This window comes from Hyalella azteca, unplaced genomic scaffold (assembly GCF_000764305.2).
Source record: "Hyalella azteca isolate HAZT.00-mixed unplaced genomic scaffold, Hazt_2.0.2 contig10335, whole genome shotgun sequence".
NCBI lineage: Eukaryota > Metazoa > Arthropoda > Malacostraca > Amphipoda > Hyalellidae > Hyalella > Hyalella azteca.
Genome location: NW_025940379.1, coordinates 51,406 through 123,494, shown reverse-complemented (window position 1 = coordinate 123,494; position 72,089 = coordinate 51,406). Strand labels below are relative to the sequence as shown.

At 36.3% G+C, this 72,089-nt stretch overlaps 2 protein-coding genes across 2 annotated transcripts; both read left to right on the top strand.

Annotated features, from left to right (window-relative positions):
- The first annotated feature begins 32,341 nt into the window (after positions 1-32,341).
- Positions 32,342-36,968, top strand: LOC125178507. Its single transcript, XM_047882398.1, has 5 exons — positions 32,342-33,021; positions 33,474-33,561; positions 35,358-35,459; positions 36,491-36,599; positions 36,722-36,968. Exons 1-5 carry the CDS (start codon positions 32,417-32,419, stop codon positions 36,901-36,903), a joined length of 1,086 nt encoding a protein of 361 aa, XP_047738354.1. The 5' UTR covers positions 32,342-32,416; the 3' UTR covers positions 36,904-36,968.
- Positions 36,969-36,993: 25 nt separating this feature from the next.
- Positions 36,994-59,574, top strand: LOC108682345. The gene is made up of 9 exons (XM_047882399.1): positions 36,994-37,020; positions 39,924-40,025; positions 44,109-44,217; positions 44,812-44,969; positions 45,620-45,671; positions 45,765-45,842; positions 46,725-46,833; positions 52,837-52,962; positions 59,223-59,574. The coding sequence occupies exons 1-9, from the start codon at positions 36,994-36,996 to the stop codon at positions 59,572-59,574; spliced, it is 1,113 nt and encodes a 370-aa protein (XP_047738355.1).
- The last annotated feature ends 12,515 nt before the right edge of the window (positions 59,575-72,089 follow it).

Below are 72,089 nucleotides of genomic sequence, written 5' to 3'. Positions count from 1 at the left end.
CTCCCTTATCAGGCCTCGTGTATGGGAATGATACTTTTACTTTGAGCTCATTTCCCTGATGCTGTAATATTCCATGCCTCGAATGGATAAGCTCACGCTGCAGGCCCGTGAGTTTTTCAGGGTCTCGAAATTCTCGAACGAGGAACAAAATACAAAATTGTTAAGAAATTATTAAAATTGTTGTACGTTATGAATTGGAATCACATCCATTTCAAAGATAATAATTTGTGACAATTAGTAATACTTTTCTTTATAATTCCAAACTCGTGATTCATACTCAGTAAAATGTTCTAAAAGGTCGATATACATTCGATCGATTTCAGAAATTTTTAGTTAGTCAATCCTTTTTAAAAAATCCTATGTACCAGGTATTTTAGAGCCGAAAAACATGTGAGTCTAGTCAAATACATCATGAGATGTACAATAAAAATATTTTCTACGTCTCGCCGAACATCATTTTCAGGAAAAAATGTCGATCATTATATTGGCTTCATCATATTGTGCGTCTGAAGCATTGGAGGAAGCCCTAGCAGGCTACAGATAGCGACTGGAATAGAGAAGGTGTTTTTTTTTTCAGATTTTTGACGCGGTGATTTGTGCAATTTCATTCGCATTGATTGTATTGCATTTCACTTTCGTTTTTATTCGTTTCAGTAATAATCATTTATTACTTTTTGAAGCACTCTGCACAAGCTGAAACATTGCAATGTTGTCATTCAAAAATAAGTGTGAAGAAAGTCAAATGAGATTATCGGAATTAAGTTCTCGAGTTTTTATTTTGGTGAGGAAGAGAAACTCAATCAAATTTCACTGCCGAAAACCAATGTAAATTGTTCATCAATGATGCAAGTTATCTTGGACAATTTATTGACATAATCGCCCCACTTATACCCCAGGGTTATTTTATCTCTTCATCTTCAGCGAATTTATCGCCACAAAGGCGTGCCTACTTGAAGTCTTCACGCAGCAATAGAAGACTCGGCTGCCTGGCCAGTGGATAGTTTTTTTGATCATGCGCGACTCCACTTCAGAATATCCGCGAAAATCTCCAATATTTTTCTAGGAGCACCGCGCTGCAGAGAGCAGCGCCACTGAAGGCAAGGCTGTCAAGAGAGAGTTCAAGGGCCCTCAATTTGTACTGCCTGCACAAGAGAAAGTGTAGTGGCACCTAGCCCTTCTAAATAGTGGTAGCTAGCACTTGTCAATAGTGGCAGCTAGCACTTGTCAACAGTGGCAGCTAGCACTTGTCAACAGTGGCAGCTAGCACTTGTCAATAGTGGCAGTTAGCCCTTTTCAAACAGTGGCAGCTAGCACTTGTCAATAGTGGCAGCTAGCCCTTGTTAATAGTGACAGCTAGCACATATCAATAGTGGCAGCTAGGACTTGTCAATAGTGGCAGCTGGCCCTTTTAAATAGTGATAGCTAGCACTTGTCAATAGTGGCAGCTAGCACTTGTCAATAGTGGCAGCTAGCACTTGTCAATAGTGGCAGCTAGCCCTTATCAAAAGTGACAACAAGCTCTTTCTACTAGAGGCAGTTAAAACTTGTCATTAGTAGCAGATAACACTTGTCATTAGTGGCAGCTATAGTCCCTATCAATAATGGCAGTAAGCCCTTTCTAATAGAGGCAGTTACAATTTATCATTAGTGACAAATAACACTTGTAATTAGTGGCAGCTATAGCCTCTATCAATAGAGGGAGCTAGTCTTTATCATTAGTGGCCCGAAGTCCTTTTCAATAGTGGCAGCTAGCCTTCATCTATAGTGAACGCTAAAATGCACCACTAGTGGCAACCAGCTTGTGAAATTAATGTGCACTAGTGCTAGCTAGCCTGTATCACTGGAAGAAGCTAGTCTGTATTACTTTAGTGGCAAACGTTTCCACTAGAGACGGCTAGTCTGTTGGCAACAGGCATGACTGCAAGTTTTAATGATAATAAGTCAATAAGTCGTCTCAAATATCGATTATTCTACCCCAAGATGCGCGGCAATCGTTTAAATTTATTTAAAAAGGGATCGCAAATAAAATAGTAAAATTAAAACAGATGGGTGTTTTGAATCAACCTACAGTGAAAAAATGTCCTATTATATTATATTTAAAATATTCATCTTAAAATATATCTCGTGATGAAATTGAGATTCAGTGGAGTTGAATTGATGATGTTCACTTAGCTCCAAATCTGCAAGTCAATCATCTATAACATATACCATGAGCCCATTACCTTGTAAAGTCTTATGTAAGAGCCAATCGCTGGATAATTCTAGCACAGCATCTTGGCACTAAACCCCCGACAAGAATCTTAGCCGTATTTTATCTCCAAGCCATTCATTGCTTCTCGAGACAGCCTCCTTGATGGCACTGTCTGATCGGGCAATACTGCTCGTATATCATAGGCGAGTTGATATAGTGCAAGATTCTGGCGCTGCGCTGCATGAATGTGACTGTTGCGTGGCTTACGGAAGTCCTACAAAGCACAAGAAGCAAGCTTCTGCTACTGTGTTTCATGAATGTTACTATAGCGCGGTTACGGATGTTCTACAAAGCACTGTGCGAAATTTTATCTTGCTTTTGGCACCGTTGCAATTATAGCGCGGCTTACGAAAGTTCTACAAAACACTCGGTGTTAGTTCATTTTGCTGGCTTTACGGATATATTATTTACGGGATAATGACCACAGCAAAAATGCCTCGGATTCTGCCCAAGAGTCGCAGTACTCGGATTAGAGTTATTCTAGGTCAGATCTGCCGTCCAATCGAAATCAGCTTCTCGTCAGAATCCTCTTTCCCATTTTATAATCTCTAGAATGATGCAAGTTCTCTTGCATCATGCAAGGTTTAACCGAAGCCAAGTCATACCGAGCTTGCGATTTGCTTGCGTAGAGGTATCACTTCAAACCCAGCAGAAGTGGACATACAGCGGCTAGTTAACGTTCTTTTCACCACGTATTGCTGAGCTGAGCCTGCAAATAAATTTTGCTGGGATGTACTGTTTGGAACACTCAACAAAAACTCAGGGGATTATGCACCATAGATTTTATAGGTGGTTTGCCTTTGGAGGTTATTCGGAATTTTTCTCGCAAACTCTCATTGAAATGCGTTATAAATATTATTACAGCGTGGACTTTGAGGCTCATTCCAGGTCGGTGAAAAATCCCGTATCCCCGCTTAGTGGATGCGATCGCAGAGTTGCCTCTGGAGGCTTCATGAAATTATGACTTCAATTCATATTTGGACACGGACCCAAACCATATCGTTACCACGCAGATATTTAACTTGTCAAACTATAAGAACATTTACCGGACTACAAAAACCTTGAATTAATTTCATTCGCCTCAAAACCATGGGCATTTATAATATGTTTTTAATACTCTTTGATAAGTCTGACCGTATTTAGAAGAACACAAACAAAATAAATAAATCACCCTACAATTTATGTTAACCAATTTAACGTCGGATTTATTTTATGTATTAAAAAACCTTATGAAGGCGTCAGAAGATTATTCACCTCTACAATAATCAAAAATACGAACCCAGCCGGCAGCTTTACGAGCTACCGACGCTATTCGCCTCGGCACGCACTTCTAGGAAAGACCGTAAACTTCGTAGGACTTCGTAAACTTTCTTCTGAGTCATCACAAGCCAAGTTTCTATGGTATATGGACGGAAAATTCTGACACTCCTGGGCTTTAGAGCTTGTGGAATGCAAAGGATGTCAGCTCTTGAAGTATCTTGCTCTCAAGAAAGGGAATTCGCCAAACTTTTCATGCCACTGCAACAAGATCCCACGCATATTCATGCATGAAATTTTCATTAGGAAACGTTGATCAAATAATTTCCTGTTGATTGTTAGTCAAATAACGGTAGATGTTTTTTCGAACATACGAACGTTGTTCGGCATCTAACTTATTACATCCATTGAATATTTTACAATTGTGCAGTTAAAATTCATCAATTATGAATTTAAAAATAGAATTTCTTCATTTCAAATTTTAATTGAAGCAAACAAATCATTGGACTCCAGCAGTAGTATTGATGAATCTGTAGCTGTCACGAGTGTATCAATATGAAGTTTCAGAGTCGAGTCCGTTGACAGGGCAATGTCTTATAACAACAATGCGACTCTCATCGTCTATATTATATTCCAGTTTCTGGCCTCCAGCTTTCCTGTGACTGAATTTGATGGCCTGCGTTGTTTACTTAGTGTCGAGATGTGAGAAAAATAATCGAGGTCTTGAGCAAACTTCCTGGAAATTGATACTTGATTATTCTTGTAATGAATTTAGTGCAGAATGCAAAAAAACTTCGAATAATTTTTCGATATGAGGAAAGCATTTCAAACTATTTATTAAACCGATTGTGAAAAACTAATAAAGTTTCTCTATAATCAAGCCAAGATTGCAGAAAACGAAGTGTTCAAAACAATAATAGTTCAAAGATTGTAACTTATAATGGAAATTTTCTACATGTTAGTTTGATTTGGGGGCAAAAATATTTTAAAATCTATATCTTTTACTCATGAAGGTAAATTGCCCGATTTTTCTCGTTATGTCCAGGATTCCGTTTTCAGTAGCTTGTATCTAAGCTAAAAATCTAAATAATCTTCAATATTCTGATCATTAACGAAAATAAAAAAAAGATAACTCAGTAAACACTGCAGTGAGTGACAGAGAGCGCATTTTCTCGTCGGCGAAAACGTGACTTCACGGACGAACAGGTAGACGGACGGACAGACGGACATAACAAGCACAATAGCGCATTTTTCCATAAATTAGAAAATGCACTAAAAAATATTTTTCCAAATCTAAAATTCGTTCAAACTGATAGCCTAATTAGCATTTTAAAGTGTATTCTTTGAATGGCTTTTTAAATATTTAACTTCGAACTTGTAAATCTGTTCAAACTCTATAAAAATCTTCGACTCGCTCAAACTTAGCGGAAAAGTTGTCGCGCCAATTAATCTTGTTTAAGTTCCCCCAAGCGGAAGCAGATCGTTGATAGTTTAGGATGGAGTCCCATTTTTTTGATCGCTGTTATAGCGTCCGGGCCCACAAGGCAATCAGGCGGTGAGGCAAATGAGGATAAGATTCTTCCAATACTTGATCTCAATGCTCGTGTTTTATGTTGATCTCAATGCCCGTGTTTTTCTTACAATACTTGATCTCAATGCCCGTGTTTTTCTCAATGCCCGTGTTTTTCTTCCAATACATGATCTCAATGCCCGCGTTTTAGATTGTCTTTCTTTCGATCGTTTGACTGAAGGGGTGAGACTCATCCAATTTAATTAATTAGAATTCATATGAAGGCTTCATTATAAATCACGGGAGTAGGGACAAAGTATATAGGAAAATGGGAACAACAGATTTCCGAAGTCATAAGAACTATCAAGCTACTTTGCTAGGACTAAATATTCGTTGAAAAAAATGTATAACAACTTTACATCGCCTTTTAGGTTGATTATTAATCGTTAATTTACTTACTTCGATTATTACTTGCCTAAATGGCAATCTCTTTTAAATAGAACTGTTATTCGAGAAATTGGGAATTTCAGTGAAATTAGGCATTGACTGCAATCGAGAATCTGGTCGAATTGATGAATTTAACTAATATTTGTTTCAGAACCAACGCTTCAATGCGCAAAATGAAATGTGATGAAATCAATATTCTGCTTAGAATCCGCCGGTCAATATATATGATCAGTAATTGGCTTAATTCATGGTACAAATATTGTGATAGGTTTGATGTATGGCTGTGTAGCGGGCCAGCCTTGGCCGCGCTGTAGCTTTCTTCAGCCGCCGCACCTCTCTAACGAAGACCGAAAAGAAGAAGTAGGCGTAGGTAGTTATCTCGGGAAGCAGCTCATTGCTAGTAGGCAGCCTACCTTTGCCTGACCTACCACACTTTGTAACGACTGTAAATATCTGTATTCAATGTCCGTATAATGTCTGTATTCGCAAACCTATATGCATTTAGTGATAATCTCATGTCGTGGATGCCGGTTTGCCATGAAATTTAAGTAAAACTTATGGCCGAATCCTCGTTCGTTAGGGTCCGCTTGCAGAGACCCAGTAACTTTATGATATGCAGGGTAGTTATCCCGCTACAGCTGGTTTGAAATTTTGTTTAATGGCAAACACTAGCAATAATATCACTCATAACTACCATTTATATATTATTATTTGTTAGTAAAACCTTTTGGTTGCTGAAGCGAAAATTTTTGTTTTAGGCGTTTGATCATAATCTGAATGATTAATAATAATAACCTAAGCTATTAATGATGCATTAATACTGGAGATATTTCTCAATTTTGGAAAGTTTTCGTAACAATATAATTCTATTTAGCTCAGAATTGAAGGGGTTCGCTTTGAACTATATTCTCCTGCTACGTGCTTTATGAACTATATTCTCCTGCTATGTGCTTAAAGTATGAAAAAATAAACTCAGTACTCACTGCAGTGAGTGACAGAGAGCGCATTTTCTCGTCGACGAAAACGTAAAGTCACGGACGGACATGACGAGCACAATAGTGAATTTTTTTCATAAATGAGAAATGCGCTAAAAATGGTCGAAAACGCAGTAGCATTTATGCGCTTAAATTTATTTGTTTTCTTATGAACTGACCTATTGAAAATAATTGTATAGGAATAAAAACGTGCGTATTTTTATTTATTGACTTAGGATAGCCTACTCGTACGGCCCCAGTGATTCAAATATTCAAGATCTATAAATTCATAAAAAATGCTTAGAGTAACACTCTCAACATGTGTCTCATTGAGTTGTCAATAGATAAAATAGTACGCAATTTGTTTCTAACCAGGATATATAACATTTAAAAACCAGATTCAAAATTGATCTTAAGAAATATAGGCTACTAGTTTTTTTCGCTTTTGTATTCCTAAATTACGAGTTTGGTGCTGCCTCGTGATAAAGGACTTGGCACTGCCCAAACTTTAGTGTGATAAAAATTCTGTCAAGTTTAGAGAACAAAAAAGAATTTATCCCATTGGAATTGGCCGCTCCAGTTGGACATAAAATATCCCAGAAGAATGCTTACTCGATTCTGCTTCTGAAATGTAGCCTCAAACCTGATTCTCGAAAGGAAAAAATATGGCTTCCATGTACTAGAGAGCCGGGCACCAAAGAAACGTGGATTTTATTTTGAACTATGAAAATCAAAGAATGGAAAGAAATGAACTTTCAAAAGCAGAATTAATGGCAAAAACTCGGTCAGTTGGAAGAGCCAACCGACACTGGGATGAGTTACGCAAGTTGTTAAACATTCGCTTTTGAATTTGCATAACCTACAAGCTTTGCTTATAGATTCAGAATTTCCGTGAAATGATTTTAGCGTTTCGGTTAAATATGCATAGAAGAAATTGAGAACTAATGAGTGCTCATTTCTTTGCAGTCCCGAGCTTAAATAGTAGAATTACCTCTAGATTTCAACTATTTTTTCAGCAGACTAGTATTTGTTTTTTTTTTACATTCTTTCATGCTAATCTACGTCTTTTCTCGTGTTCAACATCTTTCTCGTGATTACCGAGAAATAACCAACTCGCGATTTAGGATTTTCCCCTAGGCCACGGAAAAAATAGGACAATTTTTTCAGAGGCCTCCATTTAAAATTAATCTCATCTATATAGTGAAAGGGGATAAGAAATCTGTCATATGGAGATCCTATATAGGCATAGAGACCCGTCCATGCGCAGGCGACAGATTAAGCAGGAGGCAGTGTGCGGGCTGATTGCTTTTCCGCCGCGGTATTGGGTTGCCTGTCAACACAAATTAATCTTCACTGTAGCCCTGGAGACCAATTTTTGCTGCCAGGAAGGCTGACGTTCGTATAATCATCTTTTTCCAATATGAGTGAGCCGGGGCAGTAGCACATTGTAGTACTTGGACTTTACTCCTGAGATGATGTATCAGTTTAAATTCTTAGTAAACTCTCAGGTTAATGTAGACTTCTATAATCTATATATATGTTGCATTGTCTTTAAACGTACATACATGCGTAACAATAACAAACTGGGTTGGTAATTAATACAAAGTTATGCATACTTACACAACTATACAAACAGATTAAAATTTTCGACCAGATTTTACATACTGTACAAAATTATCACGCTTAATTATTCTTCTTAATTGGTGCGATAGTAATTAAATATCAATTTTAATAGTAAATTTCTAACTGACAAGAGTTTTTTTCGCAATTCTATCAAATTTCAGGGAATATTTTTGTGGTTTCGAGTGTGTTTCAACTTTAGGTTGAGACTTCTAATGGGTCTAATGAGAAAGGTGGGTATGCTATTATCCTAAGATTATATACTTGATGGTCTATATGGTTTATAATGGTCCTATACATATGGTTTCCAATGTAAAAGATTGAAAATCGAAGTTAAATTTGGTTTTTTCACACTAAATGTCGGTGTAGACAATTTTAACTCCTCTTACGGTAAAAAGTAAAGAGACATGATAATATTGATGATATTGCACCAATATCGTTGTTATGAAAAGCGATTACTAATAAAATACATTTGAAACACTTACTTTAAAAAATAACCAGGATATTTTTCAGGAGGAAAAAAGAAGGAAAAATGCTGTGGTTCTAATGAGGCTTGTGTCGATAAGCCGCTACTAATTAGAACTGATGTTTCTCATTAGTGAGCGCGGATAATGAACCCTTTGGGTAACGACAAACTGAACATCTCTGCATGAATAAGGCTCGCTTTAGGCCACCAATTAAGCTTAGTACACTCGAGAAGCCCAGGGGCCATACTTTCAAAAAAAGTTAAGAGATCGTAAGTTCATCAGCCAATCATTGACGGTCTTTCAAGCAAAATCCACAAATCATAGACAAGAAAATAGAGCGTAAGTACTTACGTTCACTTAGCGAGTTTTGAAAATATGGCCCCAGGCGCGTGACCATCAAGTGTAAACATGTAGAGGACTTATTGATCTTCGGGGTGTTGCTGCCGGGACCGCTCACCACGAACTGTAACAAAGAACGGCCGTCTTTCAAAAGTTTTTCTCATTAAATGGTTTTTAACATTTCTGAACTACCAGCTACTGAAATTAAAAGAAATTACTGTTATTAATTTTTTTAGTGACGTACTGATTTCATTTTGGGTCGCCATTGCATGGGCCCCTTAATTAAAGCGTGTGGGCATTGCAGCTACACAACGCGTAGGTGAGATAATTTAATGATATTTAGGCGCAAGAAGTGTTATATGACCAATATTTTTGCAGATCTAGAATGATCGAGCAAATAACACTGGGACTTTAAAATCTATTAAACCGAGTTTGATTTGGAGACTCAAGTTACATGCGTTCTTTGGGAGAATTCATTTCAGAGAATTTATGTAAAAACAGTTTTAGAGGGATGGCTCTAAGAGGCGAAATTGAATATTTTATTTTATATTTTGTTGAATAAATGTACTGAAAATGAAGATTGTACTGTAGCACTGATTCAAAGCATAATATATATTATATATTAGTGCAGAGCTAATGAGTTAATGTTAGCGAGAATGTCTGGAGCACCCAAGATCAAAGTCAAGCATGTAACAGTATGGCAATTAACATAATAGAATTAAATCAAACCATGCACGGAAACAGTAAGGAGAGAAATTAAGATTTGAACTTAGAAGCCTTGCTGTTAGCAATGCTCTTCTCGTTGACTGTTATAAGGTCTAATAAATCACTTGATTTCTTCAATCTCTTTGCACTCCTGAAACGAATCTGAAGACTTCCTATTCAACTAGTTATTGTAAATTTTAAAAGACCCCAAACAATAATTTCAATATCGAATTGTTTTGAATGAAACATTCGTGTCGAAATTCAGAAATGAATTCAATTCGTATCAACCAGAAATAAGACAACCACAAATAAAACTGAAATGCACACTAAACCAAATAATGATCCTATTTATGAGGCGTTGAATTCTCTTGTTATTGCCGCTGCAATCCGAGTCCCGAACAAATTATATCTGGGGATAAATTTCGAATTACATTTTGTTAGGATTGAGGTTATTTAATTTATTGATTTCAGTTGCTTACTGACGCAATATTAAAATTTCATCAGATAAACACGCTTAAAACGACAGTTGCTGAACTGAATCATTCAATAAACTTCACCGCATGGAGACAGGTTGCATTGAGATCTTCTCAGTTGTTCAAATATTTGGGCCGAGCACACGCAGTTTCATCAGACTGCATTCTTTGAGGGTAACTCAATAAAACACGCTCATAGAACTTGCCGCGCTGCCAAAGCCGAGCACCGCGTGAATGCGCCAGCTGGAGGCACTGAATATTAATGTGTATCGGGAGCAGCTTGACCCAGTGCTTTACTGAGTTGCTCATCATGTATTCATATTCGCAATGGGAAACTTCGAAAAACTTGCCATCCATCCACGCGGAGGCAATTCGTAGCCTGCAATATCACGCTGTTGGTCAACATATCAGAAGTGAAATCTGGGGTTGTGACAAAAAATTAAATGGTGAAACAATTTAGGATGGTTAGATTAATTCGCTTCATTATTCTTGCTTTCGCTAGCCGTATAATCCTTTCTATTGAATTATTCTTGTGATGTTTGATGCATTTAATTGGAGTTCGAATAATTTTTTGAGAAAACGCTCAAATGAAAAAGAGTATAGATTGTAAGCCATCAAAATCTTTAATCCGTTAAAACCAAGTGCGAAACTTTTCTTGGCTAAGAAATTTGAAATGATAATATTATTGGCGAATTAAATAATATGTTATTACTAATTCATATGGTACCGCCAATAATTGATTAAAAACCGAAAATATGGCGCTATAATGTTAATCATCAAGTAAAGGTATCATCGAATTGAAGATCAAGATTCAAAATAACTTCAGTGAGGACTCGTTTGCTTAGAAACATTATTTTTGCCTGGATTTATCGCGTCCTGCAGATGCTTTTCCACGGCGAGAGGGGAAACAAGGATTTATGGACATCTTGAAATATCTACTTCCCCTGCCCGCGGCAGACTTTATGTCAGTCTTTCTCGTCGATGCACCGAGTCTGTTGTTTTTTTCCGTGATCCTTACTTTTTATTGGGATTTATTAAGTCTTTGCTGAGTTGACGGAAGCCATTAACGACTTCCTCGAGACTTATGCTTTAGCTTCGGCTGTGATGTGACAGGAAAGTCTGAAAAAATACTGTTCATTATTCAGTTCGAGAAAAATGTTTGACTTAACGGGTAACTGCTTGTGCTTAAGTTCAAAATTGCTGTATAGGTTGAATGGGTTTGAATTAAAAGTTTCATCCATAACAAAATTGAGAGACTGTTTTGAGTTTAACACTGTACACTAAGGTGGAAAAGAGGCTCTCGGTATAAAATATAATTGCAAGGGGATCATCTAGACGGCACTTTCTAGTGAAGCTGAGCTCGTTTACAGTCGCCGCGCTCTCATAACTTTGAAACTAAGAGCTGTTGAGGGAGTAATGAAGAAAAAATGTCGACCCCGGGCTTTGCCAAGACACTAGTGTCCAGATATGAGCTTCAAGCTGGTGGCCTCTATTACTCTACAGGAGCTATTAATTCTAATTTAATTTAAAATGCCTCCACGAAGAAAGCTCTTAATTTATACTGTGAATAGATGCCCCAGTTCTACTTCGTATAGTTCACTGACCCCAAAAACATCTCGATGACACGAACAGATGTTTGTTCTCTTGAAATTATTCAATAAATATTTATTAATATACAATCGTTTTTTAGCTAGACATGTTTCGTGAGAGTTAATGGAATCGTACCATGAATTATTGTCCTGAATTAATAAGGTTATGCATGGCTGGCTTAAATGACTCAACTGGCTTTCTTACCGGTAAACCGTTATAAGTATCCGGTTTTTCATCTCCTATGTAAATAAATGCCGTTCATGCATTTTTCTTTGCTGTGGTAACTTTATCATCACATTATTGAACTGTCAAATACAAAAGAACGGAAGTTAAAATATCTATGTTGCTTTTTGGCTGCAAGGATCCCTAAAAAAGCCCTAAAAATCCCTAGCAATTTAATTGTTGAAGAAGGTTTTCTAACATATTAATGATAAACCCTCTCTCACTTCCATAACTCTAAAGAACGCTCACTTCTGAGGAGCGCATAACTATAATCTGCAGGGGCCATACTTTCAAAACTCGCCAAGTGAACGTAAGTACTTACGCACCATTTTCTTGTCTATGATTGGTGGATTTTGCTTGAAAGGCTGTCAATGATTGGCTGATGAACTTACGATCTCTTAACTTTTTCGAGCATCGGGAAAGAAGCCACCGACGAACAAATCTACTTTTTTTTACCACGAAAAACATGGTTGTGCGTTCAAAATTTTCGTTATTTGAATATTGAATATTACGCGAAATATTTTCTATGACTGGATCGCCATTCGAGATTCAACCATCCTCAAACTCAATGACTGGGAGGAATTAGCAGGCAGGTAATTGACCGTCGTAAAAAAAAGAATGTGATTCACTACAAAGACGTAAATCCTTTTGAAATTACCAGTGCTGGTCAAGTGAATAAACCTGGGCCTTCAACATCCGCAAAAATAACTGGTAAAAAACACCAGCAAATTCATGTGCACCAGTTACAGCGGCAAGCAGAGCCGAGAACATAGAATTCATTCTGTGTTGGCATCATAGGCAAAGAGAAATTTCTGTTAAAAAACAACAATGGAATTTCTGAAGCGAATTTGTAATATTTATCTCATCACGCACAGCTGAAAAAACATGGGCAAATCAAGCAACAAAAATAATCTGCAATAGACGCAAAAATACAATCGTGCATGTGTATATCGAGGAGAATCAACAGTATAACAGGAATTATATAACTTCCTAACTTCCTGCTTTGATCTCTGAAAATGTGTCACTGTGTCAAGCAATAACTCTCCAACAAATCACTCGGGAAGAAAATTTTAGAAATAGGTTACTGTGTTATAAGATTACTTCTGGTCAAATTTCAATTCATTATTTTATTACTGAAGTGTTACAAATAACATTTAGGAGTAAGTGATAATTGATCATCTCGAATTTCAGGTGGTGATTGCGATTCTGTTTTTTTTTTTTTAAATTGGCCTTTGCACAGAGGCTCGATTTCCTTTGCGTTCTGACAGCCACTAGCTGCCGACGTTTTGAGCTATTATGTGAATTGCTCTGCAATTAGTTCCTTCTATTGTTCGATTTAATTAGGAATGACTTGAAGGGAACTTAATTAGAGGCCAGCTAATTATTGAGATAGCTAGAATTGCGCTGGCGTCCCAAGCGCCGGTGATTGCATTCATGCGCCTGAAAAGCAGAGTGACTGAGCAACGTCGACTCAAAACAAGCAAAATTTTACCAAATGTAGAACACAAACATAAAATACGGATATAAATAATTTCACGTGGTATCACCAAGAATATATAAACAAGGAAAACATCAAGGAAATAGAAATGTTCTCATTGAAAAAGTTTCGGAGACAAGCTCCTTCACCAGTTTAAATTTTTTTCAACTAGTGATCGAGCTGGTCTCCAAAAAGGTTTCAATGAAGATATGGCGTATTTATTCGGTGTTATTTTTTTACTTTTATATTCGTGGTAAACTTGTGATTTATCAGGCTAATGATGTAAGCACGAGCAAATGAAATCTTGGATTCGTAGCGGATCGCCAGAACGTTAATACGTTCTATAAATGGAGGAAACACTAGGCCTGTGATCAGTAGAGATTATTTAGACAACAGTGGAACTGAGAAACGTTGGAGAAAAGGCTCTGTAAGTTAAATGATAAATGCTATGTACTTCTCTGATCAAGATAATCATTAAATAATCAACGGACCGTGCTCACTAACTAGAAAAATTAATGCTGACCGTGGCTTGGATGTGATTTAGATATGTCTGCTTTTGATACGTGTGTTTGATAGTCTGAAACACTTAGCCCTTTTTACACTATAAAGTATACACCAATTAATATGTACACATCAGCCTACCAATATACTGCGCCATTTTGAAAATATCCAAATAGCTATTAAGAACCTAAGAAGCATGTATCATTATTGAAACTCCAGGTACAATAAATACTCACAAACAATAAAGTTCCCTAATGAGACGAGACTAAGCTTTCACACTTTCCATGAATTCGTCTCTCGACGCCCACAACTAACAAGATGGGAGCTAAATCACAAGAGCAATGTTTTCTCTTTAGAACACTTAAGTTACGGGTCTAAAAAATATATTGTTCTTCCCAATTAGGATTTGCTCATAATTCCTTTCACTGCCCTTTAAATTCTAGAGATAAATGAATCTCATTACCGCAGCTTGCGCGAAATGTACGAGTAGGTGGAGAGTGCTTTTTGGTGCTCAGTTCACCGTGCTGTTTGTTAGCTTCTACCTCTCCAGCGCTAACTACAATGTGGGTGGTTTTATAGTTGTGGTTCATATTATAAATAATTATAATGTAATTCAGTAAAAGTTTACAATAGATGTTGATAATAAAAAGGGCATCATGATGAACCAATTTCATTTAGTCATATATCTTCATAAGCATCTTGTAGTTCAATAATTTTCTTGGGAAAACGGACTATTTTTACTATGTGGGTTTACCACGCCTGTATTCTTAATTAGATGAAGGAATCTGGCTTTATACAAACTGAGATGGCTTTGACAGGCGTAAATTGAGCGCCTACCTAATCTCTCACGAAGTTCATTGTCCCATATTGTCGGCCTCTGCGAATTTTAGTTACATATGAGGCGCATTGTGCTATTATACTTGTCGGCCTCTGCTAATTTTAGTTACATGAGGCGCATTGTGACACTTTTCGTTCGCCTCTCCCTATCTCCTTTTCATATTAGGCGTATTTTCCCTCCACAAATGTAAGCCTCACCTAATTTCCTCCTTACAAGAAGCGTATTATTCTCTACTGTTTGGCCTCTCATAATTTCCTTTTTACATTAGGCGAACTTCTACTCTTTGGCCTCAATTTTTTTACACGAGGCGTATTGTCCTTCACTCTTTGGCCTCTCCTAATTTCCTCTTCACATGAGGCGGACAGAGACTGCTAGGAATTAGTTTCAGTCTCTGCCAATAAAGTTGCATTAACTGTCATGGATGCCGTCATTATTGCCTGGTCAATGAAGCCCAAAATGATTATTTCGAAACTAACGGGCAGTCCAAATAGCTTTGGTTCGAGCGCAGATTTCTGTTATCGTTTTCTATTAGATTGAAAATCATTAGCTATTAGAATGATAATTATGTGTATTACACAGTGTACTGTAGGTGCAAAATTAAATTAATCACTCAATTAAAAGCATTGCACGAAATGAAATTGAATACATTCTGTATGTAATGAAGTGAACTAAATGGAAATATTAACATTTTATTAAGAGCACTTTCAAGTGGAAGGACAAAATATTGCTCAACTTCAATTTTAATTATACGCAAGATTGAAATTGCCGAAGTTCTCTGAATATATTTCACTTACTGGATCAATTTCAGATAATTTTCAGAAATTATTCTCTTGACGAACGTCGCGCTTCAAAATCATGTTTTTAAAAATGCGTAATAAAATGTTTATTTTAATAATTTATGAGAGATGCGAAGTTTTCTCATTTAATCGAACACAGGAAAATTTTTTATTTCTGATATAATACTGTTCGATATTTACGCCCCAAGACAATGTCGATAACAGAATCCGTACGTCAACGCGTTACGACTAGGGCTTATCGCTGTGCTTGACATTACATTATACTTAATAATTTACACATACTTATATATAATAATTTCGACATACTTAATAATAATTTTTATATTCAGGAATATAAGGATTCAAGCTTTTTGTTAGTAAGCTTAAAAGTATTTTAACAAAAAAGAAAGTTATTGGACTTGAATGATTTTCGTATTCATGTTTTTAAGATAGATGCCCGTAAGTTTATGATCGAGAAGCTTTTTGCTGATAAGTTTCAGAGTAAATGTACAGTAGAAAAAATGAATTATCGTGAGCTGCCGAACAAATCGAGTTCAAGACTGGAGTTCTGAAGGCTTACTGTGGAAATTTAGATACTTCAGTTACGAACAATAAAATATCGCGTAACATGATTATTTTTAACGAGAATTATCAAAATTTTCTCAATATAATGATATAAAAATATTTAGTGAACTGAAAATTTATGGTAAAATAACGTGTAGAGAGCTTCGTTCAATGCTGATAAATAAGATATATATAACTGATAGTAAATAAATTCTAACATGATGATTCAGGCACAATTTAGAAAGAGAATATTAAAACATGTGTTGATGGACTTTATTTATTAAACACTCAAAATCAAGACACATACAGGATGTGAAATAAATACCTCCACCATGCATTTAACGTCTTGTACACGCAGAGCAATGAGTGATTCATTGTCCAAGTAACGATGCACAGTAAGTACTTATGTGGATGACCCACATAAGTAGCTCATAAGTGGGTCATCCTGGCTCACTTTGGCCCTGCAAACGGTGTAACACTGCTACGTTCGCTCCCTGCTGGAGTTGCGGGCATGTGAGCGTGTCACAATTCGGACAAGATGACGCACTAATTTTCTGAGTTGACCAGGTACTAGAGAGCTCACTGAGGCACCGATAGCCGTTAATTAAACAAAAGTCTATTTATTAGTATAATTTAGTCTCTCGAAATTATTAATCCAAGCAAGCGTTTACAGTCCAAACGCACGGGCAGGCTAATGTATTTCGACCTGCATAATTTAATCCTGACAGGCTTCCAGAATTGGAGTTTACGAACATGCAAATCGAGCAAAACTTTTCCAAGTAAAGTGAGAGCAGCGAAGCATTTCCCAGCAGCCCAGCATAAGCCATATGAAAAGCTTGTTGGCATCTTTATGAGCAAGAAAATATTTTTGACCAGAACGGCGATATATGAACTTTGTGTTGCGCGAGGGAGGCAATAAATTCTATACAGTATGACTTAAAACTTGGTCTGAATATTCAATGGAACATTCATTCCACATTTTTGAATTTTACGAATATCTGAATAACGAGTTCGATGTTTCTATGCTATATGGTATTTTAAATTATTTGATTTACCCGCCTCGCAATTAGATTACCTACCAAAACCAAATTATTAATTAGTTCTAATAAAGTTGTATTTATATCGATTTAAACCCTTTGATTTTATTTTTTTCTCATAATTCAGATAATATGCAATGCCAATTGAAAGTCATCGTTTGTTAAATAATTTTAATTAACTACAGTGGTGGCAAAATTCTTTGCTTTTGATCATCCAATTAATCATCGATGATACGCCGTGAAATATAATTTTACTTTTCTCCCACTGCCAGAACTCGAATAAAAATTAGACCATGATATAGGAATAATAATTGTAAAAACGCTGTTCGTTTTTGTTGGGTTTTGGTTTGACGTAAGTCCGCGTTTTCAAGGATAACCACGGTTTCAACAACAAATATCCCGTTTATTGGATTAGAAACTTGTATCTGTAAGAACAAACAAATATATTAGCCCTATAAACTTCATTGTATGCTTATAATATTCAAATATAACAAATAATAATCAGAACAATAAACAACTTGTAGGAAGGCATAAATCTACGCACCGAAATATTGTGGGCAGTTTTGACGCGGGCTACGAACTGAGCTAACATGAAACTATTGATACGTTGTCGGCTATCTACACACTCTAAAGGTCGGATTAACAAGTAAATCATAGGAGCGCATAAAAAATAGACTATTAAAACTAAGCTAACAAAAGGTTCGCTAAAAATATTTACAATAATAGGAGCAATACCTCTTAAACACCAACAGCAAATAAATGTAAGTAAACACACGTGGATAAGCGAGCATAATTGGAATGAATATATTGAAATGGTACGGCTGTTCTTAATTATGATGCCTGCAACAATATTTTAAAAAATATAACTCAGTACTCACTGCAGTGAGTGACAGAGAGCGCATTTTCTCGTCGACGATAACGTGGTCACGGACGGACAGACGGACAGACAGACAGACAGACAGACAGACAGACAGACAGACAGACAGACAGACAGACAGACGTACATGGCGAGCAAAATAGTGCATTTTTTCCATAAATGAGAAAATACGCTAAAAAGGGCTTCTTTCGATGTGGAGAGGCATGAAAACTTTAAGTATTCAAGTCAATATAAATGTTTGATACGAGTGTAGGACAACAAAAAGAAATTCTTTAACCAATTATAACATTGGGAAATTAATAATTGTTACAATCCAGTAACGATTCATAATTTGATTGTTTTTGTGCTAATGCGCCGTCCGTGCCGTGCCAGGCGGGTGAAGTATAGCCTGCGCACTGCACAGATTCTACGTAAACCGTTACGTTCATAGCGAATATTAATTTTTTGTTCCTGGTTATTTATAAAAACAGCATTCTGCTCCGGTAATAATTTTATCAAAAAATGAAGTTTCAAATATGAAGCATCATATGTTGAAAACTTTTCCAAAAACGATTTAATTCGCAATAAATTGATTGGTTTGATATGATTGCATATATTAAAAATAACTAATTGAATAATTAATAACACTCACATAGGTTTTAATCAAAATAACCTATATGATGTTAACTAAATCGCCTAAAAATTCAGTTATTCGAAGAATCAATAACTAGTCTTACTAATTGTGACGGAAAATTTGCAAACAAAAAATTTTGTATGTGTATATTTGTGAGTTTCATCTCATTAAAAAACATGCTTCAAATTTAAGTACTGTTAACTAAAAACTAAATTGCATGAAAGGAATGCAAGGTGAAGGTTGTTTTTCAATTAAAATTTCATTTGGCTGTTAATATTTAATTTATCATCAATGTCGCTGATGAAACTAGAAAAAACTGCATGTATCCATTATTCAACATAACCATCCAGGTATAACCGAGCTTGAATATTTTATACAATTTTGAAAGTCTTAATGCAGAATATATTGTTGTTAGATGAATACAATCGGATGATAGCTTTCCCCATGTGAAGCAAGACAACAATAAAGATGCTAATCAAAAATTTTTGCCTTTCAATTTGAATTGTCCATCATTGCAAGCGATTTAATTGTAGCAATATACCGCCCGAGACGTTGTTTACTCCTGGCTTTACATATAAGTTTTTCATTTCTTAAACGTGACATGAGAGGAACAAAATCATATCCACTTGTGGTGGATTGAATAGATTACCAATTACTGCTTCGTGTCGAGTCTTTGTTTTTCTGTTTGGGCTGCAAACGAGTGCACGACTTTTTGCCAGCCATGAAGACATTGAGAGTTTGAAATCAAATGCAATTCTTCCTATTAATGAAAATTGATTCTCACTTGATTATTTCCTGAATTTTTTGCAGGATCCCATTTAAACGCAGCTCCAGAAATGTATTTAGATGCGAAAATTCATTTAATCTCAAAGACGATCAGCACTGTAGATTCGCTTTGTGCCGCATTTCGTTTCTAATTCTGCCACTGTACACTGTGGAGTTTACGTGTCGACGCATCAAGTCAAACACTTATATGAACTTTCTCCTCCTATTCAACATACTCATAACGGTTTTAGACAGTGCGAGCATCGTGCTTTCGTATAAGTCGTATGTCATAAATAACGAAAATTTATTTCGATCCAGCAAGGCTCGGGATATCCCTGCGCAGAAAGATTTCATAATTGGTTCAGAACACTACTTTTCAAATACTGCCGGCAGCTAGCAATTCATCATAAAAATAAATTATGATTGTTCCCTGGAAAAATGCTCATATTTCTGCAGCATGCTGTAATAATTTTAGCACCAAAAAACAATTATTACTGAATAATAAAAGTCGTCACGTCCACATTTTAATTTATGAGGAAGAATAAAGATTTTCTAGTCATTTTTCAACGTAGCACTTAGTAGCTTTTCTAGGAAGTTTTTGCAAGCAGAAATTATTGCTTGCCTAGCCAGAAATTTTAAACAATTTGTGACATAAAAACACAGTGGAGCAACATTTATGAATTAGTAATGAAATTTATGAATTTCATAAGCGCGAAGATAAGCGAAGCGCCTAAAAGCTTGGCCTGATTTCCCAGAAAAAATTACCACGCAGCTTAACCCAACAAAAGCCAGGAGCTGAAAACTCCTCCAGGTCTGGTTGCACAAACTGGTCATATTTCTCTGATTCAATGATGGGACTGCCAGCTCCAGTGAGTTTGCTCTTGGACGAAAGCAGCGTATATGAGCATCAACTCAACATCTCCCATCTCAGCTCTCCATAGTCGCGTCCGGCGGAACAAAGAGTTGAAAAATGAAGTAAAGTAGTAAAAAAGTTATTAAAAACGAAGGCAGAGCAACTGGTTTCAGAATCAAACATCTTTCGGTACAGCAGTTAAAAATATTTTCTGTACCCGTGTTTGTTTTCCTGTTATAGTTGGCTGAATTCAATGCACAAAGCAGTACCGATGTAATATAACGAATCAATGGAACGAAACAAACGCGTTTCAATTCAAACAATGGTAAAAAGTAAGGTGGTTGTGATAGCCACACGATAGTATAGTGTTGTGGGAGAGCTTCAACATACATTGGGTATCCGTCCAATATGTTCGCGATAGTGAAAATGAATTGAAACTGATCCCACCAGAGTTGCAATTTGAAAGATTTTATTGTGTAGCTAAAAATCAAGTCCATTATGTGGCCCATTCTCAAAAAATAATAACCTTACTATAAGAAAATTTACAAGCCAACCAACACAAATAAGCTATTGCTAAACAAATAAATGGTCATGCTTGGCCGCTCTGGTGTCTCCTGCGTATCTTCTTCCAGTCAATGAAAGTTCGCAACATGCCCGTCGAGACATAGTGTCGGCGACTGACGACAAACATAGTGTGTCGACGACTGACGACAAACATAGTGTGTCGACGACTGACGAAGTCAACGTCAGCGCATCGCTTGTTATCACAGTCCAGGCTTGACGATGTTTGGCCGGGGCGCCAGCGTCCAATTCAAAAATTCAGCGTCAGTCACTGTTGCATTCGACCAATGGGGAAAAGTAGACTCCTTTCCTTCGTATTCAGATAAGGACACGGTAGGCTAGTGGACTTTAAACACAGAGCCCAGTTCCACCTGAAATGACCAATAATTGCACGGGAAAATAAATGGATAGTTTACCCTAAAATCACAGAAATAATAGAGAAACTCAATTCGGGAATATGCCAGCATTAATCCAATGAAGACGAGGAAAGATATATGAATTGAAATCATTTATATCCCAGCCATTGGTGTTGAGCTAGTTCATGCCTAGTATTATCACAGTACTTTTCTAGCAGCATAAATTCGGAAGACGACATTTAAACTATCAGACAATACGCTTACCCGCCACTCAGAAAGATATCGTGAGAGGTACCACGGTTGCAACCAATTAATCGACATGAAAAACAGGTAGATGAGGGAATAAAATTAATGACATTCCAACTAAATTCACGATACGGAGTCTTGGCCGCTACAACCGCAACCGCTGATCAATAAAAAAATACGGGAGTCAACGCTGCCACTCTACACCGACTATACACGTTGCCAGCGTGAACCTGGTAACCAAATGACGGACAAATAGGAAGCAATAGTAGTATTACTTGTTTATATGGCTAGGCATTTTCTTAGCTTATTTGAATTCATTCTCTCTAGATAAATATTCATGCTTCAAGTGAACCGAACAAATAGCTTTTCCTAAAACATTTATCGTTAGGCAGGATTTTTTTTACAGAGGTAGTCGAATGTACACTGTCACATGTGCAAGTTATTGGTAATTATAAGTACGAATGCTGTGGCCCAGACCCATGGGTAAAGATCATAATTATTGGTAATATTTTAAATCTGACAGTGAGTTACGTCTTGCGGTCATCAGTTAAGAACGTCACGAAACCTGCAGCAGTATAAACGTCAGACGGTGAACTTTTGTATCTGCCGCCTGCGCTCCATGAGCCCCATTAATATCCTAGTAACGAACGAGGACCATCAGTCAGCACCATCTCTCAGCCACTATCATCCCTGAATCGACGACGTTTTAAATACAAACTTTGCTCAAAAAACGTCCATTCAGTAACTCACCACAGTCAAGTTTTTGCCAACGAGCCGCTGCGGGAAAGACGCGTGTCGCCGCCATCCATCTCGTGTTTTTCGACGACGCTTTCGGACGAAATTGCTGTGGCATCACGGCTTTCAGTTTTCAGCCTCAGTGATGCATGATGAACTATGATGAGAGTATCGCAAAGTTTGAAGTTGAAAATTGAGAAAGGAAACAATTCTTCGTGATTGCTGGAGACTCGAAATGCATTATTTAAATTTATATTTTACTAGAAATATCGCAACTACCAGAGAACACTTTTTTAAGCTTTAAAATTAGCAAATGCACTCAGCATCGGAAAGTATTTATCGAAAGTATATTGGAGAGATCATAACAAGGTTTGGAACTGTGCATGATCTTGCTCATTAAAATCTATGCCAGTGGCATCAGCTTTCACTGCAATCGGCTAAAATTGGGTTTCCTTGCTATCAATAATTAACTAAATATCTTGTGAATTATAATTGAATAAGTGTGCAGGAATCCGCGAAGTCAAAGTAGTAAATGCTTTCGGAAATAATATCGGAATTCATTTACTCTTATTCAAATTCAAAATGTACCGGAAGATTTCACAACTGTATTTCACAACTTTTCGAAATTAAGATTATAAACTTAGAAGAATTATTAACAGCTAATCGGATCCTTTCTTCCAGTTCGGTCATTAACTGAAATAAAATATATTCTGTTCGCATAAAAACGTGTGACATTTTACTTTCGAATTGACAGTCACCTTGTATAGGCAAAAATAAGCAGTAATAATCCCTGTTGATCTGATATGAGTGCCACAATAATTAACTTGCAAATAGCGAGGTTTCCAAACCAAAAAAAAATTTTAAATTTTAATATATCTGCCATCCCAATTCGATCTTGCAGCAACTATAATTTAAATGAAAGGAATTCATTCCTTACATACACAAGAAAAACAGATATAAAATCTCTTTCTCTCTCATTCGTACGTCACATGTTTTGTACAACATTTATTTTTGACATTATATGTTAAAATTTTATTTAAAAAATCATTTCATTCTAAGAAATCTAAACTGATCAAACCGTAAGATTCATTATCGAGTTTTTTTATGAGTAGCAGGAAACTACTCAACTAAATTTATTTTCGTATAAAAATATTTATAGGAAATCCAAATTTGTCTTTCCACTGCATAACAATATTGTAGTTGCAGGTCTTCAACGAATTACAATGATTTTTTTCTCACCATATGCGAGATAAATATTATATCTATTATATTTATTAATTAAACAGCAACGTATATCGCCGATAAAAATCAATTTCAAACAAACAATATATTACAGAAGCTTGACTCACTCACTTCATCTTTGAGATTTAGCATATTGTGAGATGTCATTTGTTCGCATTTTTAGAGTGTATGAGTTCCATTTATGTTAGACAATTTTGTGTTACAGTGATTCAGTATTTAGATATATTATAATTTTTCAAGCGCAATGCGTTTTCATACCTAGCTTATCGCCAGTACCGCCTTCTATCGATTTGAAATTGATTTTCACGATGGTTAAAATTAGCATTGCAAGCAACGATAATTAATTCGATGGCCAACTTTAGGACAGCTTGAAGATTTGGGTAAAAGAAAGGAAATAATTAGTGCATATCACTTTTGTATCCTTGACGACTGACTAACTATTATATCAAGATCTTTTGGAGTCAGATCAAGCAGAAGAGTTCAACTCGTTGCGAACATCGGGATTGCGAACTGAAATCGGGTAGATCCTGCAAAGCATTTCATGATTTAACACATGGTTTCAAAAATATTCTCGTCATGTGCATTTTCTTCACAAAGCTCAGCTAGAACCAATACATGCGGTAGCAATGCTATACTTCCTGAAAATTCGTTGCTTACAGAGTCATGTTAATTTTTTGTAATAGAGTCGGGGTGGCCATTCGTTCCCATGCCAGTGACCCAGACACTGATTACAGTATTTAGAGGGTATGTAAAGGGACTAATGCAGTACATCGACTGCTGCAATAGAGTCCTTCCGCCTTCCTTTGTTACTCGTATTACTTTCATTCAGCGAAGGATTTTGTTGATAATGTAAGCCGCCTCTACCGTACATTGTCATTCATGGTGTGCAAGAATGAATACTGATTCACAGTTGATTAATTTAAATGCGTGTTGCGTTCCCAATTGCCGTAGGTTGTTTATCTATGACGCTTTCGCGGCATCAATTAATAAGCGAACTATACCATATTAAGTGATACAATTGTTAGTCGTACACATTTTCAGTGCATCAAAGCTCACAACCAGGCAATGAAAAATTTCATTAATTATTATTTCAAATTATTTGAGAGTAAAAAAGTTTCATTATAGTTGTTCCACCTGGAATTAAATTAAATATAACGAAACTTCTGTCAGTAATATTCATGAGTCGCCTTCATGAAATTAAACACCAAGAAGATATATCATGTTAACTATTCTGCAATGTTTTATATTACCATCATTCAGAAACATTTTCAGCTACCAATTGCGGCCAATTTGTGTGTTAGGTACGTCTAATTAATACTTTATAAGAGAAATATCTATTCGAGTATACTAATGCAACTTTCATTTCACATTTGTTCAGTGAAATTGATGAGAGAGATCAACATTCTTCTCTGATCATTCAACATTCTGAAAAATTGTCATAAAATTTACCTATAAATTGTATAGTCAATGGGCCATTTGTGATGCAATTGGCCATACCCAGCAACGGTTGTGGCTAAGTGATTACATGTAGTGTAATTTTTTAGATGCTAAATTGAATAATTATTTCTAATATAATAGTTGATGTAATTGAGTTTATCCACTCCTACCTGTGTCTGTCAGAGTAGGTGATATTCAAGCTTACAATCAATCTTGATAAAGCAACACGAATCTAATGTTTTGGTGCTAAGTTAACTTCGGTGCTGGAGTTTACAGTAAAGTTAGCGCGGAGAAGTTGAACAAATTAGCGCTCAGTTAAGGGAAAGAAAACTTCTGTTGTTGGAATTAGTCTTGCGACATCCGTTGAGGCTCCTGGATCCTGATTACCTCTTCAAAGCCATGGATGAGGAAATATATGCAAAAATAGCTAATTTTATTTATAATTCGTATCAAAACAATTTTCAATTAAGCAACGTCATTAATTATTCATCATAACACAATAAAACGTAGTTTGCCTAAGATTTTTCCGTTGAGTAAGATAAAGATATTTATAAGAGATATTAAGATAAGATATTTTCAAAATGTTTCAAACCAGCACTTGAATTCCAATACCGATGTTTCTATTTTTCTTCATTTAGTCTTATGTCAAATAAGTCACGGTGAACAGGAAATTCTCGAAGCTTGGATTTGTACACACTGGATGTTCCTGACATGCATGCGGCTAAAGGGGCTTTGTACTTAGAAGATGTGAGACTGAAATTTAAATTATTGCGATAATATTTCTATAATAATGTAAATACATTTCAATAACTTTTCATCAAAATTTAAACTTTTCGCTCCTTTAATTGGGTGTAAAATACTCCAACTCCGCGCAACGCTATTTCCCACACATCAGTTTTCCTCAGAACATATTTTTCTACGCAACAGGTCATCCCACTTAAAGAATGTTCCAAAAATGTCGTTTGCCGTACGTCAGCTTTCCCCCGCACCTTTACTTCTCAAACCATGGATTTCCCCACGCAATGGATAAATTTCTCCACGCACTTCTGTCTTTCACACCAGCAAGCAGTAGTGTGAAATATTGGTCTAAGAAGCCGGCAAGTTGCGTGGATTAGAGCCGTTAATTTTCAGCCCAAGATTGAAATATTTGGTGAGACGAGCCTTGTTGCTGCGGTCGCTCTTTCATGAGCCCTGACGCTGGCAGCCATCATCATTACCAAGAGCGCAGTGAATCAATCATCATTGAGAAGCCATAAATTTTTCTTGCTATGGAGACGCTCAATTTACGTGTTTATAAGCCACTGGCAGTAACTTGAAAGGTACTAATGTGCTGATGAGAAGGATGGATATTTGATTGTGTTGTAAAGGTATCATCATGAAGCTTTAATACTTAGTATATAATTGAAAATAACGTTTATTTGGTACAGCGTTTAATTACTTTTATGCTAAGTACTTAAATTTATGCGCACCAATCATGTACACCAGCAGCAATGAGGAATTTAAAGCAATACTGAGTAAATTATCCATGAACGACATGGCGTTAATCGTTTCTAACGTAATTCAATGATGTGTTGCGAATTCAATCAAAATTTACCAAAATTTTAATTACCGAAACACAATGGAATGTAACTAGTGATCCTGATTTTCCCGTACTTCGAGCATTAGAATATTTGTATCTTATTGCATGCGCACCTTAAACGTTACTGAGGTTCGTATTCTTAACTATAATATTACTGACGTATGAATTCTTAACAAGGTTAATTTAATGATTAATGCGAACAAATTAGGTCTATTTAAACATTCTTTAAGAATTACACTTTGATGTAAAAAAATACGCAACAAAACATTAAATTCCGAATGATAAGCTAAACATCTTAGTCAAAGTACTGAACCGCAATGATCACATAAAGCTTCAAAAGCGATTTTTAGAAGCGACCTCGCCACATGAATTCCTGAAAATAGGAAAGGGAGGAGTAACAAAGTTATTCTCCAAAGGTTTATATTGGGGTGCTTATTTTAGCAAGGTCTTTCTGCGGTGCTAATTTATATATACATGTATAATAAATATATAATTTACTATGTAATTTATTATATAATATATTATAATATAATTTATTATATAATATATTATAATGTAATTTATTATATAATATAATTCATGCAAAATAAAAAATTTATATATTTATTATACATGAAATATTCTTAACAATATTCGAATATATCATGGTACTTCTAATTCAGAAAATATGATATAAAACTACAATAAGTTTAACCGAGTAAGTCCTAAATCTATTTAGTTATTCGTTATTAACAATCAATTCGTTCGTTATTTTTTAATTCGTTAATTCGTTCGTTATTTATTAATCAACTCGTATGCTTCGATCAACCTCGAGGTTATTTATAATATTATGAAGTAAGCACCATTCAAATTCTGATGCATTACAAATTTTTTATAGAGGTATTATAATGATCGGCAACAATACTCCAGATCACCTAGATTGTTTTCGCAAATGCTGAAACCTCACTTATGAATAAAAAACTATTGTTTGATCCATTCCTCGATTTTAAATTTATTTTTTTCCTAAATCCGTGCATTTCTTACCAAAAGATGTTCAACATTTTTCCAATGTAACGCTCCTTTATCCATTTTTGGCGACTGTGATACACTTCTTAGGATAAAAATCTGGACTGAAAATGATTTGACAATAGGAAATATTTGGAATCATAATCAGTAGGCAATTCAAGGCATGATATCTCTTACAGACATCCCCTCGTGAGGCAAGAGAAGTGGTGGCTTCTGTCTAAGTCATTATTATCAATTTTCCTCAAGATCTAAATCCATTGCCAACCCTATAGCGTTAGGAACAAATCGCTCGGCCAAGCTAAATAAGACCGAAAATAAATTGCACTGGTAATGGTGTGTAAGCTCAGAGTGACGCCTAAATACTTAACGGTTTAAATTACGAAGAAGGTTAGGTGTAAATCCTACAGAAACATGCGCAGGATCACTAGACAAATAGGATTTACTCTTAGGATGACCTGTCCTGAGATTGAGCATTTCAAATACTGACATTTAAATTGTTGACTTATTATGCACCTCAACATGAACGAAATGCTGCAAAACAATCGCTCATTTTCAGAGATGGGAACTTAAAATAAAACATCAACAGCGGTTCAAGCTCTGCGATTGCACGATTTCACTTGGTTTTCAAATCGAGTCTTCGATTATTTCATTGATGAAAACGAATTTAGTCGTCGTGCGTGGTTTGAAATGTAAGTGAATTAGTGTTGAATGCCTAACCATAAACAACTTATGTCCTGATATGGCATTAACTGTTGTAACTAATGAGAAATTTTTCACCAATTGCTCATTAATTGGTGACCAAATTTGTAAACAAATCTTTAAATAAAAGATTGAGTCAGGTTTTCTGTGCTGGGTTGAATGAGACATTATTCGTCTATAAAGATAATCCGGGTAGAAGTGGAAAATAAATTTATGTTGAATATGGGTTGCCGAATTAAATCGGAGGCGAAAGCTCCATAAAAGGCCGATGAAACGCGCGTGTATTCAATAGAGTTGAAACTCTTATGTATTTCTATTTTTTTGTACTCACGTAATGAAGTTTAAACTAATCATGATCGTGAAAGAAAGTTATACTCGCTTATTGTCTAAAATGCATGGAGCTGAAAATTGTAACAATCTCAATTGTTCCATGTTTTGGTAATTATAAAAACTCAAAAATATTGTTCCTGATTTTCGTACCTATGACGAGTACAAATGTCTCTTGTTTTTACCTTTTAATGCAAACAATAATTCTCAGTTTTGGAGTAACAATAAGGGCAATAGTTGTTAGTATTTAGGTTGTTAATGAGACAGCATTTCGTTTAAGAAAAAGTAAATTAGAGTATTTCATTTGCTCTTACTAGGCTGTCTTTCTTGCGATTCTAAGTAATCAAATGGTACTTTCAGAAGTAAATCAAAGAGTAACCACATTTGATATGAAAGCCATCTCATTAACTTCCAAGAAACAGCTACTCCTCTAAAAATTAGTTCTTATTTCTCCATTAGTTCTTATTTCTCCACTTCAACAAGTAATAAACTTCACTGAATTATTCAGTAGGAGTTGGACACGCTATCTTTGCTTCCCTCACTCGGCGTCCAGCACGACTCGTCCAGTCGCTCTCTCTGCCTCGTGCTGTGATGTCACGCGCTCGCCTGCCTTTCCTATACTGCTCGGTTGTGGTCATTAACTTCAACTGTCATCAATGTTGTGGTTGTTTTATAAATGTAAAGTTGGTGGAATGTTATTAATTTGAACGAAATATTGGCAATATTTGAAGAAAAATTGTCGTGAATATCCAAAGCAATCACAAATTTTTTTTTGAGTGGTTCAAATGATACTATAATAGACCCAATCATTAGCCTGCTTATTTCCTACATGGACATCGTCCACGAAATATTATAATTTTAATGATTTGAACTAAATTTAATGTGGGAAGAAGCATCGTGAAAAGAACTAACTTGGTTGAAGTGATTAAAAAATCGAATGTTTATCAATGCTGTCATGAATTTTAGGTATAAGGAATACTATTCTTCATTGCATTGTGAATAATATATTCAAGGAGAAATAAATATCCACAAAAGGTGTTCAGATTATGCAAACAATGAATTACTCATATTGAATGCTCACCAGTTTCTTTTGTAAAAGTACTCATATATTGCAGTTATTATGTATGCAAAAGGTTGATTTATTATCCGCGAAATTCTCGCTATGCTCTATGTTAAATTTAGCAAATTAAAAAGCTGTTAGTACTGTAATAATGAATTTTATTCTGGAATTAATTTGTAATTTTGGCATAGGGTGAGGAAGCTGTATTAACAAGACCTTAACCGTTGATATCATGTGAACATTTAATTGATGGAAACGGTTTATTAGAAAAATATTGCATTGAAAATGATGATTGCTACAAGTATTTCTTCAGCTGTGATAATTTTCATGGCCACCGCGCTTTTTTGTTACGGTAAGATCCCTGCTGCTGCTGTTATCGTAGTAGTGAACTTAAGAACATGTAATATGATATGAAGAACATGTCGCAGCATGATATGAAAATCTGTCATTCAGACTCATGTTATAATTTTCTTTCTTTGTTTTCTTTACCTTCATTAGTTTTTTCTCTATCGTATCCTAAATCAATTTACATGTAGATTTTAAAAAAGTAATTTGATATGTGCAAAGAGTGATAATTATTCCAAAAAATATTGACCATAAATGAACATTTTCAACCGAATTGAATTTTCACGAAAGTTTCAAAGGTAGATTTTACCTAGAAACGGTAATCTATAACTTTTTTCTAGTATATAATAATCTTTTCTATTATATTATAAAATGATTAGCATTGCCTATGAAACGGTATAATCCTTTTCTGAAATATTATCAACACTTATCAATATCAGATGTAGAGAATCAACCCAAGCCTTAATAATATTGTGCGCGCGACGTCTTTTGGCGACAGCTTTGCGTTCGTCAGAGAATGACCGACGAACTCTGAATGATTGTTGTTCTCATTACCTCGGTACTCTATTATTCAATCTCATTACTTCGGGAATCTCATCACCTACGGAATCTAAATGATTGTTGTCATCATTATCTCGGTAATCTATATAACGAAAATATTCGGCCTGTAAGCGTGATTGCCTATCCTTTTCACCGCCGTCTATGATTTGAAGACTCCGGTGCTTTGCGGCCCTAGTTTCTTGTGATGTTTGACGACTCCATGATTGTTTTCTACGGTCCATTATAGGACCCACTGCGGTCACGGCACGCCAGTCAAATTATGACACGGAAAGCTACTGTTTGTAAAAAAGACGTGTCATATTATTGCTGGACTGCGAAAAATATAACTCCTTCAGGAACATTTATACAAAATGACCAAAAATGCGAAAAACTTGAATGAAATTAGGAATTAATAAAAGGATAAATTACGAAAACTGGTTTTTTAAATTTCCCGACAACTTTGACAATATTTGGAATAACCTTTTCAAACAAAATGCAAAATATTATTAATAATTTTAGCTTAATAAATCTGAGTTGTTACTGTGTTCATAGAGAATCTACTTTGCGGAGCACAAAAAATTATATTTAATCTATGCTGGCACGAATGTACTGCTAGAACATGCATGGCCCCCGGCCTGGCTGTCTCATAACTCGATCATGGCTAGCATGAGCTTGCCTAGCCCAACGAACGTTTAAATTACCGCACTCTGTTTATAATATACCGCGAATTATAGGCGGCCATCTGTCTAGTATTTATAAGCCGCATATAAACCTACTAAGATTTTCTTTCGCGCCACAACGTAGGGCCTGAGAGCTTTAGTCCAGCGAGTTGGCAAGCCTTTTGAGGAGTAGAATTGCTTGTCCGTCAAACAAAAAAGGCCTAACATTTTAGTTTTGTCACTTCGCAAAATTGAATAGTAAATAATGAATACAAAGTTATTAATATTTTGAGAAGGGAGGAGCAAACGAAATGAATTTTTAATCCAAACTAGTTATTAGATATTATTGAAGGTTGCACAATTACCTTCAAAAACTTTCATTAATTGGCTAAAAATACTCATTAAGCTTTTGTAACAATGCACAAATTATTACATTTGTTTTAGAAAAATATTTTCTTCCGGCAGAGTGGCCCAGTGGTTAAAGTTCAGAGTACCAGGATTGGCGCAGAGAGGCGCGGGTTCGATCCCAGCTCTGTGCGTCAGTTTCTGGTCAGAATCGGCAAGGAGGCCGGGCGGTTAAGCACAGCAGAATTGTAGCTGTGAGTTGCGCGTTGGAGACCGCAAAATGCTGTGAATGTTCTGTGATGTTAAGAATCGGCGACAGGCCTACGGCCTAATAAACGTTGAAACCGCTATAACCGCTATTTCAATTGCTAATATTCATCTTGTAAATTTAATGATGGCGGCCTACATTTCACGGCAAGTCGATAACTGAGCGGCGAGAAGCGCATGCAAAAATTACAGGATTTTGTGTCTTATCTTTCCACTCTATTTATTAATCATCCGCCCCAGATCCAGGCGTGAATCAATTATTTATAGTTCATATACCTGTGAATCATGAACAGCCTGTTGCCGGAAGCCGTGTTAAGATTAGTAAGCGCGAACTAGCAGGATCTACTCAATGCTCGGAGATATCGACTTTATAAGCGTTTCAGGCTGCAACAATAATGAGAGTTTCAGCGAACGCTGTTTCTTTGTAGCAGGCTTATCTATTAAACTCATTCCTCTCTCGTACGTAAACTCAGTCCTTCAACGAAGTTGGATAATATCAGAGGAGTAAACTTGATTATATATAGAGAGTAGATTGGAAAATATATGGATGGGAACCGAAAATTATTGAGATTAATTCATTCGAAACTTGATTAGGATCTACAATATACACAAACGTTGTACGCAATCCTATATTGTAGACCAAACAATATACGCTAACAGTTACTGTGTATGGAGGTCCAGTAAATTTTTTTCAGTGACGGTAATGGCAGAAAAGTTGCTAACTGCAGCAATATTACTCGTGATTAAAACAATTTTAATAATTAATTTCATGCGCAGGTGATGTTTTACTCAGTAATACGAACGCATCGTTGGTTTCAACGAGCTTACAAGGAAGAACAAACCATCGACTGCAACAAATGGAATATCGCCAACCCTCTGCACAAACTTCTAACGCCGAGTCGTTTCCTCAGATTACAAAATCCCTACATAGTTCATCTGCATCTACAAATATAGTTACAACCGAAGTAATGTTTTCTGGAGATTTCAAGGATGAAGAAGAAAAAATGCCACATGTAGAAAAGGAAAACTTTGGTAAATTGAGAAATCATGGATCTAACCATAGACCAAATATTAATTCGCTCGTGGGAACCATCAACCATACTCAGTTCAACTTCGTATGGAATGTCAGAGAAATGAGAAACATGTTGTCGAGAAAAGAAAGAGCGGATCAAAAAAGCTTGACTCATCGAAGTGATTCCACCCATGAATTTATTCCCACAACTAACACCGACGCGAATGGTAATAGATCTTTCAACCATGCGAATGATGAAACTAAATGGGAAATGCAAAATAGAAGTATACATGGAAGGCATTGGGTCGAGTATAACTTCGACGCGGGAGCATCCACAACGACCACCGACACTTCCCTTCCAGAGAATCCCGTCGGTCTCAAAAATCCAAATATTTTGGTCGGTCCATGGATTGAAGAGCCGGCGGTGCGTAAATCAAAAGCGAATTTCAGGTGAGTTGCACGTTAGATGGGGAATTTTCAATTAAGATTCCCTACTGATAGCACAAGATTTTCACTCGCCAGACATTTATGATTTGAGACATGAAATTAAAAAAAAAATTCTTTACCCCAACATAGAATCACGGAGCCGATTTCCGTATGTCGCTTATGAAGATGGTTCTATATACGCGCATTTTTTTACAAAATTTTATCTATAATTCAACAGGTTAGGAAAGGAAGATAAGCCATTAATTCATCATTTTACGTTCAATTGCATGAGAGATGTCTGGGTAATATTAGTAAATTTATTTCCTTGGAAAATATATTTCTGGAAATTATATGATGTGTTTATTAATTTATTATTAGTTTACTTATTATTTATTTTATTTTTTTTATTATTTATTATTTTATTTATTAGTAACCGACTTGAAAAATTTAAACGGCAATGCTTTTTGCTTGACCAGCGGTGAAAATGACACCCTCGTGACGGCACAGACTGGCAGCACAGCGCAGTTGCCGTGCGTCATTTCCAACAGAGGTGACCACGAGACCGTGAGTAATCAAGTTAATTTGACAAGACTTTAATATTTGTTCAACGAACTCATGTTAAACATCCCATTATTTTTGCGGTGATTATATCATTTTGAAAGCGAATGTGTAATAATCAGTTAGTACTACCGAGGTAAAATATCTCTATACTTTCGATGCAAATGATTAAAATTTTCCGATATCAACTGTTTCAGATAATCCAGAAAAGCTGAATAATTATTTCAGCGAGTTACTTTGAACGATGTCAAGAAAACTGTAAACTTTTGCGCACATCATGAAAATCAACACAACTGGCATCATCATTCATAAACAAATTATATATTATGAATTACATTCTCATGACATCTTCAATGCCGTAGAATTTTAGCCTGGAGGATTCAAATTCTTTGAGCTCAAATACTGTTTAAGTTGATTATGTGGAAGGATTTGGGATCAGGCTCACTCGATGCTACATCGAGTTGCGAAGGAACCTGAAGCATCTAAGAGCGCTTGTAGCGCTCACTCGATGCTACATCGAGTTGCGAAGGAACCTGAAGCATCTAAGAGCGCTTGTAGCGTGCTCACTCGATGCTACATGCATCGAGTTGCGAAGGAACCTGCAGCATCTAGGAGCGCTAGCGGCGAGCTGACATGGAGCAATTTTGTGTTGTTTCATTACCAGGATATTGCCACCAGCAACAGCCATGTTTACGGCGGCTTGGTGAAAGGATCTTTTCACGGGTGTAGCTGGTACACTACAGCACATAATGCCATCGTCTCGTATCTTATGCTAAACATTTTATGAGCGTCGTTCTCGCTTGCATGTTTTCCGTGTCGTCGGCAAATGGTGAAAAGAATTTGAAGTCGTACTGCAACAAAATAGACTATAGGTTTCTAATCCTTTGCCAAATAAAAATATACATGTAAATGTATGTATATTTACATTACATGTAAATATACATGTAATGAGTAATAACTTTAAGTTACTTTAATTCTTATTCTATCTTCGTTGATTTATTGAATAATAATTTTATATTATTTAGAAATGTTCCAAAATTTGTTGAACATTGTTCGAGTCAATTAAATATCATCAAGTAGGAGCTGCGAGCTAGCAATGCCTTATTAATTGATATATCGTTGCAATAATTTCTGTCCTCGATTGAATCAAATGTTCCTTCATAATTTTTGCTAAAGAAGTACCAATTTATAACCCATCATTTAGATATGAATAACGTCGAATGGCATAAGGATATTACTTAGCGTAATGCATTTAAATAGCGATTTACTCAACACCCCCAATGCGCTAGCGTTCATGTAATGGTTGATTTATTTCTAATGATGATTCATTTAATTTCAATTAGAGTTGATTTCATGAAATTATAATAATTTCATAAAAGTTACTCATGAATAAATTAATTTCCGTTAACAATTATTTTTGTACAACACTTCTCTTTAAACTTCACTTCTTGTTGTTTATTTGTCTGCTACAAATATTATAATCAATAATTAACATACTTCTACCTGCCAAATCAATCTGATATATTGCATCTTGCGTAAAGTCCTCCGACTTTACGCAAGATGCAATATATCAGATTGATTTGTCTGGTGGAACTATGTTAATTATCTATTATAAGATTTGTAGCAGACAAACAAACAACTAGAAGTGAAGTTTAAAGAGGACTGTTGTAAATTAATTGACAGAATAGATAATTTTTACGATTAAAAAAAATTCATTGTACACGTGTAACATCGGTGACACTGGCCTCTTTAGAAGTCTTGTCCTTAAAAAGTAATTTTTAAACGTATATTATTTCCATCAGGTATCATGGATACGAAGTCGCGACCACCACCTCATCACGGTGGGGCGGCAGACCTACAGCAGCGACAACCGCTTCTCTGTTAACTTCAACCAGCATTACAGCGTGAGTTGTAATTATTTACCTGATTTTACTGATATAGAATTATTTCAATAATGGGGATTCCTTGTGAAATGGTTGCTTGCTAAGATATCTTTCAAGTGTTCGACTTCTGGAATATGCCTGCTTCTAAGTAGCGCACAATATGGCTTGGCTTATTTATAGAAACCACCACCATATATGAATTTGTAAAAAATATTTGTATCAATATAACCTACGTTCCATAGATATTTAAATGTTTAATTCTCCTAAATGGCGTCGTTGCGATATATTTCATGAAGAAACGCTGCTTAGCAAAGTCACGCAAAGCTTATGAATCTCCTAAATTTTTATGAAAAACACTTCTTTTTCTCATTCCGTACGTACCCTGTGACTGCGTTCCGTAGGCGTAGATGACTTAGTTCGCCTCAAAGTGTAAGTTAAATCAGCTGCCATTCATGCAGTAATTAACTCATTACTTTAGCCGACGCTTCGATGTGCTGCAAAGAACTGGCACAGCGATCATTCCCTAAGGAAATACTTAAGTAGAACTTAAAAGTGAGCTTCGCAATTGTGAGAACTGCAATGCGTTTTTCTGCTTTCCACATTTTCGCTTCCACTGGCGTAATGTGCTCGAGTATCGCGCACATTACGCTGCAATGAATGTGGGGCAGAGCTAACATCGATAGGTTAGTTATCGACGTGAAAATTACTGATTTGTAACGCGTTTCCTTATCAGTTTTATATCTGAGAAACGGATAAGGAAGCGCAACAACTTCGATGGTAATTTCAGACACCGATTATAATGCGTTTCAATTTTGCATGCCATTTTGCATTTTGAAGGAGTATCAAATTACCATCCTAGAAGCGGTGTGCAGTTTCATCAATCTCATCTGAAATAAAAATTGCATCAATAGATTGATTAGCAACTTATATTTTCAACTATTAAGTAGATCTATACCTCCTATCAATTAATCTAGTCAAAATCGAACTTTTTGTTCGAATCTTTTTCAAATTAAGTTGCCTTGAATAGTACGAACATTCTATGCATCCTGCAGCAATGGACGCTACACCTGCGCTACGTACAGCCGCGCGACGCAGGCGAGTACATCTGCCAGCTGTCGACCGACCCTCCGATGGTGCATCTTGTCAGGCTCTCAGTAACTGGTGAGAGCTTTGCAGAGGAGATATTATTCTAAAATATAGTTAGGGAGTCTGGAACACAAATCCTTAAGTTTTTTTTAGTTTGTAAAATTTGAAGATCTGCATTGAAGCCGTAAAATCTTCAGCCCAGGCCTCGTCGGTGATCGCGGGCGGGCGCGAGCGCTACGTGCACGAGGGCAGCAGCGTGAGGCTGGAGTGTGTCCTGCAGAACCACACGCAGCCTCCCGACTACGTCTTCTGGTACCATAACGGTACCATGATTAACTATGACCTCAATAGGAAGGTGAGAGCTATAACGGTACCATGATTAACTATGACCTCAATAGGAAGGTGAGAGCTATAACGGTACCATGATTAACTATGACCTCAATAGGAAGGTGAGGGCCAAAACGGTACCATGATTAACTATGACCTCAATAGGAAGGTGAGAGCTTCCTCATAATGGTAACGTGATTAACAATTACCTCGTTAGGTGGCTCTAGGAATGACCACGACTCTTTCGTTTAAAAGCAAGGCGAAAAGCAAACTTTGAACGAGAAATAATTGCTTCTATCTAAAGACATAATAGCGTCTATGTATTTCGATGTAATGGCTTCTACATATTTACACTATTGCTAATACGAGTAGATGTATTGACTTTAAGTCGTTGTTCTACGATCAACTATCGAGTGGAATTCAGGGCAAAAACGATAAAAATTGGTTTCTTGAGCAAATCTGAAGTTTTATTAATTCCACGACCTGGTGTTAATGTTGGGAGTTAAAATATATTTCCTAATTATCATCCTCAAGAAATATCGCTCTGATCACAGCAGTTTAGAGGAATTTTAGAGGCCTAATTGATGGGCTATTCAAGTTGAGTTCCTTTTGGCGGAGTTAGCCATTAGAGGCCTTCATTCTGGCCAGGATCCTTCATGAATATAGAAGCGCGCCGGTCCCTTCTTAGCCCCAATAGAGCTATGAAGATGCACGGTGAGCCTTGTTTGGGACATGAAAGCCGATTCTTGTGCTTAAGTGGTCGTATGAGATTTTATGTGGTGAATCACTTTGAGTTAGTCGGACCAGCGTGTGGCCTTGGCTCGTTTATGAGTGCTTTTCTGAAAAGTGTTTTTTTCACTAAAAATTATTTTTACCTTTCGTATGTCAATTCGGAAAACAAAAAATCAACGCATGGAATACAGGGAGTAATTATTGCGCATGAATTAATGGATCAATTAATTACTCTTCAAAATTACTGCTACGTTAGCTGTTATTAGAAGTTTTGATCAACTAAAAAATCAAGTATTTGGGGCCCAGGCATAGATTGCAATAATTTTAGGGAAAACATTATCCATGTTATGTCCCTTAATATTTTTCTTCCAAAAATTATCCAAGTACGATGTCTCAATGGTTATTCACCATAATTTGTAAGCACAAAAAACAAATCTTAACTACAGTCGCTCAAATAAGTGTATTTTTTGATAATCTTATGAGCCAAACTTAGAGCAAAGTTGTGGCCGGTCAGCTGCCACATCTCAACCAAACTTCAACAAAGAATAAGGGAAAGCTCCTACATCGATCCAGGGATCTATTTAGATATTTCTGGGGCTGCCTGGCGGGAGAACTCTCTGGTATTACGAATACTTTATTGCCATGGGGAAATGTTTAACGTCGCAAATCATTGCATGAATAATTTTGGAACAGTTAGCAACTCCTGAATATCTGGTGAATGTAGCTACCACTTTGTGTATTTTGAAATTTTAATAGTTTTTTTCTTCAATTTTAGGATTGCTAATTTCAAAATGTGCTGAACTAATATATTACTCCACATTCCCAAAACTTTGAGTTATTCGAATTCAGTCTCATTCTACAACAGCAAACTCTGCTTCTGTCACTTCAGGTGTCAGTCGAAGCGACTACTGACGGCACTGTCTCTTATACACATCTAGATGTGTATAAGAGACAGCGGTATGTAGCAGAGTAACACGGTATGGCAGAGTAACACGGCGTAGCAGAGTAACACGGTATGGCAGAGTAACACGGCGTGGCACAGTAACACGACGTAGCAGAGTAACACGGCGTGGCAGAGTAACACGGCGTAGCAGAGTAACACGGCGTGGCAGAGTAACACTGTATGGTAGAGTAACACGGCGGGGCAGAATAACACGGTGTGGCAGAGTAACACGGAGTTACTAGCATGCACAGATTATATTCTGATTCTTATATTCACAAATTGTTTGCAGGAAAAACATTCGTTATAGACCCCTTCTTGAGGCGAATGCGTGCATTTTCTTGCACGAATACGATCTCGTGCAAGAAAATGGTGACAACGAGCGTCACTTATAAGACCGAGCAACGATAAACGGCTTGAATGTTATCAATAATGCCATGCATTCAAAAAAAGGAAAACACAATCCTACATGAATACATGCCATTGAAGATAGTTATGAAGTGCTCTAAAAATTCATACATATATTTTTGACGGTATAATAGGATGTGCAAAAACTATAATAAATAATAAAAATTATGACAAAATTGTTGACGGAGAAAGGCCTATTTCTTCAACGCCGACAATTCTATTCTATTCTATTCATGCCTCATGTTGGAATGAGACTTTTAACTATTCTCCCCACAATATGCTATTATGCTTCACTGGTAGAAATAAGCTACATTTTTCATACATACCTTGAAATGAAATTGAAGCACATAAGCAGATTTACAATGTTGAAAAAGTTCTCCCACCTCCAGGACGGTTAGCAATAACAAAACCATTGACGGCCTGGCTTTATTTTCTCATCACCATTCCAGCATTATGACCCGCTGGCTTCGGAGGCTCGCGATAAAATAGGCTTTGCGGAGGGGAAATGCAGTAAACGCAATATTTTATTTGCAATGCGTCTGTAAATGTGAAGATTTATCATCATAAATAATGCGATTCAAAAATTGCGAGTACATTTTGGACGTCAAGCAAAGATTGCATGGGTGAAATTAATTTGGTTCGCCCAATGACAAGAAAGCAAAATCATTTTTCAATGCTTTCCATGTTCAGTGATTGAATCATTCAAGAAAATGGTTGATGCGGATAAATTTGTCTACATTTTTTGTTATTAAGTGTTATATTTTTTGAGATTTTACTGGAAAGTAGTTGACTAACAATTAGAATGCACGAATAATTAAAATGTTCGCAAAAATTTTATTTGTAATGCGTTCTATACGACGTTGGAGTTTCATCGCAACGGTATGCCATTTAAATAACATATCTCCTCATTATCACTAACATATCAATACCAAATCTCTATTATTAATTTTAAACTAAAACCCTTATTTTTCATGTTGTATGTTGTCCACCAGGTATCATGGATACGAAGTCGCGACCACCACCTCATCACGGTGGGGCGGCAGACCTACAGCAGCGACAACCGCTTCTCTGTTAACTTCAACAGGCATCTCAGTGTGAGATAAATATAACAAAACATTATATTTCCAGCTTGAATTTGAACGTTACTGCAAAAATGTTCGCTTCCTTGCGAACATTTTATTACGGCCGGAATATTTCCCTTACACTGAAGTGCAATGGAAATACAAGCAGGCTCCGCGACGTAAAAGGAATGCTAAAAGGCACCTCAGTGTGAGATAACTATAACAAAATACATACTTCTTCAGCTTGAGTCTTAGCGCTAGTGCAAAACTGTTTGCTTCCTTTTACTGAGGTACAAAACTGAGGGCCGGATCATTTCCCTTACACTGAAGTGCAAGGGAAATGCAAGCAGGCACCTCAGTGTGAGATAACTACAACAAAAGTGTTCGACTTTAAACATGCATCTATGCGTTAGAGAACAACTACAAATATGTTCGCTCTCTTACATGGAAGTGCAAACTGAGGTCAGGAACATTTCTCTTACAGAGTAACATGATCAATAATGAGGAGAAGTGTAAGGGAAATGCAAGCAGGCACCTCATTGTAAGATAACTACAGCAATCCCTTGATTAGCACGGTTTTGAATACCGCGGAAAAAAATTTTGCGACCTACCCTTAATCTACGCGGTGCCAGTTTTGATTAGCGCGACTTTTTTTTCACAACGCATCATTTTCCCGCCTCTAGCCAGAGGTGTTACGTTTGTAACAAAAGTGTTACTTTTTGCTTATTAGATCTTATGTTGTTACTTTTGTTACGACTTTTGGAAAAATTCGCCAAATGTTGTTACTTTATGAATTTCAGCCAATAATTCTTTAAATAAGGTCCCGTTCCGTAGGCACTCGTGCTGACTACAGAGTCGGTTTAACTGCGCCTTGTCTCGTTCATAACTCGAATGATCGAGTTCGGCAACGTTCGCCGGTAAGTGCGCCATGCCGGTGCTCTAGCCCTTTAAGCCCTGGAGTGACGAATTCGTCACACAGAAAATAAAAGCTTCTACCGAGAGTAATTACATGTTTGGAGTCTAGCGGCGAGTGTGACGGTAGCGTCACATCACATGTTGTGAACTCGTTCGAACGACGTTCGATGGAGTAGGCGCGTCGCTACTGCCAGTTTAACACAAAGACTACGCGTGATCTGAAAAGTAATTCAGATTGTTTTTTCACTTTCGAAACATAATTCAGTGCGTAAAGGGCTAGTTACTTGTTAGCCTTCAACTGGTCAAGATCGCTGCCATATCTACTGCTCATTTTTATCAAGTTACATAATTTTCCTTTCCTATGCTATTTTTGAGGATTCATTATAATTATTCCCATATATTCTTAAGTTTGATTAGCGCGGTTTTGCTTAACACGGTAAAACTCGGGGATTTATTAGCCGCGTTAATCAAGGGATTGCTGTATTACAAAACTGTTCCACTTTACACATGCATCTAAGCGTTAGAGAACAACTACAAATATGTTCGCTCTCTTACATGGAAGTGCAAACTGAGGTCAGGAACATTTCTCTTACACAGTTACATGATCAATAATGAGGAGAAGTGTAAGGGAAATGCAAGCAGGCACCTCAGTGTAAGATAGCTATAACATAAGTGTTCCACTTTATATATGCATCTATGCGTTAGATAACAACTACAAATATGTTCGCTCTCTTGCAAAGAGTTGCATAACTGAGTTCCCGGAACATTTTCATTACACTGAAGTGCAAGGGGAATGCAAGCAGGCACCTCACTATTAGGGAAATGCTAACATTTACCCCAGTGTAAAGGAAATTCTAAGAGTATTAAAGCAATGCCGGAAAAATTGTCTGAAGAGAAATTTTATTTAACTTTTTTTACTTAGGAAAATGTATTTATAATATAGATCTCTGAGTGGAGATGATGTTTTTTGGAGATGGCAACCGCTCACGGTGTTAATAGTAGTTCGATTCAATATACTTTAAAGCTATAATGCAGAAAATAATTTCTAAAACATTGCTGCTCATCAGTTATAGATTGACAAGATATTTTCAGCGAAATCAAGTAACTTGCCTTTGCACATCACGCATATGCTGACTAAAACACTAAAGAAATGCACACGCAAATGGCGAGAAGACACTAATGAACGCGTAATTTTTACCACTCTTTAGTAATTCTTCTCCATTGTGGAGTTAATCAACAATTTGTCATCGGAAAAATGCTATCATTTGTGCAAAAGGCATCATCATAGTAAAGACAACAGACGTGCAAAAGATATCATTAGAGTAAAGCCAACAGTCGTGCAACAGATATCACGTCTAGGGCAATGACCTAGCCTAACTAACCATTTAAGGTACGCCCTGAGTTGTTATGGCAATTAAGCGCTTGCTCGCATAAGTTATCGGGCACTTGACACGAAGTTTTAGGTTTGATCGACAGTCAATTGCTGATTACTTGCGTGACACGTGATGAAGTGTTGAGTACTTGTTTGATGATCATAAGCGAGCCCTTGATGACTCATTTAAGGATGAATATTTGATGACCAATCAGTTGAGCTTTGATGAAATTTAAATAAAGATCTGTTGCTACTATCAATAATTATATTACAGGTACATGTTAGGTTTTGCCCTTAGCCCGTATAATTAAAGATAGTACGAGTATATGAACTATCATCTATAATTACGTTGAATGAGTCACTGGAAAATAAACGACTAACAGGTACTGGAAGTGAACATAATTAAGAAATCTATTATTTGGAGGCGATTTGTTCCAATTATCCACTCAGGGTACAGATTCTACTTAGGGTTTCACTCGGTCGTAACGAACAAAATATGAGTTACAAATTCGAGCGCTCGCTCACGAATATGTTTCCAAAAATTGAATTTGCCACCATTTTTAGTCGTAATTATTATTTTACGCCACAGAATACAAAATAAAAACTTAAATTATACTCATTCATAACGTGAACAGAATTGGCACCGTGTTCATTACATTTGCATCTAAAATTGAACTCATTAAAAAATTAAACAGAATTGGTGTCATGTCCACCACATGTACATGTTGAATTAAATACATCAAAAAATTGAACAGAATTGGCGCTATATTCACTTCATGTACTTGTATAATTAAACTCATCTAAAAGTTAATATTATTAGCGCTATATTCACCACATGTACGTGTATAATTAGACTCGTTAAAAAATTCAACATTATTGACGCTATATTTACCTCATGTACTTGTATAATTAAACTTATCTAAAAGTTAATATTATTAGCGTTAATATATAAAAGTTAATATATTATATTCACCACATGTACGTGTATAATTAGACTCGTTAAAAAAGCAACATTATTGGCGCTCTGTTCACCACATGTACGTATATAATTAAACTCGTTAAAAAATTCAACATTATAGCGCTATATTCACCTCATATACGGGTATAATTAGAATCGTTAAAAAAGTCAACATTATTGGCGCTATATTCACCACATGTACGTGTATAATTAAACTCGTTAAAAAATTCAACATTATAGCGCTATATTCACCTCATATACGGGTATAATTAGAATCGTTAAAAAAGTCAACATTATTGGCGCTATATTCACCACATGTACGTGTATAGTTAAACTCGTTAAAAAGTTAACATTATTGTCGCTATATTCACCACATGTACGTGTATAATTAAACTCATCTAAAAGTTAACATTATTGTCGCTATGTTCACCACATGTACATGTAGAATTAAACTCATCTAAAAGTTAACATTATTGGCGCTATGTTCACCGCATGTACATGTAGAATTAAACTCATCTAAAAGTTATAATTATTCTGCTATATTCACCCCATGCACGTGTATAATTAAACTCATCAAAAAGTTAACATTATTGTCGCTATATTTACCACATGTACGTGTCAAATTAAACTCATCTAAAAAGTCAACATTATTAGCGCTATATTCACCGCATGTACGTGTATAATTAACATCATCTAAAAGTTAACATTATTGGCGCTATATTCACCACATGTACGTGTATAATTAACATCATCTAAAAGTTAACATTATTGCGCTATATTCACCACATGTACGTGTATAATTGAACTCGTTAAAAAAGTGAACAGAATTGGCGTTATATTCACCACCTGCACATGTCGCTGCACCCTGCAGCAATGGACGCTACACCTGCGCTACGTACAGCCGCGCGACGCAGGCGAGTACATCTGCCAGCTGTCGACCGACCCTCCGATGGTGTACGTGGCGAGGCTCTCAGTGACCGGTGAGTGCCGGTGCAGACTGCGGAGCATTTGATCAGTTAAAAGAAATTTATTATCAATGAAAGTATGTTGAATATCAATGAAAACTAATTAAATATCTATGAAAAATAATTGAATATCAATGAAAACATGTTGAATATCAAAGAGAACAAATTAAATATAAATGAAAAATAATTGAATATCAATGAAAACATGTTGAATATCAATGAAAACATGTCGAATATCAATGAAAACAAATTTCAAATCAAAATTAAAAGAAATCAAACATCAATTAAAGCAAATTATTCCCCAATACGACGAAACAAAAAAAATTTGATTTGCAACGAAATATTCTGAATAATTTCGATGGTACACTCATTTTTACAAATGTCACTAGACACTTGATATTGTATACCTGCAGCAATAACAGTGTTATATCATAATCTGTTTTCTGAATTGTTGTGCTCACGGCAAATTATTCACTTGATTTATGTTAGTGTAAATGTTCCCTATTGTTCACAAAAAATCATTTGCTACCCTATTAAATTTCAAATACCCTCGAATAATGCAATCTAATATTTGTCTAAATTTTGACACACGTTCGCTTCCCGTGCCAGCAGAAGCATCGTCGGTGATCGCGGGCGGGCGCGAGCGCTACGTGCACGAGGGCAGCAGCGTGAGGCTGGAGTGTGTCCTGCAGAACCACACGCAACCTCCCGACTACGTCTTCTGGTACCATAACGGTACCATGATTAACTATGACCTCAATAGGAAGGTGAGAGCTATAACGGTACCATGATTAACTATGACCTCAAAAGAAAGGTGAAAGCTAACATGTAACTACCCTTTACCGAAGCCAGCAGTGGTGCTGACATTTATTGTGTGATGATCAACAACGGCTGTACGGAGACATTGAGCTCCACAAGCTAACGGCGCGGTAATGCTAGTCGCAGCAAAGTTGCAACAACTGCAATGAGAAAGTAGCGTGATAAACTTCTACCATATCAAAGCCGAGAGAACTGTCGTAAAACATCAAGATAAGCTGCGCTGCACGCATCAAGGCGCGAGTACTGCCGAATTACGACTCCAAATGTCGTAGCTAACTCAACCAACAAGTAGGAAGAGCTTTGCCATATGAACACACCATATTAGCCTGAACACTGCAGGAGAGCGAGCGCTAGCATAAGACAGTACTATGATAAAGTCGAGAAGCTGCCATATACTGAATGATTCATTAACTTTAACTGACAACAAAAACGCAGTAGAGCATCCATGTACTAAGTTCATCAAGCAGCGCCAGACTAGTTCTCTCTCGGTCCTGCAAACTCTGCTAACATCTCGTCCATCACTTCATCACAAACTTTGCTGTTTTTACAGTCGGTTTGTTTCATACTACTTCAGCAAACTCTGCTTCTGTCACTTCAGGTGTCAGTCGAAGCGACTACTGACGGCAGTGTGCTGACGTTGCTGTCGGTTGGTTTCATTATACTTCAGCAAACTCTGCTTCTGTCACTTCAGGTGTCAGTCGAAGCAACTACTGACGGCAGTGTGCTGACGTTGCTGTCGGTTGGCCGCACCGACAGCGGCAACTACACTTGCTCGCCCGCCAACGCGCAGTTCGCCTCCATCACTCTGCACATTATACTGGGTATCTATTTACAATTTACAAACTGGGTATCTATTTAATTTACAATTTCAAGAGGATTAGAGCTAAAGGCTGCATTTAAACTAGGTTTCTTTTAAAAAATATACAGGGATTCTAAAATCTGTAGGTCAGCAACGCCTGTCGTGTAACATTGCACTGCCGAAATATTGCACTGCTCGGCATGGACGCGCACAGCTGAATGAGGAGGATGCGCAAGTATTGTTCCCGTTCTGAAATATCTGCCCTTATGCTCCGCCAGCCTAGTGTAAAAATTGCGACACGTCATACCGACGTATGCTGTTGCGCACTGCGCACAACTGTATTTATAAACTATAGGGACGAACGCTTAAAAAAAAAGAGAGCATCTTTATACTTGAAGAACAAGCCGATTTTGAAACTATTCACCAATATCCCTTGCAGAATTACATTTGGACAATATTTATTGATCAAAACTCTCAATTCCTTAGCCATAGTCTCAGATGCTTTACCGAAGTAGGAAAAAGAACAATAAATCAGGTTCCTACAGACACTGTAACTGTTACTGTACCTACTGTAAATCAGGTTCCTACTTTTTCATTCTTAAAGAAATTGTTAATATTCTGTCTGTATTCTTTGCTTCTAAATTCCTGATTTTGAGATTTAAGTATATGCTCAGTTCTCATCCAGGTTGTTATCTGTGAATGATCTCTCGTTTATTCATTGTATCGTACACAACATTTTTTCACATTAATCCATTGATACATTCTCACCACCATTGTCAGTGCAAAATATGACGCAAATTTTTAAATTGAAATTCCTGTTCATATTATACATTTACATTTGTACATTTCACAAATTTCAGTAGAAATCAAGTTTTCTTAAATATTTATTTTTGCCGCCCTGCAGGGGACACGCTGGCGGCGATGAAGGTGTCAGGGGACCACACGATTTGTCCTTCGATGGCGGGCGTCGCATTTTTATTGCTTCTCTCCATCATCAGCAACTCGTTGCGTTCGTGACGCGGCAATTTTTTTTGTTGTTTGTAAATTGAATACCATTCAACTTGTAAATTTACTCTTGTTTAATTAAATTTCGAATTTATCGAACACGAGATTAAACGCAGTCACTGAATTTAATGAATTATAATGGATAATATTAACTAAGACAGACATGTGAGACCAATTAAAATTATTTTAATCCTTTAATTCAGCAGGGACTCAGCAACCTGTGCTTGGCTATGTACGATTGATGGAAACTATATGTCATTTTATTTAATTTCTGAGCAAATCTTTTACACTACACGGGAGATTTTGCTAATGATGTTGAGAAAAATTTTCACAATTTTTATTATAAATGAGCACAATTTTTACGAAATTATACAAAATTAATACAATGGGCGTAAAATGTTGCTGAAATTTTGTTACTGAACTTTATTGAACTACCACCTTATTTGGAATGCTGATAAAGGAATGACAGCAAATAAAAATTATTCATCCAAGCATGCATTGGCATATCTGCATTTCAGTGTCTTTAATATCATTGTACATACAATATGAATCTTTCAATAAATTATTCAAATGTTACTGTATCTTTGTTTTTGAGCTTGTTTGAAAATAATAAATTCATGTGTTGGTTCAAGTTTGAGTAGATTTCAACCACCCAAACCTTTTAACAAATATCATCTAATTGATCACACAGTACGAGCTTGTCCGAAGAAGGCGAAACGTGCAAAAAAGATCCGATTCATGTACGCAGAAACTATTGAAGCCACTTGAATTTGGGGCAAATTCAATAAAATAATCACAATTCGAGGAAATGATAATACTTTACATGTAAATTTTGTCAAATCTCGAACAATTAACCGATTAAACCAAATCTGCGAGGATTTTGTTTGCCTCGACTTTAATTTACCTTAATTAATAGATGGTGATTACAATCTTCCTTGTTGATCCTCCCACTGAGAATAGTTAACGTGATCTTATGTTTGACATTGAATGGCTTATACATAAAGGTAAGCTTAATCGTAATTAAAACGGTTAATATGGCAACGCAAAACTTGTAGAAGAAAGATTCCCTTTGTACGGACGCATGCGTGCGTGCTGATAAAGCAGCAATTAAGTCGGTATGTTGAGCAAGTTGAAAATCTTATCGCATTAATTGGTGCTACACTACCTGACATGCTGAAAACTTCTGAAAAATTACGCTGAGTGAAATTATTAAATGTTAAATAATTTTATTGATAGATTTAGAGTCGACCAAATTTGTTTGAAATACGAATATCGGTTTAAAGTGTTTTGCACAAAAGTTATCATTGAAAATGCTGACAAAAAATTTCAATTGCAAAAGAAATAATTCTTCTCAGTCAATGTAATTGAGAAGGACTATCTGGGTTCATTAAAGTGCACTGCAAAGATTGTGCATGGGTACCAATAGTGTTTTAATACAGAACATTTACAGTTAAGTAATGTATATCAAAATTTATTCTTCGATAGTTTGCAAAAATAATTCGTAATAGTTTCTTCCTTCTGCTTTCAATTTTTTATGTAAATGACGAATTGGTCAGAGTGAGACGGACAATGACGAATCAGATTGAGAAATTCTTGGTAGTATTCTTTACAACAGTGTAACGCACAAAAAAGCAAAGACGGCGATGCGATGAAGTGAATGTCGTCATCGTAGCTAAAGCAAGACTTATAAAGTGGGTTGTGTAATCCCAGTAATGTTAAACCTGATCATCCGTTGTAGTCGAGCATTAAGTTGTTCCTCATGCAAGTTTCAGCAAGGAAATGTCATGCTAAGCCATTCATGAAACTTGACTCGCGCGTATAAATTCCAACTTTGAATCGGAGTTTCATTAATTCTCTAATATTTGTGTCGAACTCTTCTTAGTTCAGACTGTTGTCAAAGTTTTTTTCAAAAGTTGATATTTTATTTATGATTAACGATATTTGAACCCGGGCAAAAAAGTGAAGTTTCTATCTAAAATTAGAATCGTAGGGAATTCAGAACTGACATATAAGAAATACAAATCACACCCAAAATGAATACACAATAAAGTGAAATGTGTTTGCTAAAAAGGACTCAAAATTATACTATTCAATTCAGACTTCCTTTCTCGGGGTAGTCAAGAAACAGGCTTGAAATACTTGGCGCTAAGAAAAATTCAAATGGAGCCGTCTTTTTAGGGATGGGAAGTTATCTTTTTTGTTATGGGAAGTTTTCGGGGATGGAAATGAAAATTATTTATGGAGAATGTACTGTCTCCCGTCTTAATTTGCTTTCTCCGAAAGATATATTTTTGAAATCTATTTTTTTACGAAACTATTTTTCTTCTCTGCTTAATTGTTGGAAAATAGACACACATAAAAGTTCAAATCAAAATTTTATTTGAAAGCCACAGGATTATTCTTGGAATTCAGCGGTGTCGTAAATTGCGAAAATACAGTCACGCTTCTTGAAGTGCAACCCGGAACGAGAGAGCACTGGGCGTTACTAAGACGAGTCTAGACGCTAAAATTGGGTCTTTAACAAAATTCAACAATTCAAACAATTATATTCACCATTTCCACTTGAGCGGCGCATGATAAGAAAGTGGTCTCATAATCGCATTCCCAGGCTAACCTCTTCAAACAATTAAATTGAGCACAGATGACGCATAGGTAGGCTAGCTGGCAACCGTTGACGTGCAGCGATTACGTGGCAAGAGAGTTGGTGAAGTGTAATCCGGAGTTATACTGTGAAAAAAGGAATGGAGTTGATTTACAAACACGCCATTGAATCCATTTCATTTAATTTCTGAATGAGATCCAAGTTAATTTCAATTTATTAGGCAATACTTATTTAACTTACTAACCTTCTAAATTAATGCCGCTGGCAGAATTCAGAAGTGGCATGAAAGTCTTGCAGGAATAAAATGTTAATGGGCGCAGGTACAAAAGAAATGAAACACTGGCCGCCCAACTAAAGGGTATAAGATAAGCTTAAAGCGTTAGAACGCAAAGAGAGGCACAGAGGCCGGCAATAATGCCAAGAATAATAAATGTGTCAACGACACATTTGTTGGCCGACACCCTAAAATATTGGGTCAGACCAAAGAGGTGACACTGAATGCATTAATGTTACAAATTAGGGCCCTTGGCGTGCATTAAGTCAAATTGGTTAATAGGAAATAAGGTTGAACCCAGTTTGCAGTAGCAAATAATGCTTCATAGAGCAATTTTACTGTCACTTTCATGCTAATTCCATCAGTCTAATACAAAACATTCTCTTCGGAAATCGACGCGCTACAAACTTAATCTTCTCTGTCTCCGTTACATTAAAACGGAACATAATTTCTAATAAACACAACAGAATTTCTATTACGATTAAAATAAAAAGCCTAATATCGTTCGTTCGAGTCTTATGTCTAAATGAATAATTTTTCCGTATAATGAGAGTAGTACCAAATTGAGAGCTGTAACATCGCAAACATGTACATCAATTGTGGCTGCAAGCATCAGAGTCCATCATTCGCTGCTGGGTCAATTATAAACAATGATAATGATGCATGGGAGAACTTGAGCAATTGGAGCCCTTCTGGACGCCTTCCATCTCCATTAAACGCTTGATTTATTGCATCAGTAGCTTCGGCGCTCTGAAAATGACACTATTCCACAAGATGGAAGAACCAGTTAGTTGAGAATTTAGTTTCGTATTTTATAGCAGGAAACGCACGCATCATCGTGAAGTATTTTAAATGATCATCGGTAGATTGTGCGACGAAAGTGTGACTAGTATTATTTTTGGATAAAATTTGTCATTGCATCTGTGACTATAGAAGTAAAAATTATACCAGAAAACACTAAAGATGTTTAATTATAAAAGTTTCTAATTTTTATTAACTGTGACATAACAACGTTATGTTCTCAATAAAAGTAATGATCTCAATTCTAAATTTTCCTCTTTTTTCGGTCATTTCATATAGATAAAATATTTATGTAAAATATATTCATATATATACATAAAATATTTATAAATTAATTAATTTAATATTTACATTTAATGTAATATTGATTGCTTTGCCCATACCATAACTTGACTATAAGTTTAGTCAATCATTTACGTAACTTAATTCACTCATTGAAAGCAAATCATATAATATTTAATATAACTAGTATATTTTTTGAGGTAAAAAAGAAAATCAATTTTGAGTTTCAAAAATATCTTGTCTATAGCCAAGTGTAGTGAATCCCTCGCTGTGTTTGAATCTTATTGCACGTGGCAGTCAAGTCTTCAAATTCTCGCGCCCAATTGAACACGGTGGAGCATAAATATGGCCGCTACCAAATTTGGCCTCAAGCCAGCGTAAAATATGAGCCCAGACTCTAGGGTGACAGGCGCTGTATGGAAAAATAATCAAGGCGTAAATTCATGACCGCTGTCGACCGTCCACTTTTGTGCCACTGTAGTAAGCTGGACATTGGGCTGCAGTTTTAATACTTAACGACACAGGTAACAAATGAGTTGAGTTTATGTCTCGCTGTTTGGAGCATTTAAATATTTAAAAGTTATTGTGACACTCTGAAAACACGATTATCTCAATGAAATTACTGCCCCTGCATAATTTTTGATTAAGATGAGGCATGTAAGAATATGACACATAGAGGTTTATTTTTAATATAATTCAATATTACGACTTATGTCGTATCTCAGTTCCACAAAATCATTCTCTTTGACCTGAATCACAATTCACAGCTCCCAAATTTGTATGATTTGTTAAGCTTGGTTGTAATATCGTCATCATCCAATAATATATTTTGTTTTCTAGTATAATCTTGATATAATGTGTAAATCTATTTTCAATTTAAAATGAATCTAATGATTCGCTCCAAGTGCGATCACTTGTTATGGAAATCGCTGAAATAGCATAAAAAATTTCGTTAGCGTTGTCAGGTATAAACAATATAACCGATTTAAGCTTGTGTGACCACAATTCAATGTCTACTCGAAATTAAGAATTTGAAATCCACGATCGTATTTTAAACCAATTGTCGACACTATAATATCGTGTTATTGGAAGTGCCTGTACGCTTCGAGGCCTCAACAAGGCATTGCCAGCAGCGCTTTATTGCCTCCAGACTCAATAAGTTTGACGGATGGCTGCGTTGGGATCACTCTTCATCGTAGACTTCACTCATCTTGTGCTGGACCATAAATTTTTCTTTCTATTAACAAGCCACTTTATTATCATGTAGTAAATTTCTTTTAAATTTGATTGGTAATGTTAACACATGAAATTAGATGCTCGGATCAATTGACTTATATTCGTTTCCTCAATGCAACACTGATTTCTTTGAATAATAACAGAAACTTTTTGACCTAATTTTGAAACCTCAACTTCTCTGTTCTTCTGAATTTTGAAACATCAGCTGAGAATTTTTGTGTTTGATATCGCCATTGAGCTAACATTTTAAATCTACTGGGAGTGTTACTGTAGGAAGTTATGGCCACTCTATTTTCTGACCATCTCTCTACTTTATGATTGTCTCCTTACTTTATTTATGTCTATCTATTTTCTAACCATCCCTCTACTTGATGATTGTTTCCCTACTTTATTTATGTCTATCTATTTTTTGACCGTCTCTCTACTTGATGATTGTCTCTCTACTTTCTTGTCCTCTCTCAAATTAGTTTGTTCTTATTTATACTTCGGTGAAATTTATTTAGATTACCTTGCGTTGAATAAAATAATTTAAGGCAATTTCGTCTGGCTGAAGAAGGTGACGTGGTTTATCTTCTTTTAATAAAGAAATAACCATAATAAAAAGAGACGGAACACCTCATTTATCCGACGAGTGGTTAGGAATGCTACTCTGAATTCTGAAATTCGTTTTGCACGATTGGACATTAATTCTTGATGACATGCATCTGTAATTAGGGAATCAATTGGAACAGTATTATATGTATCAATATTGATGTATGTTGTCATTCAGTTACCTCAATATCTCATGAAACTTCAATTCGTTTCTCCATTGTTCAGTGTTGTTACTGGTGGTGGTGTTCCTAGTGGTGTTGTTACTGGTGGTGGTGGTGCTGGTGTAGTTATCAGTGATGGTATGTCACGCATACGAATAGCAGAAGCAGAGGTTGTACACGAGAGTCTAACGTCAGTGCTGGGTGGCCATCTCTCATGGGGTGTTGGTCAGCAACTGACGTTATACGATTAATATTAGCAAGATCGTGTTGCGCGCGTCGCAGGCCAAAGGGGCTGAGCATTGCCACTAATCTAAGAAATAACATAAATAATCACTGCAAAATAACAAATCGCTACTTATATCGATATTTCTGAAGCAAAAAAAAAGTAATGGTGAAATCGGATACTCTCAGGTACTGTGTTGACATTTTATCGATGGTAATTTGAAAGGGAGGATATCTGTGATATGAGGGATACCTTCAAAGGAAAAGATGACTGTGAAGGAAGGAAATGCAGGTGAAGTAAAGGATATTCCTGTACAATCCGAGTGTTTGTTGAATTTTCACGGCCATTATCAGCTGTGTATTGTATCAATCCACACGTTTTTGAGAATCCGATATGTTCCGAATTTTGTCGTACAAAATCCTATCATCCTAAATATCGTCATTCTGAGTCCTTTCATCCTGAATCGTGTCATCCCAAACCCTGTTAATAATTTTGTAACTTAAAATAAGAAACTTAGAGAATGACTCGTTTCAAAACACGCGTTTAAGGATCCCCGATCAAGAACAGTTTTGAAATTTACAGGAGCTTTAACTTCCACTGTTTGAATAAATTCTTACATAACAAATCGAAAATTCAGGTTTCATATTTTCTTACCTATGAATTAAGGAGACAAAGTTTCAGAAATGGACAATGCCTTTTAGTTATCACTTTACCTGTTTTGTGCATGGGGTTGTCATGATCCCTCGGAAGAGATGATTAGATATCAGAGTGACAGCGACAAATCTCAACCAAATGACCTAAGCAAGCTTGTTGGAAATCAGAGACAACATTTATCAGTCCAGCGATCCTGCACTAACGAACCTGGCAATATTGACCAACTTGTATGGGATCCTTGACAAAAAAGTTATATTTAATTATTTATAAAGAACGTTCATCTTCGCAGCTTGCTTGCGATAGATGCGCAAGAGTACTCACTTCGAAATCATGTATTCCTAGCATGAAAATCAGTATATGCTTTTGCGATAGCAGCAGTAAAGCTCATATGAGAAAGGTTGGAAAACATCGCGCGCGCAAGGATATCAAACCAATCCGCAAGCCGATGCAGTTGGCACGCATAAGCTCAACCAAAAATCTGTTATGTCTCTATGATTTTGATCTTTTTATCTGTACCTCATACCCTCATTTGGCCAACGCAGTCATAATAATCGGCTTGTCCGCGCATGGCTTCATTCTTCAGCCATAGCATACCACGCAGCTTCTCTGGGAAAATGACCGTTTCGCAAACATTTTTAGTCAGTTTCGATGTCTTTTAAGCCGCTTACACTATTCTTTGACCTTATTCATCATGAGTATCTAATTCACATTTATCGGCTTCGAGGATATTTCTTGGTAGAAAAACTTGCGAATTGTAAATTCGATTTCCTTGTGATTTTGAAGAATTAACTGCAGAATTACCGAGAGTAATGTACACGCATAATAGAACTATTTTATTTATACATGAGGTCAAGCATTGAAACCTGAATTCACCATCATTTGCTTCATATAAGATTGAAAACATTTTTTTTCTAAATTTCTCCTTGTGCTAGTTTCCTTTTTCTATTCAAACCAACCTGAAAACTTTTCAATGCTGAACCTAACATCAGACAAAATAAGAATAATTTCTCCTAGTATTGATCGTCCTTTGGATAACCATAGTAAACTCGACCACGATATTCCATGTTGATGCACCGCATCGTACTGCAACGGTTCTTACTGAGATCCTACGGTTGCTATGACTCTCAAAAGCAGCACTGGCAATATTGTGGAAAAAGAGCGTATCAAGAGTAGGCCATAAACGCTCGGGTGTCAATAAAAAGTAATCTCGGTTACTATGAGCCTGATATCGTGGTGCGCGTTACGTCGTCAGCACATAGCCCGTTTGCCATCAAAAACTAACATGGCTTTAAGGTTTATTTTTGCCGAGCGCCGCCTCAACAGTTTTCATCTTCTAGGTTACCTAGCTCAAAATTTTCTTTGCTGTGAATGGCTTTGAAGTAAATATTTTGATGGCTTGGATCAAAATCTTGTTTCTCTTCGTTTCTAAATTGAACCGAAAATGTTATTTAAACAGTTGAAAGAGTAGGCATCGTGAAATTGGTGATGATTAGAAGTCAAATGGCAATCATTCATTCAATCTTGTCTCGTATTTACTAAAAAATGCGATAATGTATAAATAATTGTTGGCGTTCAAATCAAACTTGTTGACGGTTCAGACGTCGATGGATCACATGAGAGTAAAATATAATGTAAACATAAACCGAGGTAATAACGTGGCTTGCGGACATTTAGCCTCTTTGCGTGCTGGTAACTACACGAGCAGCCAAAATATCACAGGTGTCATACTTTCAAAACTCGCTAAGTGAACGTAAGTAGTTACGCTCTATTTTTTTTGTCTATGATTGGTGGATTTTGCTTGATAGGCCGTCAATGATTGGCTGATGAACTTACGATCTCTTAGCTTTTTTGAAAGTATAGGCCCAGGGCTGGTCGGCCGTGACAAACGAAGTCATGTCTGCTCGTCTTGCTTCCGTAATGACGAGCCCAGTTAAGTAACGACCGTGAGACTGATTTCCTGTTTGCGTGAATATGAAACATTGCTGTTAATTTAACATAACTGTTAAAATAACTTCAGTTAACATAACATACAGTTTTAAAAATACCGTAAAATATTACCGACTCTCAACCTCATTCGAAAGAGACTCGTAAATTCTTTTCTGAGAGACGTGCAACTTTGATGCGTATTTATGAGAATCAATGAAATATTATTTTAAATGTAGTATTTTTGTCAATTGTCACACACTATAAAATGCGTTATTAATGAAGGAAAAACTGCAACGTACGCCAGATAGACGCGCACGTTTAGAGTATATTAATGCATAGGTAGATTTGTTGTACGTTCTGAGAAAAATTCAGAAATAAAAAACATATATTCCATAATCGAAAATGATCCTTCTCTTTAATCCCACAAGAAGCGTGTGGCTGATTCAATTCCCTGTAACTTGCTCCGAAAATTAATATCATGGCACTTTAATCTATGAAACGCATTGAGCTACGAAAGAGTTTACATAACAAAAAAAAATAAAAATTTAGGGAAAAAATCAGTTTATTTGTCAGTTTTTTTAAGATCTTCCAGTTTGTGCGGAGTAACGTCGATATTTGTCCGTGTGGTCAAAGGCCAAGATGAAAGTCCAGGAACTTTGATAAGAGCAGAATGATGCCACCTGAAATAGTAATAAAGCTTCTATAGAGCATTATTGGCACTTCTCATTTATGAAGAAAAAAAAAACTTAAAATCTTGTGACATTAAGGATCTAATATCACGTAAATAAATCAACAATTTTTGGAAAAACGTAATTTAACGCGAAAAAATGATACATTCACTGATCGAATATATTCGTCTTTAAAATGCAATGTAGTTTGTTGCTCAATTTTATGGGAACATCATGTCTGATTCCGCAGCCTGTATTATATTGATCAGTAGCCTTCATTAATAGCAACAGTTACAATTGAACCATGATTAACATCTTCCACATACCCCCATTTTTAATCAATGACAGCCCACAAAAAGAAAAATGACAGGAAAAAGAAGGATAAACACTTTGAATGTGTTCCTCGAAATGATCAACTCAAGTGTCATTGCCGGGCGAACAAGTTACAGTTTCGCGGCCTCGTTTGGCGCGCGAGCTGCACAAACAAATTGCCTTCCGTAACATTGGCCCTTAGAGCCGATGTTAGCCTGCTTTTATTGCGGCACCAGTCTTCTGTTGGACTAATTTTATAGACATTTTCCTGTGACGATCTATCGCATCAGCGAAAATACTACAGTCGCATCACAAGCAACCAGCAACTAAGCTGTAGAGAGGAATTTTATTTTTATTTGCGAACCTTTATTTAATTTTTTTTTGGGTTTACACGTACCCTCATAAAATTACATGAGCAATTGAATATAATCTTATGTAGTTTATTATTATTATTAATTCGGCTGGGGTGTGTGAACTTAATAAAGGAATTTATGATTATTACAATCCAATTATTTTACAGATAAATAAATTTACATCCTTTCAAAAGTTTACAAACAATGTAACACTTGCAATGTAATGGGTTTTCACACTACTGAGCTGCAAAAGAGGAAGCTATGCATGTCCACGTATGGCTGTAATAAAACATAAGCCACGGAAATCAAACGAGCGTGCAGAATTATTGAACGATTAATAAAAATACTGAAGAGTCAACAGTGGTATAAATGGAGCGAAAGGAAAAATTCTTAGATAATTAAAAATTAAAGATGAGTCATAAATTATTAATAGATGAAAAATTATCGATTATCTTTTGATTTGCTCGACTTTAACACCTTCGCTTTATTACAAGGTTGCCTGCAGTTATGCATGCTTACTTGAAAGTAATTAATGCCCCTCATTTTTATTATTCTGATGATGAATATTCCGGCGATGTTCACGCACAAGTATGCATTTGAAGTTCGTAAAGACTCAAAGTGTATCTCAATTAATATAGTGAATGCATTTCGAGGTCTCAATATAAAGAAGAACCAAACATTGACCTTGAAATATCGGGTTAAAATATCACGATAATGAACAGTAAAATGTGATGAAGATTAGGTTTATATATCTTTTATGAGTTCATGGTCGAGTTTTCAAACATTCGTCTTGCTGTTGAAATAACGACATAATATTTTGCACAATTAGAATTGAATTACCGTCAGTAATACACATTGTACAAGCCCTTGATGTGAGTGGCCTGCTCCAGCTAAACAATACAGCCGGGAAGTGTCATCCAGATTCAGGCAGAGAACTCAGTCGTGCCTCCATCAAGGCGATGTTCCTGAGCTTTCCATGCATACTAATTCAAGGCTCCGTCGCCTCACAGCCGCTGCGTTCCCTAAAATGTTGGACAGCTCGTCGCGTGGAGGCTGAAGAAATGACGCCCGTGTTCTGGTCAAATTTAAATCGTTAGATCGTTCACAAATTCGAACTGCGTGAATGAAGAATATATAACAGAAAATCAGAGAAAACTCAAATTAAATTTATCTATCGTTAATGAAAACGTACTGCTATAAGTAAATTTAATTACTTGAATAATAAATACTTTTTAGATACTTTCGTTAGTGATTCTGTAACCGAAATTATGTGTGTAGCATTTAATTATTACTTTTTAAGCGGTATTAATTCATTTGAATGAATGCAGCGAATTTTCAAGAATGTGTCATCAATAAACGAATGTGTGAATCAGATGTTATGCCTGAATTATCCCGAGCAGAAGTGGGCCCCAAGTTGATCTTTAAAGAAAGAAGTCGAATTATGTGCAACGAATGATCTTCAGTTCAGCTTTAATCAATGAGGAGAAAATTTATAGTTTATTGTCACGATCTTGAATGAGTTAACAGATTTCTGGTTCTTCATCACTCCCTTGAGTGTGGAATATCACTCACGACAAAATTTTTTTATTTAATTTTATTTTGAGAGATAAATAACGTATAATAGTCTTGGCGGGCTCAATTGCTTTAACTTTCCCACAATTTTCTGGGATCCGTTATTTTCAGCGTTAAGAAAAAGCACATTTGAGGCCGAGGACACGATTTGTTCCACGAAAGTTATAATTGGTTTTAGAAGTTAAACATATATCTCCTAAAGAAGGATTCAGGCTCATTCAAAGGAGTCTTTTGAATAGGAACCGAAGACAAGCAAAATGAAATAAAAAATATATTTTAATTGTTTCAAAGGGATTATATTAATTATTTAGTTTGTATTTAGCTCATATTTAGAAAGTCTCTCCATTTATTACATCATTATATTTTTGCCCTCGAAACTAAAGCATCGATATGCATTTTACTCATTGAAAATGGAATGATGAGCCCAATTCTCTTTAATAGATGTGAACATGTGATTTCGTAGAAAAGCTTTTTCTAGCCTATCACGTTATATCAGTGGATGAAAGATGAAAAAATAATCCTCATCCAAGCGCTGAAGGAAAATTTCCGGTGGTGAATTCCCCATCATTTTTCTCCTGTAAATTAAGGTAGGCCACAGTGACGTATAAAAACAACAAACAGGAGGGAACACGCGTCTTTTCGGACGTCTCTTCCAATGGCAAAAAGTCAACGATGAGAGTCCACACAGTTTTTTTGGATCACCAACTCTTCACTTTGAGCGATAGTGAGCTCGACATGGCAGAGGTAGAGACGATCCGGAGCTCTACAAGGCGGAGGTCGAGACGATCCGGAGCTCTACATGGCGGAGGTCGAGACGATCTGGAGCTCTACATGGCGGAGGTCGAGACGATCCGGAGCTCTACATGGCGGAGGTAGAGACGATCCGGAGCTCTGCATGGCGGAGGTTAAGACGATCCGGAGCTCTACATGGCGGAGGTCGAGACGATCCGGAGCTCGACATGGCGGAGGTCGAGACGATCCGGAGCTCTACATGGCGGGGTCGTGACGATCCGGAGCTCTACATGGCGGAGGTAGAGACGATCCGGAGCTCGACATGGTGGAGGTCGAGACGATCCGGAGCTCTACATGGCTGAGGTCGTGACAATCCGGAGCTCTACATGGCGGAGGTTAAGACGATCCGGAGCTCTACATGGCGGAGGTCGTGACGATCCGGAGCTCTACATGGCGGAGGTTAAGACGATCCGGAGCTCTACATGGCGGAGGTTAAGACGATTCGGAGCTCTACATGGCGGAGGCTAAGACGATCCGGAGCTCAAGAAGGAAACGGTCGAGACGATCCTGAACTCGAAAGCGCAAGGTTCGAGATGGTAGCGATCGAGATGATCCTGAGGCCGACATTTCAAAAGTTGAGGGATGGCGATGTTTGATGTCGATATTTAAGGGAAAGTCCAAATGGCGAACTATGACTAGAATTAAATTAAATTGAATTTTAATATATTTCATTATTGCAGTTCTAAAGCGGTTTCCGTAGCCTCCATTCAATAATACAGAGTAAGCAGTAGTTTTTTCACACTCAGGTCCTTCTCGCGGGGGAAATTTGATCATTCTTTATAACATTAAGAGAAGATAGCATTCCGAAGTAGTTCAATTTTGAAAAGCTCTGACATTCACAAAACTAAAACCCTTTTTGTTTAGAGCTATGGTGTATGGAGGTGTTTATGGGTGTATGAAGTATGAAGCATTCATTTTTCATGTGAATGTTTCTATTTACAGTAGGATGGAACATCTATTATTATAATTTATTTAAAATTACACTGGAAGAAAAATCGGTTCAGCAAATTTATTAGGATCTTTGAATGGTTCAAAATCAGTAAAATTAAATAATAATTCATTTATTTTTATTTCCAGAAAGTTTCCATCAAATCCTTTTTTTTCGTTCCGGTGATAATATGCCGGATTTTTTTTTTGTATTTCACCGGAAATGGATGTTTACCTTCAGTTGCAATCACTGGTAAACTTTCTCCTTGAACAGTGCCTTGAATAGGTCGGAATACAACCTGAAGTGCGCTTCTTCCACATTCCAGTTCACTTCTTCTAAAAGCATTTCCTTGTTCACTCAAGAGCTTTGCTGCGGAACTTAGCTTCAGGGCGTATATCTGCCACGACTTGATACTATCTAACATTGGCATTCGATACGCCACTGTTCCCTCGTAGAACTTTCTTCGACTTAGGATGTAAATTCACAAATTTTACACGCAGCGATCAAATATTTAAATAAAATGATGGTGATTCAGCTGCTTCATGTTTTCGTTGAAGATAAGTTCTCGTGACAAAGTTACTTCACAACAATAGAAAAAAGAAGAAATTTGTAATGAGGTTGCTTGTTGTAATAATTTAACTAATTTGCGAGCTTCTTCATTGAAAACAATCGAGACACGTGACAATAAATTGCGACAAATCTATTATTGTAACTCGCATTTATAAAAAGTTTGAGCTCTCATTTGGCACAGAAATAAAAAAAAATGATTGGAGGCTCAAAGGAAACATTTCGAGAATTTTTGCTTGCTCTACACGCATTAAAATGCATTGGATAAAAGTTTGCCGTTTGTCAAACGAAGCTTAATTACGTCGCTGATTGCCTGTACAAAGAGATCAAGAATTTCACTCTGTGTGCGTATGCAGTAACAAAAATGAGTTGTGACATGGCCTTGCGAGACATGTTTATCGAAAGAGAGTTCATAAAGACCAGAAATTCCGCGTAACTGCTGATTGGTTTTTGCGCGAGGCAAAAATTGCCTTACATCGTACGATAGTCCAAGCGTTAAAGTGACAAAAGGGACATAAAACTGTAAAAGGAATTGTAGAGCTTAGAAGGAAGACTCGAATATGTGTAAATGTGAAATAGTCAGAGGCGAAGAAAGGGTAGCAGTTCTTGTTTCTGCTCGATGGTTTGATTACGGGGTTCCTTTGACATACAAAAAACTTTTTTATATAGGGCGGATTATTTTGAAACTTGGCACACATATGTAAAACAGAAATCGAAAACTTTCATGCTCGCGTAAGTTTTTCGAAAAAATGAAAGAAAACGCGAAATTTATGGAAAACGGCAAAAAAGAGAAGTATTTTGGAGTACTGTAAATCTCCTTATTCAATTAATGCGATACAACATTTAGAGACATATCATTCGCTCTGCATGGACAACAACTAGCGATTCTCCGACCAATTTTTAAAAGTTCAAATTTTTTGGGTGGGTGAAATAAAGTAAAACAAATTTATTAATTTTTTTTATTTTCGGCCCCGCCCCACCCGTATTTTCTAAATGTAGTCCAAACTAAAACGAAATCGAAAAAAGTTACCGAGGAATCTATTTCTCACATATTGAATGTTGAATCTTTCAATGCTGTAGCTTTAAAATTATAGGAGAAGTTATATTTTCAAGATGAAAATTTAAACTTGTCAGGAGAGCCAAAAAACTGAAATTTGTGATCATTGAAGGTACGGGTTTTACTTGCGCTTCGACGGCTGTCGTGAACGAAAAAATGAACGCACAAACATTGCTTTGGACTCTTTAAATGCGCAGTTTTTTGGACCTTTAAACTGAGCCCAAACAGCAGAGAAGCCAAAGTTCGATTTATGCCGAAATGCTCCGCCTTATTGGTTGGGATGCCGCGCAGCACCTACGAAAGTGCTTGCGTCCTACGGTGTGACTGACTGTGGCTACAATCGACTCTGGCAGTTTTCTCGTTGCACCCACCTAGTTCAGGGTTGCATAGTCCATGATTTAGTCATTTCAATTGCATTGGGCAAAAATTTATTATATGAGGTACTCTCTAATTGAAATCAACAAAAAATAAAAGAATTCGCGCGCCGCAACCTACAAAATCGTAGGTGAGTTTTTTTCTCCGCGGATCTTTTTTCTCCGCGGATATGGCCGTTTTTGACACTATCGCTGGCAACCTTATTATACAGTACAAGGACGTTTTTTTTGCATGAACTAGGCATTACAATGCGCCGAAGCTTCGGGTGTAGACATCGGAGGATATTACTCCGCAATCGGACCTAGTGCTCCTCTGCAACCAATGAAGTTGATAATGAATTATGCTAATCATGTGAGGAGGGTCAGACAGTCTCATTAGTTTTCCTCAGATCTAATTCATCCCACACCTCCTGGTGGTAAAATTAGATCTCATTTACGCGTCAAGTTTTCACTCGTTTGCCCGGTTCTTGCATAATAGGAACTTTCGAATCAGACACGTGCCGTGTGGCAACATGTGGGCAGGAGGTTATGCAACTTTCTAATGAAAGAAATCAAAATGTATTTTTTTCGGCATGATATTATGTACATGGTAAAGTTTGAAATTATAATGTGAAATTATTGAAAAGAAAAATGAAAATTCTTTAAGTTCATGACACGATTAAGTAAAGTGGCATGCATATGTCGTAGCCTATGGGTTACCGAGAAACTACAAATGTAATGATTGCTTGAACTTTTTCTCAACTATTCTGTTGAATTCGTCTTAAACAATTATTCATACTAATCCTTCATAATAGAAAGATCTTTCCATTAATGGGGAGAGATTTACTCATTGATTATCCAAAATTTGTTAAAATACTTATTAGAAAATTCCGAAATGAACTGTTATCAGTAACAGTTTATACGTATGCTCCGATCCGTATTGAATAAATGCAGCATCTAAACTTTACTGGGATTTTGACTAGAAAACAAGAAGGCGTCTTACTTAGTGCTACTCATGCACGGAGTGAAGCTCCAACATTATAACATGTTAGCTTATTTCCGCGCTGTCACTTCAGCAAGTGAACTCGGACACTGGAATTTAACCTACCCCGCCTCCAGACTCTCTGTAGCTGGCATGGGTTTGGTGGTAACAGAAATGTCATGTAAGTGGATTTAGGGACTGCTGTCGAGGTAAATACAGGGTGACACAAAAAAAACAGAGCTCATGAAAAGTTGAATAATTTCCACAATACTCAAGTAATCCTGTTATTTGTTTCAGATTCATTAAGAAGACGGATTGATCTAAGAGTCTACCACGTGTGAGCTTCGAGATGCCTTGGACTACAGAGCAAAAGACATTTGCAGTTGAGACATATTTTCGGCTAAAGTCTTTCCGGGAAACGCAATTGCGACTTTGCCAGGCGAATCCAAGTCTGCCTGCAGCGCCGGGGCGCGCATCTGGAACATATCTTTGAGCGGCTGTAGAACAAAGAGTTTTTGTGGTATAGAATTGAGATTTTGCAGATGTTGGCTACATAGGTTGTACATACAGTAATTCCATAGAATTTTTGTTTCAAACTGAATAAAATTTCAGGAGTTATAAGACTTTTAGTGAGCTCTGTTTTTTTTGTGTCACCCTGTATAATGTGGCAGAAGAATTCATGTCCAAGTATTATTGATTGCATGAATTAATAACGTAGCATTTCCTCAAAATACTAAAAAGAAAACTAATCTTAGTTGAAATATTTCTTAGTATCAAGTTAGCGTTAAGTTGAAGGAAATTATTTTCAAAGCATTTTGAAGTCAATTGTTGCACACAATTACATCTGAAATTTTTCTAATCTATGCGAGCAACCTAATGCGAGGATAATATTTAATTGGTTCATGTTTTTAAGAATTATATTTGATTGAATTTTTACGATGCGAGCGTTCTTCGTTGTTTATTTACAGTGGTGATAAAACCATAAGAAGTGCCGTTATAAAACTGTTATATTGTTAACACATATGAATATTGTAACGGTTATACTTATAGATAAATAAGCTAATAGCCGTTGTATAAAAATAAGTACAACATTTGTCTTGAGTTTTTTTCGATCAACGAGATCTAATTCAACTTGTGCCTGCCGTCAACTTTTCACCGAGGGTTCGCAATCATTCGGCAATACGAGCGGCAATTGGAAGTCAGCGGTAGTCATTCTAGTTCTGGGCCATGAATGCCTCGGTATTTCTTTGGAAGAGAATGTGATGCGGGGGTAACATATTACCTTCAAGACGAACGGAACACTTGCCACCGAGCCGCGCAGCTGCCACTGAAGTAAGGTGAAGGTGATGCGGGAGCTACATATTACCCTCAAGACGAACACTTGCCACCGAGCCACGCAGCTGCCACTGAAGTAAGGAGAAAGTGATGCGGGAGCTACATATTACCTTCAGGACGAACACTTGCCAACGAGCCACGCAGCTGCCACTGAAGTAAGGAGAAAGTGATGCGGGAGCTACATATTACCTTCAAGACGAACACTTGCCACCGAGCCGCGCAGCTGCCACTGAAGTAAAGAATGGCACTCATTAAGTAACAGATCGCTGGCTGCGAGTGTCAAGCTCCCACGCAACGAACGCTACTAGGCCATAAGCTGTGCCCTCGGAATTATATACCGACTGGCGTGACGCGTTCATTTGTTCCTGCAGCATAAGCCGAGCTCAGCTCACCATTGCAATCTCCTATACTGAGATACTGAAATTCTTGGGTGCATTTGAAAATAACCTAAGACGTGCATGATCTTGAAATTTCTCATGTCATTGATTATATAACCGCAGACTTGTGCAAATAAGACCTATTTTTCGCTGTGTCATACTCATGTAAACGGCCATTAATTGGTTCATTTGCAATGTACGTTCTATTTCTCAACCAATTCCACTTTATCAAAATTCATACCATTGAGAAGCCCAAAATTCTTCTGCCAAGAGATTGCCTAGATTCTCTCAGTCTGACACGTGATCAATTTTTCAAGTCTCTAGTAAGTTCTTTCCTGTAAGACTGATGAATTACATTTTTTAAAGTTACTTACTTACATTCATAATACATTCGTTTAGCATCAATTTTTATTGCACTATATTTTATGGAATTCAAATTTCAATGAAATTCGTGATTTTCCCTCGTGACTTTACTCCACGTAAAAACGTATCATCACGTTAATTTACTACACGTGCTGAGACAAAAAAAAAAAGGAAAAAAATCAGTTATTCCCCAGCTTCTACGAACACAGTCTTGTTTTCGTCGTTACTAATTGGAATTCCCTCTTTCAAACCTCACATGAACACACTTATCATGTTACTTATCCGTCATACAATGAAAAAAAACATGATTTTATGGTCTCCTTAAAGAAGTCTTGAGTAAAACCTGGCAGGAGTTCACAACAGCGCTTCTCTTAAAAAATCTTAGGTTTGATTTAGACGTTAGCTCAGATTTTAATAAATTTTCGAGAAAAACTTAAACCCAACAAATGTAATCTACAATGATAATGAAAACCGGAAGTTAAGATCGCTTTTGCCTCGGCATTATTCAGTGTTTTATTGGATTTGATTTTCAATAAAACTGCATTTATTCTAACGGCACAATGCGGAAATGCTGATTGTTCCCTTACTTATGGCTCAAGTTTCATCAAATGACCGCACTTCCGACACAAAATTTCGCGTTAAATTCAACTCAAAAAATTCAAATCAATATAGTTCCGAAGCTCAACCCGACACTGGAAGAAAAGTTCTCACTGAAAGCCATAATTTCCAGAAATTTAATCCATTATATGCACTTTTTCTGTATGATTGCCTAAACACTTAAGAACAGATATTTAAAATCTCCCGGATTTCAGGTTCTATCTGCCTCAATGCAACAGAGTAGATGACGCTTATTTCATGTTTAGGGATTTACGTCAAAACTCATTGGGCTAAGCAAAACGCTTGGATCACCCACTAAGATCACGTTAACCTTATTTACGAAATAAAAGTTTCTTATTGTCCCGACATAATTAAACAAAAAAAAAATTGCGAAGAAGCGTGAATAAATAAAAGTAGACAATGTGTGCGAGGTTGGCAAGTGTGTAAATGTGTGTTTAGCTGTGCGTTAAAAAATCGGATTGTACAAATTGGCGATAAATGTTTGCATAATTTTTCGAATAACTTAGAGTGCTACTGGCTACATATGAATACACTGTTAAGGTTTGCCTTTCCCATCAATATCATGAATCTCCGTGAAAACACACCAAAAAATGTCTAGGTGAAATCTAGTGTTGTTTTTCTAAGTTCATGTAATCAAATAAATATCATAGTCGATGCGCTGCCGTAATATTCTGACTTTTTCTACTCGCACCTCTAGGACTAGAAATAAACGACTGGTTCATCTCGTGCTAGTCGTGTTTCAAGAAAAATTATATAATTTAGGGTCAGTTATTTGGAAAAAATGTCAATATTTGGTAACCACAACAAAAAAATCCCATGTTCAATTTTATTTAGACAAGGCAAATATGAAAATATTGACAAACATCATCGGTTGTCGTATAAAGCTATGGGTTTATGACACGCTCTTTCATGAAATTCTTTGATGCTCCTTGTATTTTATTGTACTTTTTAATCATTAATGTTGTTATGATCATTTAGAGTATTTATTTGCTGGCTGGACATTAGGCGCATTGTAAGAATTAATTCCCGAAATTGAAACAATTATTGATTGCATTGGAATCTGTGGGAATACATAGCTATAAATACACTTTCCATTTTACGAAATTTGTTAGCAAGATTATACGACGTGGTGAATTTAAAAAGAGGTTTTTGCGCAAATTCACCATTATATATTGGAGCAGCAAACGAAAGTAATTTTATTTTATTATAGTTTATTCAATAAATTGCCAAAAGTTGTTCCTCAAGGCCTATTTTTACGCTTAAAATTTCAACCTCAATTAAACCTGTAATTAAAGCAGCTCCTGAAATATGAAGCAAGTTACTCAAGCCCAGGTGGGAAGAAAAGCAAACTTTACCCGGAGAATAACGAAGTTTTAGAGGTTACTCAGAAAAGTGGGGAAGAAAGTTTGGGATATGAGGGATGACCGAGGAGAGAGAAGTGTGCTTCTATGCAAACATGCGTTTCTTCGAGGATATTCACGTGCTTACGAATATTCTTCTTATGATTAAATACGATTCAACAGGCACAAACTGATAAACAATGAGAGGCCGAAAATAAAATTGATGGAAATTTTGTAGCGCGATCAAATTACACTCATGGGCCCCGGCTCCTCTTCGTGAGATTTGAATATATGGCAGGAGCAATTAGATGTTATGTCACTAAAGACATTCTAAATTTATTCACCGGTTTTTGAGTTAATTCAATGCCTCATGTTCTCTCGGAGAAAAACATAACATTTATTGCTCTGCGACATTGACTTATTTGTTTAAAAAATCCGATATAGCCCGAGTCATCAAGCTGCAATTTTTCAAGTTCTTATGGCAGTAAAATGTTTTAATAATGGATGATATTGCTGAATAGAGTACGTTATTCGTAGTTGGTTTACATTCACCTATAACAAATAAAATGTCATAAATGGATATAAAAAACTTTGTCTTGAACCCCGAATGGAATTACATATCCCGGGTTCTGAAAACTTTAAAATTAATTTGTGTAACCTTGTTTTCAATTCATTACATCAAGCTTTGAGTTCCCTAATGACCTCAAAATTTTGACTCGATCAAGCTAGACTTTTTGGATGTTTTTTGATAAAACAATTATATATACTGCCGACTTCAGTTATAGCATTTACCATTTCCAGGTAAGCAGTAGTAATGAAAATAACGCTTGCGAAATGTACAACTTGCTGTAATCTAGGCTACTTCCTTCCAATTTTTTGCTGGAAATTATTGGGAAAAAACTAAATATAGCCCTGCTTTGTGCAGTGTTTGATTTTAATGTAATAATAATATAAAATATGAGCTTTTAAATTTGTACAGTAAATGAGTTCGCAGAGTTCGGAATACAATTTTTGCTAATGTTGACACACGACACTATGATATTCTCTCCACAAGGATAAAGTATTTAATAATAATTGTGATGCGATTTACACGAATCAATTCAAAAAGTTTCTGGTATTGGTTAAGAGATGTGTAGTATTCAAAGCTAAGAGAAACTCAAAATCATTGACTAATGCAAATCCCAAAATTTTACAATTTCTCGTATGCTCGCCTAAATCTACGGATGTTACACTGAACATTTAAGTATATCCCAGATTCCCGTCATTGTTTAATTATGTGAAATTGTGCATAGGCAACCAATATATTTAGGAATGACTGAAAACTATGAACCTATTTTACTGATCCACACGATAAACTTCTAGGAATTTTATTGTAATGCAAATTTTTTTCTATATTCCTATAATCAATTTATATTATACGCATTTCTTACATATATAATGATATATAGTAATATATCCTTCCTATAGATACATAGTATATATATAACATTCTATGTTTAGTTATGAAATATAGGATATATCCTTCCTATATTGCAGGAAGATGCATCTAACTGATGTTATTGATGATGAGTGCTAACGTAACTTTTCAGTTTTTTCTTCAGTAGTAAAAAGTTTTTTCTTTTGCGTTGTTAGTGGAATGTCATAAATTGCTATTAACTGGCTTCAAATAGCTCAAACAATTCTCTTCCTATAATTATTGAACTGAAAATTCATAAGAGGAAAAACCTAAGTCATTTAGTATATTTTTCATCTCTTGGTTTATTTCTGCAATACGGCATCAAGATTTACAGCATTACTTTGGTTCGAAACGCACTGCTAATCTGAAGACAAGTGCAAAGATGTTTCGGAAGCTATGAAGGAGCATTTGTCTTCGTTATTTTTATTTCTTCAGGAAACGAACAAATTACGGAGATGCTCAAGAGCTGCCAATCGGACGAGTGGAACCAAAGCTCCGGCTTGGTCTTAATGACTTCTAATGGAGGTTCTTAGATGCATGTTGGGCAGCGATAAAATTGCCTTCTCGAATTCACAAGAGAGGAGAGAGGGATTATGCCTCCACTCAATCTTTTGATTCGTGGTAGTGAATATATACATTCTCCATGAATATCGATGCTTACAACCTCATTTTTAGATGCTGAAAGTGGTAAGATCTTTAGTTCTATTCAATTAATGCCTCCCGATTTTCTTCATTTTTACGTACATACATGTTATTCTAAGATAATTTAAATAACATCATTTCTTTGCCTAAGAAATGCATTTGCAATTATAGGTACAAAATAAATTATTTTCACAATTACAAATTTGCTAAATCCCATCGGGTATGAAGGAACACTTTTTATTCCTTCAAATTTTAAAGGTGTTTGTTTGCTCGATTGGATTTTTCATATATCAATGTGTATAAAATGTATTATTAATATAATAATAATTTGAAGACGTACAACTTTACATTTATAACGTAAATGTGGCAGGAAATGAAAGTTTAATCAGATTTGTATCAAAGGCGGCGCATCTGCGTGACCTCGGACTACGAAGTCCTAAACTCATCATAAGGTCATTTGAAAGCGATGCAGAACCACTGTACGGTTGAGTAATAAGCATTTGAGAAATAATAATGCTATGCTTTATTGCTGAATAATAATGAGTAATAAGCAATTATTTTTGTTCACGGGGTAAAATATATTCAAAAATTATTCAATGATAAATCATGTAATAGCGAAGGGAAAGTTTTCTATGCAACTTGCAATTGAGTCTCGACGACTCTAATATTCAACTAGTTACTCACTATCATGGATTATTCATGAATAATTTGAAGGCATCGTACACGCAGAGGAGGAAAAAAGTGAACGACGGACTCAATCGTTACAAATTTTAGTTCTTCAATTCATCAGGAGCTATACTTTCAAAACTCGCTAAGTGAACGTAAGTACTTACGCTCTATTTTCTTGTCTATGATTGGTGGATTTGGCTTGAAAGGCTGTCAATGATTGGCTAATGAACTTACGATCTCTTAACTTTTTTGATAGTATAGGCCCTGGATTTTGTGGTTTGATGTGAGATTAAAGCCCGAGAGAAAAACTGTTGGATGGTCGAAGCTTATGATATGGCATATGAGCCACATATGGCATATGATATGGCATATATGATATGGCATATGAGCCACATTATGGCATATGAGCCACATCTCCATTCATTTATTTACGCCTTAGCATTGATGTCGAGTTTACTTATTTTTTAAATAGTTTGCTCACACGTTATTCTTCAACAACTAGCAACTGACCCGTAAACTCCCGTCAATGTGAAAGCTCGACAAGAATATCCCTGATTATTATCAAAGTTTGTGCGTGCGTACAGGGTTGAGTAAAGGATAAAGTTAGGTCAGTAAAACACAATATTGAAATTTGTGAACAGACTTGAAAACTGAATCAAGTGTTTTGTGCAACTTTCACTGATCCGTTGCGAAACTTGAATAGACGGGCGTCAAGCCACAGTCACGGAAATATATTAAATGCATTATTGATGTTGATGATTGAATTCAATGGAATCAAGTTTGATATATATTCAGTTTGCGTTAGAAGGAGCTTGAAAACATTCATTTTAACTCGCCAATGCCATTTCGTGCTTATTATTTGACCTCGTTGGTTGAACTGTAAGTCTAATTCTGCTTTCGATAGCACTTTCACCTAATTCATTATTTACTGAATACACATGAGCATTCTCCAATGCACTTTTTCAAAGGAAAGTTTAACTACATATGACGCGTGACGAAATTTTTCGTCGAGTTTGATTCATTCTAGTCTTCAAATCTCAGTCTTATGAAGCATAGGATCGTCTATTCATGTCAACTCAAGTTGGGAAGATTTCGGTCCAAATCTCGACGACAAATTACATGGGGGCGAAAGTTCAATTATACCGGACTTGCAATTTGCCAGTGTCGTAAAATCTTTTTCGTTGCATCTAGACGAATGAGCAATCAAATATATTTTAGATGTACATCATTTTAGTGAGAAATTAGGTTGATCACTCAACAAATAATATTGTAACAATTGAATTGGAATAAGTCGGAGTCGCACGCGTAAAATATATAGATAACTACGTTTTATTTAACATAGGTAAAAATACCCCCATACAATTTAAATTTATCATTTATAGAAACAAAGTTTTTATCAAGATCCTGGTCAGTTACTGACTAAATAACGCCGTAATGAAGGCAAAAAAAAATAACAATTCCTGGGCTTTGAACGCATTGCTAAGTTTTCTAGAAAAATGAAAGCCAGTAAAAAACGCACGTCATGTTCGTTCACATTACTGAAATCGAAATAATTTTTTAAAAATTTCTTGATGCAAGAATAGAATAAATAAGCCTTAGTTCGTAAAAGAGGATTTGTTAGTTACGCACATGTATTAAATTTATTTCCGTTCTCGATATACATACATATTGACTGCCCGTGACTTTAAAATACTTTACACTTTATCTCAGGAGTATTATTTCATCACAACCTGAAAAAAAACTTAGTAAAAAACATGAACTGCAAAACTGCTCGACGCATCGCTTGTTATAGTTGATCTCCTGGAGGAAATCATCTTTCAGTGATCTTTGTTATCCTGTACCTGGAGCTGACGATACATCCTTTTTAGCGCATTTTCTCACTTATGGAAAAAATGCACTATTGTGCTCGCCATGTCCGTCCGTCTGTCTGTCTGTTTGTCTGTCCGTCCGTCTGTCCTGTGACCTCAAGTTTTCGTCGACGACAAAATGCGCTCTCTGTCACTCACTGCAGTGAGTACTGAGTTATATTTTTTCTCCTAGGGCTCAGAGGGCCTACTTGTTGACTCCAGTATGATCTCTCCGGCGCATTTGGCTCTGGACTAGTGTTTCGGCATTGGAAAATGAGTGCAA

Bases quoted from the DNA above. Each gene is read 5' to 3' on its own strand.
- LOC108682345 (XM_047882399.1), top strand. From the start codon at position 36,994: ATGATTAACTATGACCTCAATAGGAAG. The intron at 37,021-39,923 runs GTGAGAGCTTCC...GTTGTCCACCAG, and splicing joins ACTATGACCTCAATAGGAAG to GTATCATGGATACGAAGTCG. The intron at 46,834-52,836 runs GTGACGCGGCAA...TCCATTGTTCAG, and splicing joins ATCAGCAACTCGTTGCGTTC to TGTTGTTACTGGTGGTGGTG.
- LOC125178507 (XM_047882398.1), top strand. From the start codon at position 32,417: ATGGAATATCGCCAACCCTCTGCACAAACTTCTAACGCCGAGTCGTTT. The intron at 33,022-33,473 runs GTGAGTTGCACG...TTGCTTGACCAG, and splicing joins AAATCAAAAGCGAATTTCAG to CGGTGAAAATGACACCCTCG. The intron at 35,460-36,490 runs GTGAGTTGTAAT...TGCATCCTGCAG, and splicing joins ACTTCAACCAGCATTACAGC to CAATGGACGCTACACCTGCG.